General features: G+C 35.0%; 3 protein-coding genes across 3 annotated transcripts; 2 read left to right on the forward strand and 1 right to left on the reverse strand.

The window, feature by feature from the left end:
* Window positions 1-8,056: 8,056 nt before the first annotated feature.
* Window positions 8,057-8,634, reverse strand: Smp_029620 (putative homeobox protein SMOX-4; the record flags this gene model as incomplete). The annotated part of the gene is made up of 1 exon (XM_018799500.1): window positions 8,057-8,634. The coding sequence occupies one exon, from the start codon at window positions 8,632-8,634 to the stop codon at window positions 8,293-8,295; it is 342 nt and encodes a 113-aa protein (XP_018651282.1). The 3' UTR covers window positions 8,057-8,292.
* Window positions 8,635-14,942: 6,308 nt separating this feature from the next.
* Window positions 14,943-15,035, forward strand: Smp_197510 (hypothetical protein; the record flags this gene model as incomplete). Its single annotated transcript, XM_018799501.1, has 1 exon — window positions 14,943-15,035. One exon carries the CDS (start codon window positions 14,943-14,945, stop codon window positions 15,033-15,035), a length of 93 nt encoding a protein of 30 aa, XP_018651283.1.
* An 8,988-nt stretch (window positions 15,036-24,023) lies between these two features.
* On the forward strand, window positions 24,024-39,725 carry Smp_138220 (hypothetical protein; the record flags this gene model as incomplete). The annotated part of the gene is made up of 7 exons (XM_018799502.1): window positions 24,024-24,178; window positions 27,727-28,106; window positions 29,596-30,042; window positions 31,397-31,621; window positions 31,709-31,904; window positions 33,486-34,135; window positions 38,749-39,725. The coding sequence occupies 7 exons, from the start codon at window positions 24,024-24,026 to the stop codon at window positions 39,276-39,278; spliced, it is 2,583 nt and encodes an 860-aa protein (XP_018651284.1). The 3' UTR covers window positions 39,279-39,725.
* Between the last annotated feature and the right edge of the window lie 26,398 nt (window positions 39,726-66,123).

Below are 66,123 nucleotides of genomic sequence, written 5' to 3' on the forward strand. Positions count from 1 at the left end.
CCAGGATAAAATATCAATTAAGACAACATAGATACAGTTCAAGAAGAAACATAGAAACCCAGTGAAAGCAACAGAAAAGTTGAGAAAACTATTATGAAATGAAACATTACAATCTCAAATGACATCAAAAAGATTAACAATATGTACAAATAAAGAAACCATTAAGAAGAAGTTGCAAATGTATACATGGAGGGATTTTTACACACGAAACCTTCAAAATGGATCTTACACTCGTAGTTGTCCTACATATAGGGAAGATAATATATTGACACAACTTGAGCTAGGAAGACATTAAAAGCTTCGACGGAAGCAACGTCTAGAGGACCAAATAGTTTTACCAAAATTAACAAATATTAATTAATAAACACTTAAATCAACTAGATAATTATGAAGTTGGAGATTAGTCTAAGAAGATACATTAATAATGATAGTATAATTATAGACAGTAAACAATTAATTTTAATGTCAACAGAATAAGCTGTTAATTGTTTATGAAGACATTCAAATAGTTCACCTATTTTAACAACTTGTACTATGATCAATTTCGTTCCATCAAATTTGCCGTATGGTTTACGAATTCGTCTTTTGCACATAGCTGAAGTCATCGCAATCAAATCATCCAATTCATAGAGAAAACAATTTCATCTAGAAAAACACATAAAACTATTTGCGTTTATTATGTAATCAGAAAGTTTCAAACTTAGTCAAATAGAAAGTGTTTTTCAATGTATATTGAATTAAAATATATATCATCGAATACATATCAGCACATATTCAAACACATGCGCACGCACACACACACACATGAGTATTTTTATGCATAACTTATTATAAAACCATATTTCTTAAGGAATTAATTATTTCCAACAACAACAAGAAGAACAAAAAAAGAAAAAAAAGTAAACATGAATGAATGGGTTTTTAAGTGTCCATATTTGTTCAGAACTTTGATATGAGAAAAAAAGAAAAGAATCTTTTTTTTATAGTTGAAAGCGTGAGTCAATTGAAGCTAGACCACCATGGAAAGCCTGGAAGCACTGTACTGCCGTTTTCCATGGTGGTCTAGCTTTAATTGACTCACGCTTTCAACTATGAAAATACTAAATCTCCACAAAACCCCTTCTGATAATCTTTTTTTATTTGAAAATCATTAAACTAGAAAAATAACTTTGATAAATTGACTAATTATCTATGTAATAATTAAAACAAAAAGTATTTAGTTAACTGATTAACACCATTAAGGAGAAGAGGGGAAATTAACTGTGTTTCATCACCTTTGATTATTCAACTGATATGATAATAGCAGTAGTAGTAGTAGTAGTGGTAAAGAATGGAAATAAATGAGATAAGATTGTATAGAGAATTAGGGAAAGTGCTCAAATGGATATGTAACTTTAATATATCGTATATATATAACTTGATAATGAATTTGTCAAAAAAAGAGATTCTCTTACATATATACAAATATAAACCTCAATTGATATAAGTTTAAAGATATCCTCATAAAACAAAGCAGGATAAATTGTTTCAATCAATATGTTATATCTTAACGAAGAATAAATGATTGATAACTAGTAGGAATTGTTTATGAACTATTATTACATATACTTGTATTGGATAACTATTAAGTAACTAGATTATATATGTATTGTAAGGACGGCCCGTCGGTAGACTCTTGGAAGCCCTAAGAAGCCCAGGAAGAGCCGCAGACATTCCATCCAATCAGGGCTAGGGGAATGTTCTAGAAATGCCAACGTGGAGCTTCTCCATTGGATGGGTTAGTTTGGTACCTATGTGCTTATTGGTTGACCTAAATGATAATTTACTTTCAGCCAAAAACTATAAATACACGGGATTTCTGTGCTATATTTTGACACTGTTCGGGGCAATAAACTTCCTGCTTACCAGTCTTTGTCTTCTCTCTTTTGCGACGTTTGCGGGTTCTATCGTTCAAGTAGTCAAGTAGTTCGCGGCATATTAAGAATCAAGGCTCTAGATATAACAACTGGCGACGGGTTAATTTATCAAGATGTCTATTACCTTTGACCAATTTGAAGTTTTTCTAGAGCGCCATGAAAAACGGCTTGAACAATTCCAGATGCGCATACTCGAAAAACTAACCCAGCAGATGAACCTCAATAAGAATGGACTTACAGATGTTTCTGCCAAATCGCATGCTGATTGTATCATTGATTCCATTCACGAATTTCATTTTGATGGTGTTGCTGGTGTAACATTCGAATCTTGGTACAAGAAATATGAAGATGTATTTAATGTCGACCTAGAAACTTTTGATGATGCCGCCAAGGTCAGGGTGCTACTACGAAAGCTGGGTACCATTGAACATGAACGATATACTAATTACATTCTGCCCAAGAACCCAAGAGACATTTCATTCGAAGAAACAGTTAAAATTTTGTCGCAAATTTTCGGTGAACAGTCTTCCTTGTTCAATATTCGATATCAGTGCTTGAAAATAGTAAAAGCCGGCAATGATGACTGGGTGCAACATGCTAGCATAATAAATCGCGAATGTGAGCGCTTTAAACTATCAGCAATGACAGAAGACCAATTCAAATGTCTTGTTTTCGTATGCAGCTTACAATCTTCAGAAGACGCCGACATTAGAACCAGAATTCTAAGCAAAATTGAACAGTGCCCAAATATCACCCTTCAAGAGGTGACTACTGAATGTCAGCATCTGGTGAACTTGAAGCATGACACTTCAATGGTAGAAAATAATGGTCGACTACCTTATGTACAGGCAGTAAGTGGGAAGAAAGATTCCTATATGCAAAAGCAGAACACAACCATTAAGAAGCCTCCATCCGCATGTTGGTTTTGCGGAGAGCTGCATTACAAAAGGTTCTGCCCATACAAAAACTACCGGTGCACTAGATGTCAGCTCAAAGGACATAAAGAAACATGTTGTAAGAAGAAGATGCACCGTCGCTCATCGAGTGTTCATTACCGAAGACGTAAAAACTGTTCATCAACCAATAGAATAATGGTAGCACATACCAGCACAGAACATAATCGAAGAAAATATGTGACCTTAGAGATAAATGGGCGCCGTGCCCGTCTACAGCTTGACACTGCTTCAGATATTTCACTGATCAGCCGCAAAACATGGAGTCATATTGGCAAACCCTCGGTGCTCCCTACAACCCAGTTAGCACACAGTGCATCTGGAGGAAAGTTAAATATTGCTGGAGAGATATGCTGCCCAGTTAAAAAAGGGAATGTACAGAAGAATGTGAAAGTATATCTCACTGAAAGCCCAGGACTAGATTTGCTTGGTCTTGACCTAATAGAAATGTTGCAGTTGGCTAACCAGCCAATTAATCATATATGTAGTCCGGTGAGATCTGATGCACTCTCAAGGTTGATCGGTCCCCAGGCAAAACATGGAGAAGATGTACTCATTGCCGCAGGAGAAGGTGAATCAGAAGTTCAGGCAAAGAACCCATGGATATTTGAAAAAAAATCGCCACCCAAGAAAAGAAGAAAACCTGTACAAGAGTATCAGACGAACGACCGCGGCGAAAAGGTACTTGTAAAGTATCAAGACGGTCAGAAATGGGAACCAGGTGTCATAGTACGGCGTATCGGGGAAGTACTTTATTTAGTCCGTGGAAGGGACGGAAAATGTACCAGACATATGAATCAGATAAAAAGGGATCATAGGACAGCAGCAGTAGACACACAAGTACCGTTCCACATTCTGGTGGAGAAAGGCCCGAAAGAAGGCCGCAACCAACGACTAGAAAAACTTAAGAGTGAGAGCGCGCAGCCAATAAGGGTGATGAACAGAAAAACGAGAACAACAACAATGCTTCAAGAAAATCCAAAAAGAAATTCATACGTCACAGACTTCAAAGGGGGAGGTGTAAGGACGGCCCGTCGGTAGACTCTTGGAAGCCCTAAGAAGCCCAGGAAGAGCCGCAGACATTCCATCCAATCAGGGCTAGGGGAATGTTCTAGAAATGCCAACGTGGAGCTTCTCCATTGGATGGGTTAGTTTGGTACCTATGTGCTTATTGGTTGACCTAAATGATAATTTACTTTCAGCCAAAAACTATAAATACACGGGATTTCTGTGCTATATTTTGACACTGTTCGGGGCAATAAACTTCCTGCTTACCAGTCTTTGTCTTCTCTCTTTTGCGACGTTTGCGGGTTCTATCGTTCAAGTAGTCAAGTAGTTCGCGGCATATTAAGAATCAAGGCTCTAGATATAACATGTATATTCATATACCTTTTATTATAAGCCTCTATTTGACCTATTGACTATTTATTATACGATTTACTATCCTTAAGTTATTCCCTATCTATTACTTACAGTCTGTCACACTCATAGCAACTTTTGACTTGATCTTGTATAATAATTATTTTTTATTTTATGGTATGATGTGGTCTGGTTTGCTTGTATATAAAAAATATGTTTGTCTGAAATACATGATTCATACAGTGGAAGCTAAGATCCTGTTCTGAACTCAACGGGTAGGGCTAAGCAAGTAAAACCAATAAGGATTCATAGTTGTCTCTAAGTTCCTCGTGCTAGTTAAGGTGTCATTGGTTTGACACAGGGCCAAGTGCGTATGGGTCGGGGTACTAATTGGAGATATTGTCACATGATTATTAGCAGGACAAAAATCATAACACAATAGAATCCATATATTAAAGAGAAATAACCATGTGAATTTTACGATATGGAATAATTAATTACATAACAGATCATTTGGTGTAATGAATGAATTTGAAAGAATATATAGATAGAAGTAGGATCTAGTATCTATTTAAAGTTTGTATCCTTAGAAATAAGAGTGGTATTTTCAATAACCTTTAACATTTTATATCAGCCACATTATAACTTATATTGAATTTAGTTATACTCTTGTTAATGATAATAAAATCATTCTATTTTACAAGCAACTATCAACCACTTACATTTATTATAATTCATAAACTTGGTGAGCACTATAGAAAGGTAAATGCTCACTGAGTAATGACGAATATCATATGTCGTCACTCATCACCTTCAATCTCAATATGCTGTATGTGATCTCAAGTCAGTTAGTGGCCACATTGCAATTTGGTCGATAGGATGCGATTAGTACTAACAAGGTTTTGATATACATCACATTTATCACTACTCAGTGACTAGTCAATTGTAAATACATTTCATTCCTACAGAAAGTCAGTCACGATCCGAATGACTCAATGATACTGTCGCTGATTTTGAAGCTGGATGAAACAGGATTAAGTCGTCTGGGGTGCATCAGTTCCCTCAAGATTACAGATACACCTTACTGATGAGTACCAAATAGCACGAAACATAGGTTCAAGGTTTCTTGTCGACTACCTCCAATCAATACCTTACTTTAAGTGTGTTTTATATATTTGTGTGCTTTTTTACATCAATCTAAAAGATGTCGATCAGATCAAGAAAGTTTTAAATTCCTACTTACAAGTTTGTTAATTCCTCAAAATACTTCGAATATGACTTATTCCGATAAGATTTTGAAGACTTTTAATGTAATAAAATAGGAGATCATTATAATTTAATAAAAATAATTGTTTGTTTATAGTTCCTATATACATATGGAACGATATGAATTTTTCTGTTTCCTTTTACCCAACTAGCTAGCTATAAACTTATTTTATTCTTCAATCTTTACTGTAACCATATAAAAAATATGTTTAACAATAGAAAAATAAAAAGAGGAAAAATGTAATAAAAACAAAATTATTTGTTTACTGATTTCACCATTCATTGATTTAATGTTTATTATTTACTAGTGTCATTAGTATTTTGTTTTCTTTTTAAGCTTCATTCATTCATTTTATTTATTTCTATCATTATTTACAAAGACTTGGTTACTAAATATGAAGAAAAAAATATTCTCTCATCATATCTTTGGTTACAATAGGCAATCTATTGGTTTAATATATATATACAATTTAGTATTTATTTTATATTTTTCTTTTAGTGATTCATCTCAGTTGAAATATTTGTAAAGAAAAAAATAAATACTGACTTATTTACCCATTTTTTACACCTGATCCTGTATGAAATACCGAATTTACCTAAGTAGTTACTAACCAATCAGATGATGCTTATTTAGCTCTACGCATAGGCGAACATACACAGCACACCCCCGCCTGTATTAATCCACCTATGCATTTGTTTAGTTATCCAATTATGACATTTGCTCAATTCTTTATTTCAATGATTCTTTTCAGCTTTTTATTTATTAAAAAACAACAAATATTTTTTTAGTGAGTTCCCTTTGTACTTATTTTTTCAAGCGACTTATTTTTTCATTAAAGTAGTAGAGAGGGTGGTAAGAGCATTTTCTCGATTTCTTTTTAATTTTGATTAAAACTTTCGTCTATGTTAAATTTCTTTACTTTGATGATCACTAAAAAGTAAGAAAACTTAATCACAAAAGTTTAGTTTCATGATCTCGACGATGGTGGTGATAGTAGTGGTTCAGAGGGGGTAGGTGAAGACATAGAATGACCGGATTAGTTACAATGGAAAGTAGTGTGAAAACTCAATTGTCTTATTACCACTTTTATCTATGATCTGTTTACTTGTAGTAAAAATGGTCATTTACACACACACACATCACTTAATACAAATATATTCACATATGAATTAACCCATTGTATTACCATTTTAATTCTACAGTAAATTTAGTTACGTACGGAGAAATATGTTAGTGTTCCCTTTACTATTTACAAAGAATAAAAATGCCTACGGGGTGATTTTATTTTGGATATTAGATCCATGTAGTATATCATGTTTTTATTATTGACAATAACAAAATTGTACAGAAATTTTTGATTTTCAAAATGAATTCTCTTCACACATTGATATCCTTTGAAAAGATGTTGAAGATTAAGAAGCAATGAACAACCATTTCATTCAGTTCTATGACTCTTTGGTATTACTCACACTAGACAAGCCAATAACCCACATATTTTTATCATCGAGTACATTGAGTCGTAATCCTATCTCCAACATCATGAGATTCACTTGATAATACAGAGATCACACATTGGAAACATGGATAATTCTCTTATTTCCTACATCATAATAGGGTGTTGTGGAGATTGTAGTAATTTTAATAGTTGAATTCATGAGTCGATCTCAGCTAGACCGCCATGGAAAACCTAGGAGCACTGAATGGCTGTTTTATTCCAGTATGAGACTCATCAGCAATGCGCATCCACGACCCTGCATGAAGGACTCAAACCCAGGATGCTCGGTCTCGCGCGCGAACGCTTAACCTCTAGACCACCGAACCGGGATTCAAAGGTGTTAATGTCTAAATTCAATCGATCTATGATCTTACGCAACCATTCACCCTTTTTCTGGGATAGATATCTGTCTCTACCCGATACGGATTGGACTCCACCGGTCCTACATAGTTAAATTCTGTCAGTCATAGCTTTTCAATAAAATCTCGTAGCTACGAACTAATGATTGTCATGTCGACATAAATTTTGTGAACAATGTTTAATAGAATGATTTTTTTGTGAACTGACCTTAGATAACTGAAAAAGGAATGAACTGATATTAATGTAAATAACACAACAAGTAAACATTTTGTGTATCTATCAACTTTTCCTCAAAAATCCAAAGCATTTTAAGTAACTTATTAATGCATTTAATCAATATTATCAATCAAGAGATAATAGGCCAGATGATTCCAGATAGATCACCCACTATCTCAATGTCACATAAAACTATAAAATACAAGAATGGCCAAGTTGTTTTAGATTGACAAGTTATTCATCTACCTAAGGTTCTTGACCATATAAATATATATTTCCTAGATCACTCCAGTACAATATATATCCGAACAAACGATTCTTAATTATCTCAGTTTTACATAAATGCTTCGTTTAAATTTTTCAGAAGTGTCTAATATTGACTGAATCAAATATCATAACAAGTATATGAATACAACTTTGAAGTACGCTCCACTGAATTACTTCTCTACATTTTTGTTTCTAAAGAGAAAAAGGATCTGAATATTCAACTAATTTCTTCAAAATTTATTCTTAGAAAAAAGTAGCACATCAAATTTTATTACAAAAATAAACAATAATCAATAATTATTCTTTGATACATTCAATATTCTTAATTATTATTATTAACAATTTGAAAAATAGAAAATTATTTCTTTTTAAAAAAAAAGAGAGAAGAGAAAAACAAAAGGTTGTCGGTTTTTTTTCTTTTTTTATTTCTTCTTTTCTATTTCATTTTTTTTTAAAAAATTAAAATAAATTTCTTTTTCTCCAACGTACTCGACGATTTTGAAACCATATTTTAACTTGTTTTTCAGTTAAATTTAAATTTTGCGCTAAATGTATTCGATCAATACGTGATAAATATTGTATATGAGAAAATTCACGTTCTAAACAAATTAATTGATAATCTGTAAATGCTGTACGATTTCTAAATGAATTTTGATTTTGTTTATTTAATTTTATTTGATGATTATATTCAAGGGATTCATTTAAACAATTCTCTTTATCATCTGAATATTCAATATTATTATTAAGATGATGATTTTGACAATTATGATTATTTAATAATCTGTCAGTAGATGAATTCATAAGATTTGAGAGTTTAGAAGTTGATTGAAGTGCAGTTATATCTGTAAATTTAAAATGAAATCAATATATAAATTCTATTAAAAAATATGTTAAAACAAAAGAAATAAAAATCAAGTTTTTATAAGCAAAGATGGATAGTGGCTAGCAGTGGAATTCAGGACGCGCGTTTCATCCTATTTGGGACTCGTCAGCTGGATGTACCTGCATCTCAGAGTTGATGTTCACTCTGGGACTCGAACCCAGTATCGTTCGCTTCAAGCGCCATCATGTTATCCACTTAGCTAATGAGTCCTCATAGCCACTTGCTTGTGCACTGGGATGAAGTTTAAATTCACTTGATATTGTTTGTTTGAATCTCCTCAATTGATGTTTAGGACTACTATTGATCAGTCTCTTATTGGCATGAGATTCAGGTACATCCAGTTGATGAGTCCCAAATAGGACGAAACGCGCGTCAAACTGGATTCCACTGCTAGCCACTATCCATCTTTGCTTATCATGCTTGTGAATTAAGGCTATATTGAGGCAATACGCACAGTATGCATATGCCAAATAAGAGACTGATCATTTGCAGTCCTAAACATCAATGGGAAGATGCAAACAAACAACAATTTTGTGAATTTTATAGACAAAATCAAACGTTCAGGTTAATTATTTTGTCAACTGTATAAATATACTACAATAAACCTTTCCATGTTAGATTTCTTCAAATCGAATAATCATGAATTCTAATTATGGGAGATCATACGATATTACTAAATACTTACAAATTACTGAGATATAAAATACTGAAGCACTACATTTGTTGACATATTCTCCTCATCATCTACTGCTTCAGAAAAACCAAAGATAAATTTATTCGAATTTATGCGTTTGATCTAACCCAAATATATTGAGATATAGAATGTTGAAAAGTAAATTATCTCTGACTTTAAACCAAGTTTGAACTTGAATCTAAACAGGATTCCTTGAACTCATTGTTATTAAAAAGGTAATCACTGAACAAATTATTGACTTTTATGTAAGGTAGTAGTTGTTGACTATATCCAACCACCAACTTACATCTCGATATACTGCACGCGATGTCAAGTCACCTAAACTAGCAATCACATTGCAACTTGATCAATAGAATTCGATCTACACTAACGTAACACACATGACAATGGTCATTACTCAATGATCAATCAATTATAAACATTCACCCTTATATTCATTTTAAAATAATAATGATCGACAACATAATTCCCTAAAATATTAATATTGTTGGGCGATAGGTTTGTAGAGTGTAAAGGAGAAGGGTGTGAGAAAGTATTCACTGACGTGGGAGCCAGTGCAAATAATAATCTAAAAACCAGAGTTGTTTATATGCTACTTATGAAGACCTATTATTATTATTTTTTTAAATGACTGTAGATAGTGAATTGTTGAATATATCTGCCATAGAACTAGATAAAACCTAACAGTGATGTATATCAACAACGTTGACAGTTAGAACAAATACTACTTATTAACTTATTTAGATAAACAAAATATTTCACTAATCGAAATAAAATATGATCTGTATCCGAAACAAAATCGAGTTATTCGTGCGGACTGATTATTCTTACCACATAGAAATAGTTTACTGGTAATAAACAAAAAATATGTAACATTAGAAATGGTATAATACAGTATAATTTCGCTTGGCTAAGTGATTACATAGTTATTTTGCCGAAGACAGAATCCTATTTTAGGAAGGATCTTCAAACTATTCAACTGACTTCAGTACATGATAAAAACCTAAATTTTAAAATATAGTTTCGTTTCATAAAACAACAAATTAGACAGCATATGTAGTCCCACTCATTTCTACTTTTTTTATGTGATACATAGGTTTGTAGAAATTATAAAATAACCGCGTGGGTAGTTGCGGAATATTCTAAGTTGATTGGAAGTTAGAAAGATAAGTTACTAGATCCTAAGTCAGTAGTTTAAAAGCAAACCACCTGCTATGTGAATTACAGGTCTTATATTCGATCCCTGGGACGGTTCCTGAAGCATAATAATAGGGAGTTCCATTCTAGTGCAAATCATTGATAAAAGATAAGGAGATATCAATGAATCATTTAATTTATGATCATCTAGCAATTAGTTAAGTAAATATCATTTAAAAAATCTAACCTAATGTTTAAAGAAATGTTAGGAAATTCCGGTTTTTAGATCATTTCCGTCATTAGTTCTACATTAATTAAAGAAATATAGAAAACCACAAATCATCGTATGATATATGTTTTCATTTTGACTAGAAAATCTTCCCGACAAGAATTATCTATGCTATCATAAATGATGAAAATCATTAACATCATCTATCTCGGCGGATGCCATATCATTAATCAGTCAGTATTAAATGACCAGTTAATATGACCAAATGCCCTGGTACGGCCAAGAGTGGGGAGAGTCCGCCCTCCCTCTCGAAATGCTCTCACATGGCCACGTGTATGTAGCCTCTGTCAGGGAAGTCCTACTCACTGCCTTCTCACAGTGGCATTACTGTTGTTTACAAAATTGAGAGAACGAAAAGCGAATGTCCGGAGCTTTAAACGGATTGGTGGACACGGCGAGTTCACCTAGGGGAGTTGGAAAACCCTGATTCCAAACCAATGGTACACACGGGCTCAAATATCCTGAAGGAACAAATGGAGTATGAATCAATCGTTGGTCACCGGCTACCATGGAACTGCATCTCCTCACGATGCTCCACTGTCTTGTGGATCAGACCTTTACGTCAAATGCTTCGGGTGTGGCCACCTAAGAAAACCACCTGCTTCAGTTTTTGCACCTGGGCAGTATCATATCCCTCACACAAATCAAATGAGATTTGTGCGGCACATATACATCTGGTGCTCATTTGTACCAATATTTATGTGTTTAAATAAATAAATAAATAAAACTATTTGTAAAAAAATAAAATTAAAAAATAAAATAAAAATCATAAAATTTCAATCAATTTCATAGAGTTAATTATTCATTTCATTTACCTTTATTTAAATATTCATTATTGATATTCATTTTGTTATTATCCAATTCTTTTAATGAATTAATATTTTTATTACATAATAATTGATGATGATCATGATAATCATCAATTATTGATTTATTGATTAATGTATTATTTGAATGTAATTGATTTATAAATAAATTTAAATAATTTTGATAATTTATCATAAATTCATTATTATCATTTATTTGATTCAATAAATCAATATTTTGATCTAAATTTTTATTTGATAAATTTGTTAATATTGATTCATTATTATTAAAATGAATAAAATTTAATAATGTATTATCATTATCAAATTCTTGATCATTACTATTATTATTATTATCATTATTTAATACAGAATTCGATAAATTCAATATTGTATAATATTGATTATTATTGATATTTAAAGTTTCAATTGTATCAGAATATGATGATTTATTTAAATTCATAATTGATGATATCATAAATGAATTCATTATGTTTAATTGATTAATACGATACAAAAAAAAATCAATAAATCAATAAAGAATCAATAAAATGCAAATAAACAATTTAGATAATAATAATAAACTTTTTCTAATTTTAAATGTTTTTTTTAACTATAAATGATTGTTTATATTTAGAAGTAAATATAGGAATGAATCAATTAACCAATCATTTTTAAGCAGAAATAATGTTTCTTAAGAGCTCATTCTTTATGTGTGTGTGTGAGGGGGAGAAAAAAAGTATTTTAATCCGATTGGTTGTCGTTTATTTCATTGAACATTTATTCATAGTTATGACAATTTATTCCTTATTATAAGCAAAAATGGATAATGACTAGTAGTGGAATCTAGGGTGAGCTTTTCGTCCTATTTATGGATCGTCAGCTAGATGTACCTGTATTTCAGAGTTGATATTTACTCTAGGACTTGAACTCAGTATCGTTTTCTCCAAACACCATCACGTTATCCACTCAGCTACTGAGTTCTGATAGCTACTTGCTTGTGCTAGCGACTATTCATTCTTGCTTGTAATATTTATGAATTAAGGCTAATATCAAGACAATACGCACAGTATGCACATATGCCAATAAGAGATTGATCAAATTTGGTCCTAAACATCAATAGGAAGATTCAAATAAACAATACTAAGTGAATTTAAATTTATTCCTTAGTTTTTTTTCTTAACATATCAAACACTAATCTCATTGTCACAAATATAATAGGTTAGTGTGAACAACAAACAAACAAGTTTTCAGATGAGTTGTATCCTGATTCAAGAGAAATTTTTTGATCATTTCAGTGAGATTTTAAGGATGATATTGATAATAATTATGATTTTTTCTTTCTTAATGACTTCGTTCAACAAGGATTTTTCGATAGAAGTAAATGGTTATAGTAGAGTTAGCCTAGTCAAAAAAGATGTCTAATATTTAATATTGATGATAATCAATCAAGGTTTATTAAGGAACAAATTAAGTTGAATGCACATAGATTTGCAAATCTCTCCCCATCTTCGTTTTTCTCTCCCAGTCCATGCTGTCCCATGATATCTTCATATCCGTTGTTGTCCATTCCGACTTTGGCGTTTAGATCTTCCATCAGGATTGTCGGGTCCTTTCCTGGGCACCTCGTTATGATCGATTGCAACCGCGAGTAAAACTTATCTTTATCGTCGTTATTGCTATCATTGGTGGGTACACAATATTGGATGAAATTCATCGTAATTCCCTCCTTCTTTGCTTTGAAGGATGGTTTGATAATCCTGGATCCACGAGTTTACTATCCTATAAGGCCATTTCATGCTTGTTTGGTAGGCATTAGAGTCACTCCCTGAGTGTGAGTAGCATTTTTCTTATCGTGACCGGAATACAACAGCATCTCTCTTGTACCTAACTTTTGCTGTCCAACTTGGGTCCAACGGGTTTCTCTGATTCAAGAACCGTCAAGTTGTATTTCCTCATTTCCGTTGCTATTTGACTGGTCGTTGCAGTCTCCCACATCGTCCAGACATTCCATGTACCTATAGAAACTGTTGCTATGGTTGTTAGAAGCGTAATCGGCGTCGTGACTTCCTAAGAATCGAGGCTTTCATCATGATGAGTCTTAATTTTTTCTTCAATTGGGAGGGCAGAGTTTAAATGTTTTAAACTGTTCATTTTGGCTGGAGTTTTTTTAGGTTGTTTTCAACGGGATGGGGTTGCCGACCACACGCCCAACCTTCCTCCTTTACCAGAGATTGGGACAGGTAGTAGCCCTAGAAAAGCAATAGGTGGTATTATATATATATATATATATTCACTATTTAAAAGAGTACGCTGACTGATTTTTCGGTGTAAACATAATACAGAGATGAACCAATAAAATCCAAAAGCAAAACTTTCGAGTTTTTAAACAAAATCCAACATTGGACGACGTTTATCTCAAATCCTATGAAAAGCACAGAGTAAAAGACTGTGTGAAACACATCAACTGAGTACTTTTTCCTAATCAGATTTTGTACAACGTATAAATCAATAAGTTTTCGTTTCAATTTACTCTTCTCAAAGTAAACTCTCAACACCAATGACTATATTAGTGACTGGCTGAAAAAAAAAGAAAAAAATTGGTGAACTAGAAACGTCAAATCCATGACTTCCCTATATTAATGTTTAGCAACTCCATCTTCTTAACTCTTCAGTGAATACGTAAATATATCAATGAAGCTAACGTGTTGATACCACTGATCTGATTCAATCTGTATAGATTGTTAATATATAATTAATTTGTAAATAATTTTTTTGTTATTATTCATACTTTCCGTAGTTCCATTTAATTTGTACAATCATTGTCTATAAATTGTTGTTTAAACTAAACTTAAACTTCCGTGTACACATTTTGCATGTTATGTTGATCACCGTTCACTGAATACACACCGTCGTATATCATATCTCGTTTCATCTCTCAATTTACTGTTATATAACACATTTCATTAGTATACTTGCTATATATATTTATAGATTGTGACTCTCAGTATCATCCGATCAACCATACATCATTATTTCAGAGTATACCCATCAGTTGTTTATAATTATGAACTTATCTTTAAGCTCTATTGACCACCTAGCCATCAGTACTTTGCAAATAACCTACATATAGAGATATATTTTCCTTTTGTATATTAGTAACTCATTTTTATATGTTTACTTTTGGATAATATTATTATTATCAAAATATTTACACCTTGATCCAGTACAAATCTCATTGACTTCTTATCTGTTGGAGCAAATATCTCTATATTTGTTGTTCTGTTTGTAGTTAGTGTCATGCTTGATGATGATAAGATTTATGGTTGGAGCTCTGAGTCAACAAGAATAGCAGATAAAAGTATGAACGATATTTGTTCTTATTATTGTTAATTTAGACTATCGTAATCAAGCAATCTTTATTGCTTTCTATATCATTATTCGTTCATTTGTTCTGGTTCAGTAATCGATAATAATTAATTGAACCATATTTCGTTCTCAATTTGGACATGGATACTTATACCTTGAAAGGAGATTTTGTAGGCGATGTTGAATTTTTTGTGGAACTATTTATGACTGTCTAAAATATCTGGGTTATGTGGCTTAACCCTATATGAACTACTGTCGGATCTATAAATCAATAATGGATACCACCATTACATGTGATTCAAAAAGGGATAATGATGATTATGGTGGAACTTGAATTGGGTACTCCTCAACACAGCTAGATTCCTAGTGGAAGCTGATAAATCTAGATTGGGCAATTAATTAAGAATTTGTTATCCTGGCTTTCTATAATTTTAATCCAACAGAAAAACCAGGTAACCAATACAAATATCGATCTCATGACACGAATTCATGAGGCGTTTTATCCTGACTTTTAATATACACATACTGTTATATCCGAACCGCTAGCATCTGTTTATGAACTGTTATCATATATATTCTTATTATATAACTATTGGGTAACTATATTGTGTGTATATTCATATTCCCTTTATTATAAGCCTCTATTTGACCTACTGACTACTATTATACGATCTACTATACTTAAATTATGCCCAATCTATTACTTACTGTCTCTCACATTCACAGCCACTTTTGGCTTGACCTTGTATAATTGTTATTTTCTATTTTATAGTATGTTTTGATCTGATTTTGCTTGTATATACATCAAATATGTTTGAAATATGTGATTCGATATAACGGAGGCTGAGATTGGCGTTCTGGCCTTAACAGGCAGGGCTAGGTGGATAAAGGACCAATCGGTACTCTAGGCTGCTTGTACTGGTGTTTGGTCATATAAGTCAGAGCATCTAAAATGGCAATCGGATTTCGCGATAATCGTATAAGCTAAGGACATAACACATACATCGACTCAAAACCACGTATATGAAACGTTCTAATTTTATTTCATAGTATGCAGTGTGCTAATCTGTTTTTTGAAGTATATCGGGTATAAGCGACCATATCGTAAATCATATAACATCTTTACCCATTCTATTTGTTAACTTTAAGTCTTAATTTCACTTTCACTAGGAACTGACATATAGATATCCAAATAAAGGTAATATATCGTATCTTAAAAACACCTGATTGATGGCTAAGAAGACCTTAGGATATTTATCTTTTGTTATCTGATATCAGTTAATGAAGCTAATGTGTTGGAACTTTGGTGTTAGTCCATTCATACCAATATTGTTCGTCTATTCTGTCCAGTTGTTGACCTTATTTCTCAGTTCAATCTTATTATGGTTGACTTGGGACAAGAAAAATAATACTAGAAGTAGTAAAATCGTTTAGTAATGGCAATAGCTCATAGAAATTCTACAGTTTATTATTTGACAAACAGTTTTAACTTCTAACCGTCGTGTAATAATTGATTTCATAGTCTTATAAACTGGAGAACAAGTTTCAGAAGTGTTATGACTTGACCTAGGCTGTAGCCAATCGTTATGTCTTGATCAAGGCCGTAGCTAATTGTTAGGACTTATTCAAGGTCGTCGCTGATTTGTTATGACCTTACGAATTTAACAAGGACGTAATTCGCGTAAATTATCCACCAATAGAATACGCCTTCTACGACCTTCACACTGTGACAATGACGTTCGATTAGTATGAGTAATCTAGCGTCCTTATTGGTCCTTATCCGCCTAACCCGTCCACTTGAGTCCAAAACACCAATAGCAGCTGCTGTAATGCGAATCGTTTATTTCAAACATACTTTGTCTATATACCAAACAGGCAGACCACACCATAAAATAGAAAATAATATTTGTACAAAATCAAGCCAAACGTGGCTGGGAGCGTGGGAGACAGTACTCAATAAACCGAGTATAATTTAGGAACAATAAATCATATAATAATAATCAATAAGTCAAAATGAAGCTAGTAATAAGATGAATATAGACATAGATAATCCAGTTACTGAATAGTTATACAATAGGAATGTAAATAGAATAATAGTCTAATATAAGATCTCGTAAGTCATCCGTACTTACTTTTTCCCTAGTATCTAACAAGAAGCGTATTCTAGGGTTCAGTACTAATTATCCAGTTCTTCCGGTTCTTTTAGTTACAAGATAGCCTGGGCAACATTTTTCTAATTTCCTTGCTAACCGTTGATACTATGTGATTGAGTTTTATCCCTTTTAGTTCGCTAATCTTGCCATGTTTCAAAATCATGTTTGGTAACCACATATACGGAGTTATTGTACTTTAAATTTATTCCTATAATTATTAATTTTTCTTGCATTCCTGTTTTATTCAAGTGTTTCTTTGTGTTGTTATCGGAGTGTAGTGTGTTAGCTACTGTATTATCAAGTTCGCATTAAGTCACATTTTTATCAGAAGAATCTTGATGATGAGCAATTTTAAACAGTGACGAATAATAATAAAGAAGCTGCTCTGTTCACTTTAGTTAGCTACATACTCGGGCAATTCTCACAGTTACTGTACAACGAGCATGTTCAGTTGTAAAGCTTCAACTTGCTGTCTCGTTTGCTCCCATTAACCTGCAGGGTCATTGAAATGTCACTGAGTCCTAGCCAAATCATACGGCAGATGGGTCACTGAATGTCAAACAGTTAATCGATCTCCGTCAAGTCCAAGGACAACCAACGTGCATCAGTGAATCGTATACCATGAACTGGCCTATGAGGTGGTGACCTCACTATGTTCTCTGTACTCGTTTTTACTAATATATTTCCGTAATAACGTCCTTTGTGTTATATGGTCTTCAAAGCAGCTATAGTACCTCGATACGTCGAAGGAATAATTCATGTTAGGTGCTGACCGCAAGGTGTGACTTCGAAGTTAGCTTTTGGTCACACCATTTCTGTCTAACTCAAATAGGCCTCCAATATGTAGAAACGTAAAAAAATGTTTCACTCGTCAGAGTCTCGATAGAAAAATCTGTAACTTTCTGAGGATTAATCGATTTGGGCTTTCCTGACTTTTTCAAAATGTCATGTTAATTCCGTGTTCTCAAAAGCAAAAGGATTGATGACTTTTCAGCTACAAAAAGCTTGATTAATTTGATGATGCTTTAGAGAACAGGTGCAATACAGTTAGTCTTTCGTCGTACAAATGACAACGAAGTTGAAGTATTGAAACTGTTGACTTTGTTCGTTCATAATAAAATACAGTTTCGTGGTTCTTTATCATACCTTTGGTTTGAGTATTTCGCTATGCATGAAGATTTATCAGTACATTTTGTTATAACGTATGAGTTGTGTGCGCGTGCGTTCTTGCCCAGTTGATATCGATTGCCCAATGATACACAAAAGCGTTATGAGCAGTCTTGAATACTACTTGGTCCTGCTTTCTGCCTAGCCCAGCCAGTAACTCCAGAACACCAAATAACAGCCTCGGCAATATGAATCATTATTTACAAACATACTGGGTTTATATACAAACCAAACAGACCACATCGTACCAAAAAATAGAAAATAACATTTGCACAATAATCGGCCAAATGTGGCTGTTAATAGGGGGAAAGTAATCGATAGACTGATGATAACTCAAGAATCGTATAATAACAGGTCAAAGGTAAAAATAAAGCTAATGATACAACAATTATACAATAGGAAATGTACATATTACATTAGTCCGTAACTAGTCCTCAGAGTTACCATTCATAATTCACCAGGGGATATAACACATTTGTTTATCGTGGTTGAAGCTGAGAAGATATAGCGATACACCAATCAGAAGTAACAGTGTATTCTGCTCTTCCCACTAACCCATACTTTCTGTAACTTGTTTTCAGAAACGATTATTGTTCAGTACTTAGGGTTGTGACTCGTGGTCATTGATAATAAGATCGTGAAGTGGTTGGTCCTTTTGATATCACCAGTCGTCGAATAAAATTACTGTGGTGTTCAAATGAACCAATAATTCTTTTGTATTGACGACTGTTTGATTTTGAATTCCAAATACAATACATTTCTTCGTGTTCATCTAATACTCCTTGGTTAAATTGAGTTGTTTCTGAAATTCCTAGTTTATATTATAATTCAAATACTCTTAAATATCACGATAACAAACTAATGTTCCGTCTTTTTATCGTCCGCGACAGCACAAATCCTCGAAAACGACTTATTTGTTGCTCGTTCACCTTTTTCAATGACGAGCCGACTTTCTCCATCCGTGTACTAAATGCCTGCATATAAAACCTTGAGTTTCGGATGAACAAGCATTGCATTTTACGTCATGAATATCTTAGGATTTATGTGAGTAAATACCATACATTTTTACGAGAACATTTTAGCGTTTTTGGCAACTTCTCTTCGATAATGAGATGGATTACTGCGTTTTTAACAAAACGCGGTTTAAAACTGTCTAGAATGTACATGTTTATGACCTTAGTCGCCGGTATGAGCTATAATAAATTGTGGGTAATAATTATCTCTTGACGAATTTTGATAGTTTGAAGTACTTGAATTATAGTACAAACTAGGAATCCCAGAAATAACGCAAATTAACCCAGAAGAACTATATGGGCACGAATGGACGTATTGTATTTGGAATTTGAAATCAAGCAGTCATCAAGTACAAAAGGAGTCACTAGTTCATACAAACACCACACGATTCTGATAGTTTGTTCTTCTATACTCTTCGCTTCGTACAGCTTTGCACAAGAGTCGTGGACACATTACGGAGCAAAAGATAACAGAAGACTAAGAAGCTTGTTTACATGTAAAAGAAACAACTCTTGTCCTGTAGCTATAATTCGTAGTAATTCATCAAGTGATGTTCTCTGGTGAGCCAAGTTGGAGTACTTTGTATACAACCAGGGATTGGTTTACCTATAAAACGAAAACACTCCGAATAACAGTATAAGTCAACCTTTATAACAGTGTAGTGGCGTGCTTCGTCAACTGATCGCCTCGATAGCCGTTATTGTATCAATCTTAACGGTGTATAGAGTCAGAAAGCAAAGTGAAGCGGCAACTACATTTTTATTGACAAATAACGTAGGCCAGAAAGCTGTGAGCACATGAGCAAATGTTAGCGATCGAAAAATACATGACACATATTGGAGATGGCTGGTAAGCCAACTCGCTATAAGCAAGCATTAGTCAATATTTATCGTCAGACAAAAATGAATGACAGACATATTATGAATAAGATACGAAGTGTGCATGCATATACGCTCATATAAAAAATAGTCAAGGTTAATAAGCGAATAATCAACAAGATCAAAAAAATATGACTCATAATGTATAATTGAATTGGCTTGTCCAGAAACTAGAGTAAGCTATGTAAGTGTAACATAGTACACGACGTTACACTACTCCCCACAACAGTTTGATTGTACGACTTTATTAAAGTCTTTGTTGAGTTCATCTAAATCTCTATGCACAGGCACCTTATAATTTTTTAGTGAACACTCTTTTTCGCTCCACATATGGACTTATTAGGCACATTCTTTTTGTATATTGCTACAATCGTTGTTATGTTCCACTAAGAAGTTACGTTTACAATTTTTCTCGTTTTTGCTTTTTCATTATGTTTTATCCATCTACATTATACTTCCATATAAATGATTTATATAGCATTTAAACTCGTTCTTATTCATTCACACAGTAACGCGTTTTTCTCATATGTATCTATTGTTAGAACAATCATCTGAAGTGAATGTTAAGCATCCAGTATGGATCAAGACCAGCGAAATTAATACAGGTTTACGGTGTACACATTTTCGTCTGAAAACGTTGTCCTTATATAATTGCGTTATAATTCATGTAACGGAAAGAATAAGCTGAAAATCCCTCTACAACATTTTATTGAACAGTAATGACATTTATTTGTTTCTTCTCTCTGCCTTGCATTTTACCCTTTATCCAGGTCTCTTCTAATTGCACTTTGCGTCCTTCAGCTTTCCTCGTCTGGACTTTTATTGTTTGGCCTTGGTGTAAGACTTATCTTTTTGCCAATTAATTTTACTGTTGTGTTGTAGTACTATTGATAGCTAGGTCGTATTTGAATAAACTCAAGGTCACATCGTGGCTCAGCGTCTGACTGCCAACCTTTTACTGTCTGCTTGGAAAGGTTACTGGAATCCTTGCAGATGGATATGTACTCCCATCTTGTTAAGAATATTTTTATAGATTCTCGGGTATCCATTTAGTTGCTCAGCAGGTTAGTTAATGCAAAAAAGTCCTTGACAGTATAGCACAGGCTGTACCATCTGAGGTATTCTGTACGTTTGATATAGTGTGTTTTCTTTCCTAAAATGGAACCATTTAAACTGAGCACAGAGTTTGTGTTTTGATGTAATTTAATACGAGCTACTCAAAGACGCTTTGTACGTTATACAGAAGAACGTAGTCTGACATAATCGAATCAAATTTGGTTCATTGGTTCTGCATTTAAACCAAGTATTGGTATTTCGGTCGTAACAGTTCATATGATAAGCCACTTATCCCTCAGTTTCAATAATGAGACCCTGAAAATTTTGACTGAAACATTTACTTATAGCTTAAACTTGCTTTCATGTCATATAGAGCATAATTTGGTCTGTTGATCCTTAGTTGACTTCACTTTATATAGACCAAGAAAGATAAAATATAGATCAGCCATTAATTCTGCATTGGTCAACCTAAACGAAATTAGGAAAAGACTTTCGAAGTGAATAAGATACATTGCGGAAGTCATCAGACTGTATCATGAGGTAAGAGCTAACTTGGAATCCTGGAAGGAGGAGGTAAAGGGGAATACCAAGGAGCACAGTGTGTCGGGAATCAAAAGCGGATATCAAAAGAATGAACAACAACCGGAAAGGAATGCCAATGACAGAGTTGGTTTAAAAATCCTGGTGGGTGGTCTATGCTCCACCACGAGGGGTAACATGATTAAGTATCATTGCTTCCTAGACACTTACCACTTTTCATGGCAGCATTTTCGTTAACTGCAATATTACGACCTGAAATATCTATTGGTGACACTTTAAAAAGCCTATAGTCATCACGTAATGCCCAAAACAGAACATTCCTATTATGTTCGAAGGAGTAGTGATTATGATATCGCAACAGTATACGCAAGCATGTAACAAGCCCTAAGCCAGTTTTCCGAAGTTCCCTCTTCAATGACAGAAAATGTCGATCCTTTTTGGTGTCAGTCATTTTCTTGAGGTTTCATATTCTTATGTTTTCGCTCGTAAGAGGCACTTTGGTTAGATATGTGTTGTATAGCCAAATCTTTCACGATCGGCAATTTATCTTAGCACTCATTCTCTTTCGCGAGCCCTTATTGTTTCGTAACCCGGTTAAACATGTACAAATGATAGAAACTATAGCTTTTAAACTTTTCATATCGCTTTTAAATTATGGGTGATTTACTGCTAACGACACAACACGATTTTATCGGGCTACAAGCCAGCTCCGTACATGTCATGCAGCGCAGTCTTATACTTATAATGTCAAACACATGCACTCATAGTCATAAAAAGAAAGATCACTTAACGTTTTTCAGAAATGTGGCTAATTTCACTGGTAGGTTGTCAGAGCTACTACCCGAAACTTCTTTTACGGTGACTATGATGGAGACCAAAGTAAAACTCGAGAATGAGTGAGTGAAAAGACATGATGCTTGGATTCTTGAAGTATGGGCGATTTTAGCTGACTAGTCACCGTAAGCGATATGCAGCAAACGGGAGCCAAACTGGATTGATATGGGTGGTTTGCTGTAAGCCTTCATTTGGAAGTGTGTTCAGTAAAGCTAGTCGGGCCAGGCACAATTTATAAGACCTTAAAAACTATTCATTACGGGAATTTACAATACATGTGACATAATATTCAGCCTAATAACACGTTATAAATCAATGGCGATTCGTAAAAAGTATTGACGTTTAGCCCAAGTACTTCAATAATCTTTCGCAGGTAAGCTACTTTAAAATATCGGCAACCAATCTGGTCAGGCTAACAGGATGACAACTACCAGGACTATATTGAAAAACCTTTTCAAAACAAGACATGCTATAAACATCCTTCCAGTTACATTGTAACCTACCCTGGGTTACTGAAAAGTCGAAACGTACATTCAAAGGTTCTGTGGTAAAAGGTGTTAGCTTCCTCGGTAGCTTGAAACGTATTCCATTTTCTCCCGTCACTTTTTTCTAGCACCTTTATTTGTCATTCCAAGGATTCTAAGCTCTTGAATGGCCACTGCGTTCAGGTATTTGTTAATGTATCTCGATTACTTCAGTAAGAAATGTATTTCTACAGAATTTAGTCGTCAAAGCAGTCTGAGGAATGTAATAGTGGCTCAGTAGTCACATGCTTCTTGAGCCATTAACTTCCATTCAAAAGGTAAGATAAATCATGTAGGTGTGTAATAAGATAGAGGCTGAAGCACTATCATTGTCCTATCAATCTAACTAACACAAGCACATTATTTCGAGGAATATTTTAAGACGTTAGGAATGAGACTGCGTAATCCGCTTGAGGTTCAACCAGCCATGACGCCGGACCAGTTTAGTATCTCGTTGTTTCTTTAACACGTAACAGAACATACGTTTTGACTGTATTAAGTAGATTTTACTCGAATGAGTCATCCGGTACTTCTGCTATTATGTGTTTTAACTGCACGGATTGTGAATGAAACTCTCTTACAGCAAATAATTACCACTAGAGGACCTGGTACAACGTTTGCCTACCGATACGTCATCAACCGTAATGATTGAGTTCCAACCAGTTCTTTTTCATATGACTAAAGTAAATGAAAAAAAATTTTCATTGAATATGATAGTACGAAAAGTAAATACAACCAGCAGTTTAGGATCTAATAACTCCTTAAGTGTTATTGATGTTAATGTATCTTGTGTTTAAATAACTCTAGTCAAGGCGCGTGATCTTATGTTGATTTAAATGTGTCTCGATGACTAACCAGTATACCGGATTTAAGGTTGAGTTAACGTCATCTCAACTTGGGAAAATCGTTGGTATTGTCTCAAATGTTAGCGAAAATAAAATCAGTCTCATCAATGCAGTGATCAACAATTATCCTCCTACGATCCCTTCGTTTGCTGTCGAGTGAGTTCCATCATTGTTTCCTTTCAAACATTTCCATACACATGTTAGTTTTATTGTATTAAGCTTAGTTTCCGCACCGCCTGTGTTTAATGTACTGTCACGTGAATTTTTCACATCACCACTAAACCAGACTTGTCGCCTAAGACTTCAGGTGTAGTAGCCTTCCCGCGTATTGTTGTAACTCCGTTCACATACGATAGTCAACTAGTAGTTAGAATTCGTATCTACAGATAACAGTTTTGAAATTTAAGGTTATTACAAGCTGTTAATTCATTCGTCACTCTTACACTAATGTCTCTGTCATTCCATTAACTTTGCAAAGACCTGTGTCTCATTAATTTTCACTGGAACTTTCTTCAGTAGTCGACTTGATAACAGTGGCATGAGGGTGATTCTAATAGTCAGTCGTATGTAACTTATTAGGTTGATCTACCGTTTATCTTACGTAATAATGAAACACTGTATTTCCATTTCTTTCTACACTTTTTGGTCAAACGAACGATCTTTGAGCAACGCTATATCGACTTTCAAAACTTCCAACTACCCACTAGGGTTCAATCAGTGTTATAAGTTTGTTTGAGGAGTTAAAATTACTATTTGCAGTTGGACGTTGAGTTTCGGAATTACATTCACTGTTTTCGCCACAAACTGACTTCAGTTATAACGCCAAAATGCTATTTAGTCGGATTGGTGGATAAATTTTGCGCCAAGACCTGTTATCCTAGGTCTCATGCGTACGTCTATAAATTACGGTATCACCAAATAAACAACCTATCATGAAATAATTTTCAGATGTAGTTTGTTGAAAGCGCAGAAAATATCACCGTCAAGCTATCAACTTATACGTAGAATACTGTTCAGATAAACGATACTATCAAGTAATATAAACAGTTAATTAAAAAACAACAATTTAAGCAGTCAATCAGTTATAAGCAGCGTAGAATCCAACATATATGCATCAGTTCAAGTTCCGTACTACATTTATCTTGGAAGTCTGATCAGCCCTAATGGGTTGGTGTCTGACGAAATCTCAGCACGGATTCAAAAAGCTCGTTTGGCTTTTGCCAACTTACGTCACCTATGGCGAAGACGAGATATCCGTCTATCAATTAAGGGACGAGTATACTGCGCAGCAGTTCGTTCTGTTCTACTTTACGGCTGCGAAACATGGCCATTAAGAGTAGAAGATACTCGTAGGTTACTAGTATTTGACCACAGATGCCTTAGAAATATTGCTCGCATCTACTGGGATAACCGGGTAAGTAATAGTGAGGTTAGACACAGGGTATTAGGGAATTATGGTAAATCAGTTGATGAGGTCATGAATCTTCATCGACTGAGATGGTTGGGCCACTTGTTACGTATGCCTGAACATCGATTACCACGACGCGCAATGTTGACTAGTGTAGGGGATGGTTGGAAAAGAGTTAGGGGCGGCCAAACCAAAACATGGCATCAGTGCTTGAAGTCACTAACTTCTACCTGAGCCATGTTGGTAGATGCAGACTACTTGATTGGGGTTCGCGTGACTATCGTAACCAATGGTTGGAGACTGTGGGTGACATGGCTCAGAATCGATCACAATGGCGTAGGTGTATACACTCTTTATGTTTCCTTAAACTGTGAGATTAAAATTGCTTCATAACTGTCTTTCTTCCTGTACTATATCCTTATATACAACCTATATTTTATATACTATCACCATTAAATTAACTTTTTCTATGAATCCGGTGTTCATCTTGTTGTACTAACGAGATATGGCAACTTGGACCGATGTATATATGTGCCTGGTCCTACGTTGTCGCTGACTGACTGACCGATCGTACTACATTAACAGAGATAAAATTATTTCAAAACAAATCCCAGAGTAGTAGAAATAGTAATAGCAGTACCAACAGTGGTACAAAAGACTAAGTAAACGAAAAAAATGGTATAACGAGATCTGAAGGCTAAGGTTTTAGGATGAGACAAAGAGGGAACACAAAGGCATCATTGTGAACAATTCTGACCTATCCCACTAAAATTCTCTGACCACCGGTTACTATGATCATGCTGACACTAACCAGGTAGTTTACACCAGTTATTATGGTTCAGTTCAGTTGTTAATGACTTCATGGACTGATTCTGAGTATTGCTTTGAGTGTTCCTAGCTTTCTCCTAACCTATTCTCACACCAGGAGACATTGTCCATCGAGGTAGCCAGTGGTATAACATATTTTTGGTGGAGTTTTGTTCTCTGAGCTGAACGAAACTCCGAATTCATTCACTTGAGCTGCGAATATTATCCACCATCTCATGTATAACACACGTCCAAACTAACTTAGTTGATGAAAATTCATTGCCTCATCAATCGATTTGTTGTGTTTACCTAGTAGCGTATGCTTAACTTTGGCATCGCTGACTCTGTGGTCTTGAATTACACGGGTCATGCTCTGAAGGTACTTAAGATTTATTGGCGTACATTGTTTAAGTGTTATGATTAAACCTTAGAGCTCAAAGAGTTCAACTCGGACGAAATCTGTTGAATTCTGATGTGAGTTTGAAAAGTTTGTAGACTGTCACTGACCTCATGGATCGATACTACTTATGGCAGCGGTCATTATCAGCTCTCTTACAACCTACTGTTGTTCCAAACACCACTGCACACCATGATAGATGGTGGTTGGGCGCACTTAATAAACCTTAACTATCTTAGTTGACAGAGACAGCCTCAACTAACTTTCTTAGTAACTGATATCTACCCTTTCTATTTTCTTCTTTGTTCAACCACACCCGAGAAGTGCCTCCCAGTTATATATTCAAAAATGTGCCGCTTCTGCATGTCGTCCGCTCTGTCCTTATCATAACCATAAAGAAATACATTGCAAACTGCCACACAGTACACCTGCCTCTTGGTTGACTGATAGATACATCGCCTACACCACAAGTTACCAAAGCCAAACCAAATTTCTAAATCCATACCCTAGGCTAGTCCCAAAGCAAAATCTTTGTTCTGGATCACCATAGACTGCATTTTGTCAACATCTTCACCAAAGAGGGTTATGTCATCTGCGTGCTCCAGGTCAATTAGTGAGTTTCCAGGATGAAGTCCAATTCCCCAAAGGGTAGGCAAAGTATGTTATTTCTAAGAGGATATGATAAAACTCAAAATAAATATTGTGAACAGCCCTAACAAATGCCACTTGAAGTTACTACTTCAGATAACAGTTTACTGTAAGCTCTAACTCACTGGTGCTTACGTAAAGACAGAATCTCAGTACATGACCATAAAAAATATTGGTTGTTGGTTTGCGATGTCTACAAACTCGTACGTTTAAGTCATTCCCTAATTTTCTTTGATACATACATATATTTCATAATAAATTCATTTCTCTAGTCATGAAATTGATACTTATCATTTTATTATGATCATATACTTCATAGTCTACATGTTAATTTCTTAAATAGTATACAACTTTCAATGTCCTTTTCCATTATCAGTTTCATATTTTTAATACACGAATATACACATTACCTGATGTCAACAACTGTCTATTTCAATTTTACAGGAGTAGATTTATCCAAAATATTCGCATTCTTTCAACTGCAAGTGACGATGAATCCTCAGGCAGTGATACACCGGTTAAAGGCCCAAACAAGTCCTCTAATTCTTCACGTGAACAACGTCGAGAATGGTTAAGAAACATTCCTAACGCTTGCAGTGTTTATGTATGTCCTGACTCACCTCCTATCATTCATAGGACGCCTGGTGCTCCAGGATCTGGTAGTAACATTAATGATATTAGTAACGGTTTCGGACCGTCAAATGATTTGCAACTGTTAGATAATGCATTGGGGAAAGCTTCCATTCGCGAACCGAATGACTTAAGTCCAGCTCGTAAGTATGGCGTCAATAACCACCGTCATTCCAAACGCCGCAGTTATTCAAGTAAGTCTGGTTTTTAAGATTGGTTATTTTCCACTTTGTCACATCTGGTAGGGTTTTCCAAACATTTGATACCTTTCGGAGAATCCACCTCAATATCAAGTCCTGCGGTCACCTGGGTAGTGCAAAACTTAGTTTCCATAACGAAATAAGGTCAGTTAGAAAACCACTGATCTCTAGAGAGAACTAGTTAGCTCTTCTATCTGGAGACTCCTCAACAATGTTCCCCTTGCTACTGGATTGCCTTTAGGTTACTGAGTTGAAATCCAGCGACCCGCATTTCAGACACCAGTCAGTCGGGGATACAGAGCGGCCGTCATTTAACCTCACTCTATATGATTGAACTTCACTGGTTATGTGTTCAATCCCCTCCAGGCTGCTAATAGATGCTTCTAATAAACTACGAAATAAGACAAAAATGTGTTTAAGTAGTGTTTCTTGGTTTTCAGTGGTTTTCCAGATGACTCCAGTTCCTGTACTATATTGTTATATACAATCTTCCTTTTATATATTACCACCACTAAATTAACTACTTCTATGAATTTGGTGTCCATCTTGTGCTAATGAGGTATGGCGACTTGGACCGATGCATATATCTGCCTGGTCCTCCGTTGTAGCTGACTGACTGACCAGTTCGTGATAAAAACTTCATATGCTGTGTCAAGTAATAATGCTTACAATTTTCCAAGTCACTCCAATTATTGATACTAAATCTCTGACGATTTGTGCTCCTAGACCTTTAGCAACACATACCAGCTCCGCAACTGAGTAACAGTATCAGTCAGTCATATGCAACTTATAACCTGACCCTTGTACACATTGTTTCAAGTTGTCATACCTCATTAGTACGATATGAAATTGTTGAGGCGAATCCCAAGGTATTAGAAGTAATATCAGTATGAGAAAAGACTAAGCATCAAAGATACTATTCGAAAAGGAAAAATGTAAACCAGTAAAGTAGAAGATTCATGAGGTGATTTAGAAATTCAGGATCTAAAGGAATACATTGTGAATGCACTAGCGTCATCGTAAACTGTTCTGACCCGTTATCCAAAGTCGCTAACCTTTAGTTTCGATAATCACATTAACCTCAATCGGGTTGTCTTCATCTATTTATATGGATTAGTACGTTAGTAACGGTACCCATGTTAGTCTTCGGTTGTATTTGTATTGTGCATCATTCTTCACGTCAAAACACTGAGACCATTATTAACTTAATATCACTGTTCGTCTTTAATCGTAAAACTAAGATGAAACCCGGTCACAGTGATTTCGTCTGAGCTATTAGGATGAAGTCAGTGATTCTATCAAACGGTATGAAATAGCTATCAAAAAATAATGTACACTAAAAATAAACATTTTAGATTACACAATTATCAGATATTTAAAAGACTATTGTTATTATAATTCAAAATATTGCTCAGTACTTATGTAAAACACCATTATTTTATTATGATTAACTAATTTCCCACATTAAAAAATCAATATCTAGTGTCAGAAACAGCTGGTGCGACAAGTGATATATCTGGTGCTGAAAGTGATTCGTTCCATCGTTATACGAATTCAGGACCAAGAGGTCAGTTCAACTGTGGAGGCAGTGGCATTGCTAATCGACATGCTCAAAATCGCGGTCACCCACGTGATAATAATAATAATAGTCACAACCATCGGAGTGGAGGGAACACTGGACTAAATGGAGGTGGTAGTAGTGGTCAGAGAAACTTAGCAGATTGGGATCGAATCTGTGTTGAAGAATTCATTGATGAAGATTTTGATTTCGAAGGAAACTTAGCCTTATTTAATAAGAGTGCATTCTATGAAATGGTTGATTCGCGCGAAGGTCATTCAATAACAAATACTTCTGACGTGAATAATTCTTCCGTTTCTTCTCTACCACATTTCATTGAAGGTCCAGATGGTGTTGGAATTCCTCTATTCAGTAAGTGATTCGTGGGTTTTGTAGTTATCTTATAAACACAAACATTTAGTGTTAAATAAGTCAATGAAATATTTAAGATTCAGAAAATATGTATATCAAAATGGAGGTTTGTAGAAATCGTACTAATATAATAGTTGAATTCGTGAGTCGATTTAAGTTAAACCGCCATTGAAAACCTGAAAGCACTAGATGGCCGTTTCATCCTATTATGGGACTTCTCAGTAGTGCGTATCCACGATCCCGCACGCAGGACTCAAACCCAGGACCTTTGGTCTCACGCGCTAACTCTTAGCCTCTAGACAACTGATTTGGCATCCAAAGGCGCCGTGCGATGTTTTATGGTGTAGGAGTAGGTTGGAAGAATGCTAGGGGCGGCCAGACCGGAACGTGGCACAAATCCATGAAGTCACTGACAAGTGGGCTGAGCCATGTTGGTAGGTATAGACTGCCTGGCTGGGATCCGCGAGATGATAACAACCAATGGTTAGAGACCCTGAATGACATGACTCCAAATCGTTTGCAATGGTGAAGGTGCATTCACTCTTTGTGTTCTGCCAAATTATAATCTTCTGAATTCTTCATGTCCCTTTCTTTTTTCTCCTTCCAAATTTATTTCACTGGATTATACTCCTTGAATAACATCTTCAAACACTAATCTTTCGGATTACTGCTTATACTCTTACTACCTCTACCACTATGGGATTTGAATCAGCAACTGCATCTCTATGTTAATGTGGCATGACAACTCGAACTGATGTACTTATGTACGAAGTTCTACGTTTGACTGACTGGCATCCAATGGTGTTAATGTCCAACTTCAACCAATCCACGATATTGCGCAGCCGTCTACCATTGTCTTCAGTGGGTAAATGCCTCACAACAGACACGGTTGAACTCCACTGGTTGCGGCTTCTCACTAGAACACACGGGACAAAACGGCCATCCAGTGCTTTCAGGTTTTCCATAGTGGTCTAGCTTAAATCGACTCATGAATTCAGCTATTAAATATGTATGTGTTATTCTGCTAGTATTCATTGGCTACACTTCATATTTTGAATATTATAGACCGATGGAGTAATAGCTGATTAATCTTTAAAAAAATTTCAGCTACTAGGTCACAGATTCAAGCTCAGTTTCCCATTCCTCCCACCCTTTTAATTCTACTCAATTACCCAAGTACATAAATCTGCGACTTGTTAAATAAATCATGTTCATTTCTATACGTTGTAATTCAATCATTTTACTTATTTGACAGAAATTACTTACCTGACTTAATCAAAGATAAGAGTGTCACATTGCTTGTATTCATCATAATCTCTTCATTGTTTTTACTTCCTTTTTTGTCTGCCTTTAGCTACTCCAACTCAGTCATCTAATTTAGTAACAACTATGACAGCTTCAACTAGAACAACACTGACTATCACATCCTCTGGTAGTCATTATGAAGAAAAGCATAAAATAAACAATACACAAATAAATACTACTTCCAATAATAAATTTATTAATCATCATAATTCTACTAGTTCAGGAGTAGTTACATCGTCACCAGCAGCAGCTGTTACAGTTCATTCAAAAGAAAGTAATTTCAATGATAATATTAATAATAAACAATATTATATAAATTCTATAAAACAACGTAATAATCAGTACTGGTATACATGTACAGGACAACGTGTACCAATATTTCCATTAGAACAACGTCAACGTTTATTTAATTACCTAACTACAGGATTAAATTTAGATATTCAAATAAGTAATAAATTTCAAGGTATTACATGGGGTCGATTTATTGAATCTGCTACTCGTCCTCTAATCGATAATATTATGATACATTTACGTCAATTAAATAGAACACCTCAACGGTAAGAATTGTTCATTGTGTATTCTTTTTCTACTTTACATTCATTTCATTTCAAAGTACATCTGTTCAGTGAAATTTATGAATACTATCCAACTGGTTTGTTAGTGGGAAACGGTGTTCAAACCTGTCATATAATAGTTAAAAGTTAGATGTTTCAATCACAAAATCACTCACTTATATTCATTACTACATGTATGAATTTTTCTTACAGCATGCATGACAAATCAATCTTACATTTTACAAGTACAGTAAAATTTTAGATTATCACGAGAATTTTGATACAGATTAGATTCTGTCCAGTCAAGTAATTTTACCTTTAATTTTCAAGAACCAAGGTGTTATATCCAAACGAAAAATAAATGATTGATAGCTGCTAAGAATTGTTTACGAATTATTATTACAAATAATCTTATTGGATAATTATTAAGTAACTAAATTATGTGTATATTCGCATTCCTGTTATCATAAGCTTTCATATGACCTATTGACTACGATTATACGATTTACTACTCTTAATATATTCTCAATCTGTTAGTTACAGCTTCTCACACTCACGGCCACTTTTGGCTTGATCTTTTATAATTGTTATTTTCTATTTTACAGTGTGATATGGTATAATTTGCTTTTTATACAGTGGAGACTGAGACTGGGGTTACCTTTTGAACTCTACGGACAGTGCTAGGTGAGAAGAACCAATAAGGATCCATAGTTGTCTCTAGGTTGCTCGTGCTGTTTTGATGTGCCATTGTTTTAGCACAAGAACAAGACCATATAAATCGGTATTTGGATTGGCAATTTTGTTACAGGGCAAAATTCACAACACAAGGTAACTAATAGCAGTGTTAGTTGAAACTCGTCATGCAAAGCATTATGTAAGGTGTTTCAGTAAACATGAAACCTAACTCAAAATTGCACAAGGTTTATGTATCTATTTGGTATATGTTTTAAGAAAAATGCTCACTTATTCTATGTAGCTATTAAAAACTCACATCAAAATAGGAAAGTAAATAACTTCAATTGAGGCTTTCTTGTAAGAAAAAATAAAATAGACAATGAGTTCATATCCACGGTCTTAACTGGTTTAAGGATGCACTCTAGAACTGTGTACTATGAATTAATTTGTAGCAATAGCTCAGTATCTCTACAATTATAAACTTTGTTCACTTTCTCTTCAAAAGCACATACAATCAAATATTAGCTAGCTTTCTAACCCATCTATTTATAATAACCGCGTATCATAGAGAGGGATTGGTTGATTAGTCGACGATCTTGACGCGCTGCAAGCATACGTTAATCAAGTGTTAAAATCCAATGAGTAATGTACAGTTTCCTTCTGCTATTGATGTCAAAATGCTTTCTAATCCAATTAAAACTTAATATGATTGTCTTATTTCAGCATTAACTGAAAACGAATAAGTTGACTTTAGTCAATAATAAAATTCTTATCATCATCAGAATATCTTGTTAAGTCACTATCCAAAATTCATACTATTTAGTGGTATTGTAGAAAAGAATGTTTAATTTTTGTGAATGGGTTTTATAAGAAAAAAATTTTTTTGTTATTACTTCACCTTCTTCACAGAATTATTCATAGACCTCCGGCTCGTATTCTAATCGTATCAAATGGATCTAATCATTTAGGTGCAGTATTGTCGTTGAATGTAGCTCGATATTTATCTACACTTGGAGCTTGTGTTCTATTAGTCACTTCATCTATGCATTGTGCTAAGACTACTGCTAATAATAATAATTCAGTGGATAGCACTACTGTGGCTGCTTCCGAAGATGTTAGTGATGAATATCCTACTGATAATTCCATAATGTCTGCTATTTATCGCCAGGAATTACACCTACTTATGAATTTGGCACCAAAACCAAATCAATATGGACTAGATGATCTTGATGATGATGAAGATGATGAATTAGACCAATACAGTGATGATGGGAGGGAAATAAATAACGAAAATAATCATGATGATGAGTATAACAATGATAAGCAAATACCTGGACTCCATACAGTTAACAGTAATGATAATGGGAATCATACAAATGATGATAATAGTATCAGTATCGGTCCATCTTCTGCGAATGTTCGTGAACACAATGATGTTGACTTTGATAATATGAGTTGTCTCAATTATTCCGATATCAGTAGTATTGTTGATCATAGTTCAGTTGGACGTATATGGATGAGTCGTATGCCTGGATTGAAAATTATACGTCGACCAAGTTGTAAGTAGTATACTTGTACATATTTTTTCAATCTATTAACTATTTTCTAAGCTGTCATTGTTTGTTTGTTTTTAATTTAACTAAACACTGATCGTTGCAAACTCACTTATAATCACAGTAATGAAGACTAATAAATAGACTTATGAATAAACAACATCATTTCTCAGCTATATCTTTCTTTACAGCTAATTTTTCCTTGAATTCCTAATATTGAAGATAGTTAGTGGATTAGTTGAGTGTGTCAATCACTTCACTTATCCCGGAAGTTTCGTCAACCTCCATAGGTTGGTGTTTGACGAAATATCAGCAAGAATTTCGAAAAACTCGCTTGACTTTTCCTCTATGTGTGTTACTTTTGGCGTAAACGACTTATCCGCCTGCCAACTAAATGCTGTGTATACTACGCGGCAGCTCTTTACCGCCTGAATTAACGATAGGGAATAAAGTAGTTGAACACATCAACCGCTTCACCAATCTTGTGAGCCTCATCAGTCCTGATGAGCTGGTTTCAGCACATTTATAAAGCTCGGCTGGTCTTTGATAACTGGCATCCCTTGTGATATAAGCCAGATATCCGTCTACTCTGTCCTACTCTATTAGTGTCAAAATGACCGTTAAGAATAAAGGGTATTTTTGGGTTGCTGAGATTCATCTATAGGTATCTTCAAAGAATAGCCCGTGTAATTCGATTATTTAGAAGAAGCAAATGTTGTAGGAGATACTTTTTTTTTAAAAAAAGCATGTTTCTTTCTAACGTTAAACAGTTTGTTAATTCATTTGCAAACCCAATTAGTTGTTTGTATTTGACTTATCCGATTCTTCTAATCCATACTAATAAATAGAACTTTTAAATTTATAAATAGTTTTGAAGTTCTACTTAATTACCATAACCTACTCTTTTTCCTTGTTTTCTCTAAAATAATATATTAAATTCCATCTGTTTGTTAAGTTTCAAGTATAAAGAAAAAAATTGTTAGTTAACTGCTGATTAGTTGTATAAGCTGCTAATTAATGTCACAGATGCCTGTGTTCTTCATCATTGTTGTCACTCCATTTGTTATATTTATAAAGTACATGGGTTTTTTAGTTTGCTCTACAGGTAAGCAATGTCTAAGATTTACTTATTCAATTTTGCATGTTTCTAAACAATAGAACAGCTACCCAATATGTTCGTATTTCATAAACATTTCATTCCTAAAAGTTAACCATTATTGAATACTGCTAAAAGCAAATCTTAAGATAGAATAAAATCATTCATCTATTTGAACACATAAATATTGGTACAAATGGGCACCGAATACATATGCGCCGCACAAATCTCATTTGATTTGTGTGCGGGCTGTAATACTGCCCAGGTGCCCAAACTGAAACAGGTGGTTTTCTTAAGGAGCCACACCCGGAGCCTTTGACCTAAAGGTCTCACCCACAAGGCAGTGGAGCATCGTGAGGAGATGCAGTCCCATGGTAACAGGTGACCAACGATTGATTCATACTCCATTTGTTTCCTCAGGATCCTGGAGCTCATGTGCACCATTGATTTGGAATCAGGGTTTTCCAACTCCCCTAGGTGAACGCACCGTGTCCACCAACCCAGTTAAAGCGCCGGACATTCGCTTTTCGTCCTCTCAATTTCGTAAACAACACCCGTGGTACGAGAAGGCAGTGAGTAGGACTTCCCTGTCAGAGGCTATATATGCGTGGCCATATGAGAGCATTTCGAGAGGGAGAACAAACTCTCCCCACTCTTGGCCGTACCAGGGCATTTGGGGGCTAGAATAAAATTACAGTTGTATGTTCGTTGTATATTCTTCACATTCATTTCAGTGATAAATGGTAGTGGTTAATTAGTAAATAGTGCTAGTTTTGTGTCAGCTGTAAATTGATCTCAAATAATCACAATAATGTAACTCAGTTATCAAGTAAAGGTTTGTGTATTCAGTAGCCCAACCATTGATTACAAGCATTTCATGGACCTCAACTATGATGTCGACATATTTCAAAATGTCTCAGATCAACAATCAGTTAGTACCTTCATAAATTAATACCATATCTTAATCTTGCCGCTGTTAGTTTTTTCCCAACCTACTGTTATATCTGATGTCAAAGGGCGTAATAGGCGGTGGTTTTAATCATATATCTTAACTCATGTCCTAACCACCTCGGTCTATGGAAATTTTTCACCTCACCAATAAACTTTATGTATAAAGACTAACGGTCTTACAGTTAATATTTCCTGGCTAACAATAATGTCAAATGTGTACACCAATATTTTAGTGTTCCATATTGTCTTCCAAGATTTAGCGATGACAGCGGAAAAGGCTGCAAGAGAGGGAAACATGAGACAACTGTATGATACAACAAAGAAACTTGCTGGAAATTACCGTCAACCAGAAAGACCAGTGAAAAACAAGGAAGGCAAAGTAATCAACGATATTGAAGAACAACGAAACAGGTGGGTAGAACACTTCAAGGAACTCTTGAATCGACCAGCTCCACTGAACCCACCCAACATCGAAGCAGCACCCACAGACCTCCCAATCGATATTGGCCCACCAACAATTGAAGAGATCAGCATGGCCATTAGACAAATCAAGAGTGGCAAAGCAGCGGGACCAGACAACATCCCGGCAGAGGCACTGAAAGCAAATGTAACAGCAACTGCCAAGATACTCCACATCCTCTTCAGTAAGATTTGGGACGAAGAACATGTACCAACAGACTGGAAAGAAGGACTTCTCATCAAGATACCAAAGAAAGGCGATCTGAGCAAGTGCGACAACTACAGGGGCATCACTCTCCTCTCAATACCAGGAAAAGTCTTCAACAGAGTATTGTTAAACAGGATGAAGGATTCCGTGGACGCTCAACTTCGAGATCAACAAGCTGGATTTCGTAAGGATAGATCGTGCACAGATCAAATCGCAACTCTACGTATCATTGTGGAACAATCAATCGAATGGAATTCATCACTGTACATCAACTTCATCGACTACGAGAAGGCATTTGATAGCGTGGACAGGACGACACTATGGAAGCTTCTTCGACACTACGGCGTGCCTGAGAAGATAGTCAACATCATACGGAACTCCTATGATGGACTAAACTGCCAAATCGTCCACGGAGGACAACTCACCGACTCGTTCGAGGTAAAGACCGGTGTTAGGCAAGGTTGCCTACTCTCACCCTTTCTCTTTCTCCTGGTGATCGACTGGATTATGAAGACGTCAACATCTGGAGGAATGCACGGGATACAGTGGACAGGCAGGATGCAGCTTGACGATTTAGACTTCGCGGATGATCTGGCTCTTCTATCACAAACGCAACAACAAATGCAGGAGAAAACGACCAGTGTAGCAGCAGCCTCAGCAGCAGTAGGTCTCAATATAAACAAAGGGAAAAGCAAGACTCTCCGATGCAATACAATATGCACCAATTCAATTACACTTGACGGAGAAGCTTTGGAGGATGTGGAAATCTTTACATATCTGGGCAGCATCATTGATGAACACGGTGGATCAGATGCAGATGTGAGGGCGCGGATCGGCAAAGCAAGAGCAGCATACCTACAGCTGAAAAACATCTGGAGCTCAAAACAATTGTCAACCAACACCAAGGTTAGAATTTTCAATACAAATGTCAAGACAGTTCTTCTGTATGGGGCAGAGACGTGGAGAACTACGAAAGCCATTATCCAGAAGATACAAGTGTTTATTAACAGCTGTCTACGCAAGATACTTCGGATCCGATGGCCAGACACTATCAGCAACAAGTTACTATGGGAGACAACAAACCAGATTCCAGCGGAGGAAGAAATCAGGAAGAAGCGCTGGAAGTGGATTGGGCACACTTTGAGGAAATCACCCAATTGTGTCACAAGACAAGCCCTCACATGGAATCCTGAAGGTCGAAGGAGAAGAGGAAGACCAAAGAACACATTACGCCGAGAAATAGAGACAGACATGAGAAGAATGAACAAGAACTGGAAAGAACTAGAAAAGAAGGCCCAGGACAGAGTGGGTTGGAGAAAGCTGGTCGGCGGCCTATGCTCCATTGGGAGTAACAGGCGTAAGTAAGTAAGTAAGTAGTATTGTCTTCCAAGCTACCAATTTGCAACTATCACTTCATTCTTTCTCCCATTCAGTCTACCTACTTAATGCGATGCCCAAAGATGAGGCCTAACATTCAAGTCTTAATTGATTAAAGAATAGATGACCTATAAAATAGTTTCTTCCAATCGCCTATGACATGTTTATTTTGTGTGTTTATTCTGTATATAAGCATGTAACTGCATAGAAAACAATCTGGCTAGTTTTTAATTTTTAATCATTTAGAGGGCCTCACTCGATATATACGGTCTCATGAGTAGCCATCACTTGTTCACGCATCATATCATTGCATCCATCTATGCACTAGCATTCTATTCATCTATTTTAACAGTGTAAATTTCGTCTAAAGCAAAATCATCAGAAAACCTCCTCCATAACACAACTTAAACAGCAATTTAATGCATTTTATTTGGCTTTACATTAATCATATTGATTTTTATTATCTCGAGAGGTTAATTGGTCTTTTCTCTTTAGTATTTGTCCTCTTTCTTTTTTGATCTTATACAGCTGTTATCAAACTGCCAAGTAGCATGCGCATTGACCTAGCGATAATTGGTCATCCAGATGACAGTACTACTGTAAATAAAGATAACTCCTCATCGTCATCAAACACAAATCTATTGTTTAATTGGTTGCGCAATCACAACTCGATTGGTGGTATTATTCATTTGACACCTTCCCAGTCTATTGTTGATTCTAATATTCTGTTAAGAAATGCTCAACACTTTGTTTGGGTAATTGAATTAGGCTTACCAATACTGACACCACAATGTCATTCAACATCATCTTCAACAACAACGTCTACAGTGTCTATTCCTCTAACTGAAACCACGCTGAATAGTAGTAGTACACCAACTAACACGACCACTTCATCACCAACTCACCTTTTAATTGATGTTGGACTTGGTCGAAATATTGTCCGTAAATTAACTGGTGATTTAAATCTTCTACCACCATATGGTCTATTCGATCTGGGCTCTATGATTCCTTTACGATCAGAACAATCGAACTCAGTACAACAACAAATATCACGATAATTTCTTTGATTTAAACATTGTGTGCGCACAAACTGTCCACATTTTGTAATTAATTTTGATGAAAAAAAATCTAATTGACTTTTTACTCTGTTTCGATATTTTGTATATAACAGTTGCAATGGTTCTATCGTTTACTTAATCACATAGTCTTTTAATTTCTCCTCGTCTATAGTTATTCTGTTTTCTAATTTAAGATGTGTACACTGGGATAGCCTAGTGTTTTTTTTTCATTTCGTTTCAGTGTGCCTATCTGACTTCGTTGTCATGTTTTGTATTGTATTATTCTACAGTTTCCTTTTCTTTACAAATTGTTATCTCACTTAATAGTCTATGTGATTTGTTTTTTTCTTGTGTGGTAAGGCATAGATAGCATGACGTTATTCTGTGTAAATATAAAAATGATTGGTAATGTATTACCTGTCTTTCAGTAAAATTAGTAAAGACATGACTTGATTATTATCTGTTTCTATTACACTGTGTTAGTTGATAGCTTATTTATTTATTTGAACACATAAATATTGGTACTAGGGGGCATCAGATGTATATGCGCCACACAAAATGAGAATGGGAAGAGAAAAAGAAGGTAAGATGCATATAAAAAAAGAACAATAACAACCACAGATTAGTGTATGTTAGTGTGATAATAAGAATAGTAGTGCGGGAAATAGAAATGTACAACCAAAAGAACTCTTTCAGTTAAGGAAGTTACGGCCACTTTTTATGAAGAAAGTAAAAGAATGTTACAGCAGGATCGCCACTGGCTTCTATTCTGAGCCATATCTGATAACGTCTCTAGCCACTGTGTTGCACTATCCCTCGGACCTCAGACAGGGAGTCGTGAAGGACCAACAGAAGCCAGCCCTTTGCAGCTTTCATACCACAACACCATGTCATACACTGACCACCTCTTCGCTTTCTCCAACGAGTCGCAGCGTCGGCAAATAATGCACGACGAGAAATTCTCTAGGACGACTTTCGTAAAACATGTCCAAGCCACCAAAGTCGATGTTTCAAGATGGTGACACCAAATGGATTATCGTCTCTGTGCCCGAACACATGATGCTGAACTTCTGCATTATTAACGTGGTGTTGCCACTGTATGTCAGCAATCCTTCAGAGACAACGATGATCGGACACAGAGAGTCGTCTAACATCCTCAGCTCGGAGAGGCCAGGTTTCACAAGCATAGAGTGAAACTGCTCTCACCGACGCGTTGTAGATCCGACCCTTTACAGCCAGACTAACATCACGAAGGCGTCAAAGATGGTCCACATTGGCGTAAGTCGCTCTGGCTTTCACTATACGTAAACTGATCTCATCACTCACGGCACCACCAGCACTTATGCAGCTACCTAGATACATGAGTTTCTCGACTACATCAATCAGCTCACTACCCAGGGTGAGTACAGGATTAGAATCCTGCCAGTCTTGTAGAAGTACTTTGCACTTGGAGGGTGCAAAGCACAAACCGTACCTGCGGACACTGATTAAGTGCGGATTGCGTGGCTTGGGCATTGTCGCACAGTAAGACAATATCATCCGCATACTCGAGGTCGAGAAGTCGTTCTCCAGGCAACATATCCACACCGCCATTACTTACATCCATCAGAGCTGTTTCCAGGATGTCGTCGATGGCAAAGTTGAAGAGGAATGGTGAGATTGGGCAACCCTGCCTAACCCCACTGCTCGAATGGAACAAGGGAGAAAGGTGGTTGTATGCCCTCACTCTGCCTGAGGTGTTCGTATACAGGGCCTTTAAGATGTTAATGAACTTCTCAGGCACACCCTTCTTCAATAGACAATCCCAGAGAACAGTCCTGTTCAACGAATCAAAGGCAGTCCTGATATCAAGAAACACTACAATTGTTGATCTGTGATAAGTATGACGGTGTTCGAACATTTGGCAGAGGATGAAGATATGAACAATACATCATCGACCAAAACGAACCCTAGCCTGCTACTCACGAGTCAATCGGGTTCTGAACAACCTACTAAATATGACGGAAGCCAATAGTTTGGACGCAATCGGAAGTAGATTTATCCCCCGATATTTGTTGCAGAAACGATGTGAACCCTTTTTGAAGATAAGGACAATCATCGACTCATTCCATGATGTTGGAACACTAACTACCAAGCATTTGTAAACCATTCAGTCAGTTCCTTAGCCAGAAAGTCACCACCATCTTCAAAAAAGGCCGGAGGTAGGTCATATGGACCCTATGATTCATAGTGCTTCGAGAGTTGGAGTTCCTTCCGCCTCATTTGATGGATCATTTGTCACCGGCCATGGAGCACAGGACAGCCTGATTGATATTTCCGAGTCAGCAGACCAGTTGAGCTGCTCCTCAAAATACTCTACCCATCGTCTAAGACGTCGATGGATGTTAGTGATTGGCATCCCGTCATCCTCACAGATTTTTTACTCACAACAGACTTCTTGCTACCAGTGGCTTGAGATACAGAGAGAGAACGCCAGGTGGCACACCGGCGATGACTGTGCCGGAAGTTGGTGTTAGCCAGAAACAGGCTGTAGTCTGTGCATAGTTGCAGCAGACGGTCACCGTTATCTGTCTTGCGACCAACAAGTCCCCATCGACCACCTAAACTACTCTCTTGTGTTCCTAGGAGCCCGACTTGTGCATTCAAGTCTCCGGCTAGTCCTACAATATCTGTCGAACACACTTTCTGGAGAAGAACAGTTAATTGGTGATAGAATTCATCCGAGCTGCAATCTGTCGGAGCATAGGCTGAAATGACTAAAAGACATCGTTTCTCACGCCGATTTCTTCTCACTCTGATGGAACTTTCTAATCTGACAGCACATAACTGACTGTTATTGGGGATCCAATCGGTTAGTGCTGCCTCGGCTCTAGAGCTTAATGCGACAGCGAAACCAGACGAAGATGCCACAGGGTCCCCGGATAAACGTACGTAAAACAGGCCTTTTGAAGTGACAGATAGAGAACAAATGTGTAGTACATCACTAGAGTTTTGTATACCGGTCTCGGATAGACAACAGATGTCTATATTAAGACTTTCTAAAGGCATAGCCAGTCCTATCTGTTTTCCGATCTGCGTTAGTGTGTGAACGTTGAAGGAAGCCAGTTTGAATGGTGTACGTGGCTTCAGAATACGTATTCGGTGGAAGCATTCACTTTCGACCAGACAGTAACTGAAGATCGTTTAGATAGAACAGAGTTTCCACCATGGGCGAGCTGCTGCTTAAGTTGAAAAATGGGAGTACATGAAGCGGGAATAGACTAAGATAAGTGACGTAGTATTAAAAAAATAATACTAGTAATGATAATAAAAGTGAGTGTTATTAAATGGATGAGAAATGTCTGAGTTCTAATTCGAGCGAGCATAGTATTCCATGAAATAACTGTCATCTCATAAGATTTGTGTGAGTTCTGTGGTACTTCCCCGGGTGCCCAGACCCAAACATGTGGTTTCCTTAGGGGGCCACACCCCGAGCATTTGACCTAAAGGCCTGACCCACAAGGCAGTGGAGCATCGCGAGAAGATGCAGTCTCATGGTAGTCGGTGACCAATGATTGGTTCCTTCAGGATCCTGGGGTCTAAGTGCACCATTGGCTTGGAATCAGGGTTTTCCAACTCCCTTAGATGAACTTTCCGTGTCCACCAACCCGGTTAAAGCACCGGACGTCCTCTCAATTTCGTATACAACACCCCGCCACGAGAAGGCAGTGAGTAAGACTTTCATGGCAGAGGTTGTATATGCATGGAATTGTGAGAACACTTCAAGAGGGAGGGCGGCCCCTCCCCAGTCGATAGCTTAGTGATTCAACAATCATCTCCAACCTTCAATCATTCTGGTATGATTTACGATGTCAGCGACTACTCTAGCGACACTTTCTCTCTTAGCCCTGATTAATCTATACCATTGATCCTGTAGGAAAGATTTACTTGTTAAAAGCCTCAGAATATTCATTGACATTTCAGTCTATTTAATTATATGCCTATTACATTCAGCGATTACTGATAAAAGTTTCACTTGTGCCAAATAATAAATTCATGTTTGTAAACAGTGAGGAAATCACAACTGACTGACTCATCTGCAAACTACCTTAAATTATAATACGGTAATTTTGCATAAAAAATCATGGCATTACTCAATCCATCTATTCGGAAAACTTGACTATACTGGAGCAATCCATGTATATACCAAAAAAGGGTCAAAATCTGTCTGGACCCAGAAGTTCAGTAGACAACGTATGGAGCAAAAAGTGCTTGGTTCAAGCTTCAACGTAAACATTGACATCCATACCGATATATCCAGTTGACGAGTTCCACGTAGGACGAGGTGTGCATCCTAGATTCCGTTGGTAGTCACAGTCCATCCATTTCAGAGGACTAATGTTTCAGCTAAAATACCCTTCCCAATGGGGTTGATTTACTGTAAATTATTCAGTACGTTATCCGACTCATACATATGATATCGGCCACACTATCCGATCATTAAAAACGATGTTTAAACCTATTACCTAATGAGCAGAGATCAAATTTAGTAACCTTTGAGTACTCATTCTGACTAACTTACACTTATTTAATCGATAGCTTGAGAGAAAATGCACCAGCTGAGGTCCTGACTTATTCTTCTCAAGTCCCTTTATCGAATAATTAATTGACTCAACCACTAAAACATCTAGGTTAGCATGAGCTACTCTGAGAGCTTACGGCGTAGTTTCGGCTTTTAATTGGTCCACTGACATAGGTTCCTTCTACTCCCCCAGCATCAAATCCGTATAAAAGAATGCTACAAAGAAGCTTTTACTACTATACACCTATTTTAATCTTAAACACTCACTAGTTTATATAAATGAGTTATTTTTGTGGTCAACCGATCTGACTCCGATTTGAATGAACGTATGAATATGTTATGATCATAAATATTCCATTTAACTCCACATATTACACCTAGGCTAGCCACGTTATATGACAGTGGTAATAAGAAGCCAAATGTGGGTTAAGTTGGATGAATTTATTCCAGGCAGATATTAGAAGTAAGAAGCGGGAAAGCAAAGCGGAGAGGTGAAACAAGCCAATTCTATTTGATCAAGCGTGGCTCATTATTTTTAGCCAAGCAAAAATAAGCTCAAGGCGTGATGGATAGGGTAAGCTATGGGCACATGCTAATATAAAAACAGTCAAGGTTACAAGTAAATAACTGATAAGGTCAAAATGTGGCTCAAGAAGAATAAATCAGTCGGTTCGGGTTTGTCACAGCAATAGACATTACATTATCAGCCCTCAACACACCTCAAATAAATCATATTTTCTATACAATTATTCCATAAATTGCAGAGAAGCGAACAGACGGTAATTAATGAGACGCGTAAGAATAGTTACTAATTCCAATGGGAGCTTACAGTAAAGAGAATATCAACTCAGTAGTCCAGTTAATAATTATACTATGAGAATATAAACAACTCCATGAATTAGTCCCAAAAATTTTGATACTCGTCCGTTCATGAAACTTTTCAAACTAAAACGCTTATGTCTTGACTGTAAATTCTCATCAAGTACACTATGTCTGTTTGCGGAAACATTGTCATGATAAGTTACTATCAAACAATCACACCAACAAGGCTGAAAAAACGGAAAGAATGCAGGTTGGAAATACGGTCCGAGTAGGTGAGTGATCTGTTATATTAAACTTCTCAGATACTCAACAATGAGAAACTGACATGTCTTATTGATGATTTCTTTATGGAACACGCTGCTGGATCTTTGCAGGCAGTAGGACACTAGATGTCCATAGGTAATATTACTGATGGTTGAAGGATAGGAAATACTCGCAAATACGTGAATGGTATATACTAATTACCGTTATATATGTTTTTGCATAAGTATGTGGTATGTAGATAAAACTCAATAGTCGCGAGCTATAAAAAGCTTTTAAACTTTTGTGTTGGATCATTATTCTATCCATAGCACTGCTGATATTTTGTAGAAACATGTGTTCTGGGGATAAGAATTATCAATAAGAACGTATATATGAATTACATGTACACCACAGATATCCATATCTGAGAGAAATACAACTAATCGACGTTTAGAAAGCTCAGTTCTGTATCTCAGTACTCTTAATTATTTATTTGACCTAAGAAAACTGACTTGTTTGCAAATGAACCACATCCTAATTGTCACCCAAACTTGCGTTGAATAAACTATACTACTATAAAGTAGTATATCTACATTTACAAAATTCCTCGATTATCTCCTATACTCAAGAAAACGGTAAAAATTCATTGTATAATTTCTTGTCCATATTTTTCTCGTAATTATTTGCACTTTGAACAAAAACCTAAAAATTCTTGTATGGAATCCAGAGATTAAGGTAGTTGCATTTGTTCATATGTGTAAAAAGACTGGAAAATGAACTTCAATTGACTCATGATCTCAACTATTAAAATTATAAAAATTTTGTTTTTGCATAATTATGTCAGTATAAATCAAAATTCGCATAATTATTTTTGTGATCCAAGTCCATGTCGAATAATAAAGAAGTCTGATTCAGAGTTAGGGTCACAAACTTAACGAACCAATAAACAATCACACTAGCAGCCTCTTTGTGTACTTTACCGAAAGGATATAGAGAAGTAATTAGTAATGATCTGAAGGAAAATGGCGGAATGATCTTCTTAAAATATGAAAAAGGTTCCGGTGTTATTGTTTTGTATAAAAAAGGATATCTCTTGAAAGTGAGACAATTACCAAATGACAGCAAAGTGAGAGGAGATTAGTTAGCTTTTGAACCAGCTCCTGAAGCAGAAATAGAAGATGAATCAACCTGTGGTTATTTAAAACCACGAGGTTCTTATATACCGAAGTTGTGTGGTCTACCCAAAACTCCTAAAATTCTATGCCTCTACAACCAATCCTAGCCATAAATCATACACTGTATCATAAAGCTTGCTCGATGTCTTTCCCAATTGATTGGATCTATAAGAAAAGAAATATCTATATACAATCTGAAAGACAGTTTCAACTTTGAACTGAATCGATAGCATCAACTTAAGGGGAAAATATGCAGTTTGATTCGGTGTGGAGATCTTATTCACTTATATCTCACTAGAAAAAAATTGATATAATATGTGTAATTGTAACTTAATTTAAAGCATTTTCAATGAACAAGTGATACAATAAGCTGTCCATTAAGTTCTATAAAGGTTGATATTTTTCTGGTACAACTGGGAAACACCAAAGTAAAATTATAAATGTTGAAAAAATATCACATTACAGGAGGAATTATAGACCCTTTATCTGATTCTATTATAATGGAATCATGATGTTAACGAAATATGTATCTCGTTTAGCCTCATACCTATGCATCAATTTAATTCTCATTACCGAATAATCATATAAAACAAGTCGAATTCGCATATGATTGTTGGATAACTGTATTGCATACATCCGTTAATAAAGACAGATGATAAGAGGAATGAAGCTGACCAGAAAAGGTAGATGCGCCAAGTCAATTTGATAAAGTCTGACTTATTATTTATAGTTAGGTAGAAAACAAGCTAAAGATATGTAACGAAGTCAGTAAGCAATGAACACATCCACGTATATCTTTATATAGAAGCAAGCAAGATTATAAGTGAATAACAAGGTCATGTATATGTGCGGATTATGATATAAAAAGAATAGATTAATTGGTTTATCAAAAAGCTAGAATAATCCATAAAGGTATAAAATACTTACTAATTGCTATAAACCATTTCAAGTGTGTAATTGAATACAGTAATTACAAAAAGAGAAATTTCGTTGGTATTATGTTATCTGACTGAATTGAATCATTTAGTTGTGACTGACTGAGTTTGTTTGGTTGACATTTAAATTTGATCATTTGTTATAAGTTAGACGAAGACAACAAATGTAGCAGCCTCTGCATCAATAGGCCTCAACATACACAAAGAAAAAAGCAAGATTCTCAAATGCAACACGGAGAACACCAACCCAATCACATTTGATGGGGAAACTCTGGAAGAGGTGGAAACATTCACGTACCTCGGAAGCATCGTTGATAAACAAGGAGGATCGGATGCAGATGTAAAGGCGAGGATTGGCAAAGCAAGGGCAGCATTTCTACAATTGAAGAACATATCGAACTCAAAACAACTGTCAATTAACCTCAAAGTGAGAATCTTCAATACGAACGTCGAGACAGTCCTACAGTACGGAGCTGAAACGTGGAGAACTACTACATCCATCGTCAAGAGGGCACAAGTATTTATAAACAGCTGTTTACGCAAAATACTCAACATTCACTGGCCGGATACTTATCAGCAACAGCGTTTTATGGGAGAAGACAAACCAGCTTCCAGCTGAAGAGGAAATTAGGAAAAGACGTTGGAAGTGGATCGGACATACATTAAGGAAATCACCAATGTGCATTACAAGGCAATCCCTAACTTGGAATCCGGAAGGGAAGCGGAAAAGAGGAAGGCCAAAGAACACACTACGCCGGGAAATAGAAGCAGATATGAAAAGAATGAATAAAGAACTGCAAGGGATTGCCCTGGACAGAGTTGGATGGAGAATGCTGGTGAGCGGCTTATGCTCCTCCACTAGGGGTAACAGGCGTGAGTAAGTAAGTAAGTAATTTGTTATAAGTTAAAATGCTTTCATTGTTGAAATATTTATTTTATTTATCTTCCCCTATAATGCAGACTAATTATAACCCTAAACCTATGAATTACTTTATCAAGATGTAGGTTGGGTGTTAATTCTGTTTGAGTTTTATACTCTCATCTTCACCTTGTCTGATGTTTTGTGTATTGTATTATATTACTTACAGCATTTAGTAACTTGCATCATTGCCAATCATCTTCGAGCTTATAACTTAGAACATCTCTTTCATCATTTGTGATGTCACATGAGTCTATGACATTTATTCCATTTATTATTTTAATTTTATCCCATTGAAATTTTTTAGCAGTTTATCTTTATTCGATGTTTGTTTATCCCCAACAGTTTTTTATATCTTACTTAGTTCATATTTCGATTTGTTAGGTTCCTTTGTTGTTACTTTGTTTATTGAAACACTTCCTCGTCGATCATACATTTGTCCATGTAAAAGTCTATAACACTGTATGAATTGTAGGTTGTAAAGTGCATTACTTATATTGTCCTTAATAATTGAGCCATTTCATCTACCGATCCTTTGCTGTAATCTCATATTTTCTGCGTGACTCAATTGGTTGGTCTGAATCTCAGAGTTAATTCAACATCTGTTCCATTTCAACTTATTAATTCATCTATGAATATCAAGTTCTAACAATTTCTTCTCATGGCTATATTCAAGAGTTCAACATTTTCCCAATCATAACTTACAACCAAAATTGACAATATGAATTCAGTGAAATTGTAATAATTCAATTTTTCTGATAATAATGTCTAGGAGAACAATAGACATTTCATCAATAAACCACCCGTGTTTAGAGTAGAATTCCTCAGTTTTCCACCATAAATTAATTATTCAATATAATCATTATCTTAAAAATAACAGATGGGAAAACTGCTGAGGAGTCCCACACTAGGACGAAACAGACGTCCAGTGCTTCAAGAATTTCACTGGTAGTCTGGCTTAGATCGACTTATCAATTCAACGGTTACAATACTAAAATCTTCACAAACCCCCATTATGAAAATCGAAAATTATTCAAAATACAATGATGAAAAGTATAATAAAATTCATTAAATTTCTAGAAATAATAAAATTTTGTTACATTTATAAACAGTATGAAAAATCAATTTATTTATGTATATATATTCATTATGAACAATAATTCAGAAAATTGTATCCTTAACGTTCTACCATTATTGATTTATTCTGTCTCGATGATCTTCTAACCAATTAGCTTATATTTCCCAATATAGATGTAGTGAACGAAGACCAATCTATGGTTTATAAGCAAAGATGGATAGTGGCTAACAGTGGAATTCAGGACGCGCGTTTCGTCCTATTATGGGACTCCTCAGTAGTGCGCATCCACGATCCCGCCTCGCGAGATTAGAACCAACGATCTATTATTGGTTAGGCGAAGAATGCTTTCTTTTTCTTTTTTGTTATCTTCCATTTGCAAAAACTTAATGTGATAATGAGTTTGAATCTTCAAAATGTAAATAACGTTGAATTGATGAAGAAAATTTACAACTTAAATGGATGCTTTTTATTGGTAATGAAACTTTCATAATTAAACTGTTAATTTCAAAGTATAAAGAAATCTATCAACGCAAATAGAATTTCTTTAAAAATAATCAAAAATTGTCTAGAACACTTCCAATTTAATATTAGTATCCTACTAATTATGTGTAAGCATTATAATCTCTTAGATTTCGATACTAACAATTGAATACTGATTAGTATCTTTTGATAATATCTACATCCTCAGCAGATTCCCTTGATATTGTTATATTAAGCCATAAGTATTTAAGTAGAGATGGATAGCGGCTAGCATTGGAGTCCAATACAAACGTTTTGTTTTATTTGCGACTCGTCATTTAGAGATAATTGAGTTTCAGTGTTGATTTTCACTCGCAGAGTCAAACGCTTAATGCGTTATACATTAGGCTAATGAGTTTTGATAACCGAAATAGCTAAAGGTACCCGATTCGATTCTTAAGATCAATATCAACACGAATACATAAGTAAATCCATGTGACAAATCTCAGATAGAACGAGAGGCGCATCTCGTTTTCCCCTATTACCCAAAGTCCGAATATACCGAAAAAAAAACACTTGCAACTAAAGACAGTACATATATCCCAATGAAGACTGATAATTTGCAATCCTTGATATCAACAAAGAGGAAAATCAAACCTTTACCATTATTTTATTTATTATTTTATTATTTTATTATTTTAAATATATTGTCCTATGATACATTTACATAGATATCACATGGTTCTTACTGAACTATCTCGAGAATACAAGATTTTTCCAAGTTTATAAATAAAACGAAAATTTACTTCACTTATCAGTTGAATTCAAATCAGCTTGACATTAATTTTCAATCATAGAATTTCGATATTATACTTGTTTACTATTCGAAACGTGTTAAGGTTTCTGAAATCCAGCTAAAGAAATCAAATATCACATCTATTCAATGTTCAATCTGGTAGCGTAAACATCAACTGATTCCATTACAACTGACCAATATTATCAATAATAATAACCATTAACGTTTATTATAAAATGCTCTCCATTTATGAATTCACTTGGTATTGTTTGTTTCAATCTTCCCATTGATGCTTAAGACTGCAACTGGTCAGTCTCTAATTGACATATGTGCATACTGTGCGTATTGCCTTAATTCACAAGCATTATAAGCAAAGATGGATAACGCGATGGCATTTGAAGGTACTAGGTTCGAGTCCCAGAGTGAACATCAACTCTGAGATTCAAGTACATCCAGCTGACGAGTCCCAAATAGGACGAAAAGCGCGTCCTGGATTCCACTACTAGCCATTATCCATCTTTGCTTATAATGCTCTCTATTTATGTTCAATGGAAAAACACGGACAGACCAATTAACAAACAAACATAATAATAATAATAATAATAATAATAATAATGATAATAATAATGGGAATAGATGATGATAACTAGGGTGACAATAAACAAATGAATAAAATGTAGCTACGGTTGACTGAAATCCACTAATTCTATGCTTCTTTTATTTTCTTCTCTCCCTTTTATTAAACTATTATAAAGATGAATTTATTCCTTCTTCTTTATACATTGAATTCAGTCAGTATTTATTTGGCCATAATACACGTGTATGCTATTTATCTGTATAGAAATGAAGAAAAGAAAAGAATGGAGAAGAATGTACTAACAATCTTGACTATTCATGTTCTGTTTCTTTTTTTTGTGGAAAAGAAAAGGCAATTCTCTTAGTATTTCAGTTCACCATCATGACTACAATAAATAGATAGACAGACATGTATGTATCCACACCCACACATACACACATTTTAGTAGATAGTTAAACATTCTCATATAAACACTGATACATAATGTTGTGTTGTTATGCTGATATATTTTGTTTTATTGAGTATATAAACTAATCCACCAATCAACCATCAATAGATTGTCTACTGAAGTTAACTCTTTTTGAAAAAGTATCAAAATTTATTATGTCTGTGGATATATAGAAATTCCTTCAAGATAATAAGGTGAATATTGCGCGTTCCACAATGATAATTCTCATTGAAAAGTGGTTTGATATAAATAGATATACATACACATCTATATACAAACATACAAATAAAAAAGCACTTGATATATATTTTAAGAGAACTCAAATGTCATGAAATTCAGAGAGCTACTGTACACGTTACGCATGATAGACGATTACCAAAAGTCAAAATAGTCATCACTACTACTTAATACAATGACAACTAGTAATAGTAATATTTATTATTATTATTATTAACAAATATGCATCATTGGTAAGGTATATTTTTATCACCATTGAAGCCTTCCAATTCAATGTGTTCTGCATCGAGAAGTTTTCTAAAAAGGGAGAGATATTAATCAAAAGTATAAAAAAAATAACATAACCAAAGTTGTCCATGAAGAAAAGGTATGGTTATTGTTCATTCGATGTCACCATTTTCCCGCTAACAGACAATAAAGAAAGAAAGATAATTGATTGTAGATAGAGCTTTCTATGAGAAAAATGAAAAAATATTGGTAATCATCAACTTTTCATGTGATATATAAAGAGAGGGTTCAAAACGAAATACCAACAAAATTTGTAAAAAGAATTAATGCAGAGAAAAGTAGTTTTAATTTTATTAATGCATAAACTTATTTACTTACTTACACCCTTTATCCCTTATAGAAGAGCATAGGCATTCCACCAGCATTCTCCAGACAACTCTCTTCTCAACAATCCTTTACACTTCTCTCCAGTTCACATTCATTCTTTGCATATCTCCTTCCAATTACCAGTATAGTGTCTCATTTCGTCTTCCGCATTTCCATTTCCATTCAGCATTACAAGTTAGTGTTTGACTCGTCATGAAGTCTGATGATTTCCCTAATGTATTTCTTATCCATCTCCAATGTCTTTTCTTGATTTCCTCTTCAATTCGAATCTGGTTTGTTCTTTCCCATAGTAGGCTCTTACTGATGGTATTCGGTCAACAGACGTTGAGTGATTTGCGTAGACGATTGTTAATAAACACTTGAACTCTTTTGATGATGGTTGTAGTAGATCTGGAAGTTTCAATTCCATCCGGTAAAACTGTTTTGACGTTCGTATTGAAGATTGGGACTTTGATATTAGTCGACAAATATTTTTAGTTCCATTTATTCTTTAATCGTAGGAATTGAGGATACTAATACTCAACGAGTAGCCTGTCTACTTTATTGAAGTGATTGGTACTTCTTGTGAAATCCGAAAACATAACACTCAGTTTCACAGCCAGATTTATTGCCGATCAGTTACTCAAAAGTATCGATTTTCCCAAAATTACAAACACATTCTGTTCTAAACTACCATATAAGTCAAGAACTAGTTGGACTAGAGATTTCTCCTATCGATTATCTCTCTTTAAAATACTAGGCAAAGTCATCTAGCTACATTCCAGCATGAATGTTAGAAACCAATAAACACATTGAAAGATGGAGCACGATTTGAATTGTTACCAAACCCTTTGCATGTCGAACACTAAAACGTAAAATAACGATTGTACAACCAAGATTCAAGGTTCATGGATCAACATTTGAACCTACTTTATTCAACGTACTTACAAGTAGTATACTTTATTCGATGTCAATTTCGGATGAATTCAATCAATTCAACAATATCAGTATTAGCTTAAATAGCACATTAGAAATTGTCTGTGTGTCTGTCATTCAAATGTTTCATACACAATAATAATAAGTGAATGTTTTCGTTCCTTAGAAGTTAAAATTAGTCAATACAGAGTGAGAATATGGTGATAAACTTCTAACTCCACCTCCCTTTGACACTGAATGTAAGCAACATACTACTACTGCTGTAATGAACAAGAAGACGAGTGGGGACAATCGGATGTAGTTAAACACAAAATTATAGAATATCTCACTAACATCTGACAACCATACAGTAAACAGTTAATTTGAAAACTATCAATCAATTGTCTCAATTTTGACTGTTCCTTATGCAAATATCAGTCCACCGTCTCTGATTACATTGTTCATGCATTTTCATACCAATTGCGTCCCGTTCCCGTTCTTTCCTTACCGATCTTTTACTGAAATACATTCAATGCCTGACCATCACCATATACTACTTATGTGGATATAAGTAACCCACACCACACTACTACTATAATGAACAAAGACTTGATGAGGAGAACCAATGCATTGTTTTCTGCAAAATTACTCAGTGACTTTGTAAAATACAAAAATCATACATTGAATACATCATCTGCACATCTTCCTTCGGTTGTCCTTTACATAATCCATCATTCGTCTAGTCCTGTTTTATTTCGATTGCTCTCTATTTCCTTCTTCTACTCCTTATTCCGATCTTCTATTGGTTAGCATTCCATTCCTAATTCCTGCTTTAGTACCGCCTAATGAGAACAGTCTTGCGAACGCCTTTACGGGGCAGGGAGAGGAGCGTTAGTCGAGGTGGTCTAGTACATAAAGCAGATATCTTGTGAACTGGTCTGGGTCTATCAGGCTCTGTCAACAGGGAGAAGACGTGAGATATTCAAGATGTTGGCCGGGCAGGCCTATATAGCTAAAGAGATCAGCGCGCCAGCGAACTCGACATTTACAGAGGAAGCGATGCATAGACTATGACAAAGGGGAAAGTCTCATAGCGAGCAGAAAAACTGAAAGAGCGATCTTTTAATGGGGGGAAGAATGTAGTGTGTGTTACCTATGCGAACAGACATAAGTAGTATTTAGCAGGAATTAAAAGCGGAATGCTTACCAATAGAAGATTGAAATGAGGAGTAGAAGAAGGAAATAGAGAGCAATCGAAATAAAAACAGGATTAAATAAATGATGGATTATGTAAAAGACAACTGAAGGAAAAGGTGCATATGATGTATTTAATGTAGGATTTTTGTATTTTACAAACTCACTGAGTAATTCTGGAGAAAACAGTAAGTTATTTTACCGTACTTGAGTTTTCGTTTACTACATCACTACTACTATTACTGCTACTACTATTCACACTATTATTACTGTTAGTACCACTATCACCACTAATGACATTAATTGTAACTGTCTTACATAATACTGTGAACTTTACTTCATGAACCAATAATAGTAGTAATAAACTTCATCATGAGACAAGCCCTAACTTGGAATCCTGAAGCTAAAAAGAAAAGAGGAAAACTCAAGAACACATTGGGCCTAGAGGCAGACATCAAAAGAATGAATAGAATTCGGGAAAAACTCAAGAGTTCACAATATAGTAGATTAGAGATTCTATGTTTTCGGTCTATGCTCGATGAAGGGCAATAGGCGTTAATTACTAAGTAACTAATAATTCTCAGCACTAATTGTGTAATATTGTTACCGATTTTCATTTATCCTAACGACTCAATTATACTTTAACAACTATTTTTCAATGGTAAATGTCTCTTATTCATCTTCGGTAATGACCAAAGTTTCCCACCTGTTGAGCTTCTACAATCACATTCATTTTAAATAAGATGCAGAAATTTCCAATGTGTTAACTTTTCTTTTTTATATAGAATAAAAAAGTAGGGGAATATACTGATAACTATAATGTTTTCATTTGATTTTTATAGATTAAATCAATAAATAATCCTAGTTAAATAACCAATGAAGATCACGGAGCACTGACCATCTGTTTCGTCTTATTGCAGAACTCTTCAAAAGTGCTCACTCGCAACGCTGCCACTCGGGGTCGAACCTAGGACATTGAATGTTGCTTGTAAACCCTTAACATTGAGCTCTTCAGTATTTAATATCATAATAAATTGTACTCCTTTCATGATAACGTATAAGTACATACAGCAGTTGACATCCATAACAATTCAGGTTAAAATAAATGGGAAACCAGAAGTTTCATAGTAATATTTAAATTGTTTTAAAAAATAGGTTACTCGGAACTTTCCAGAAGGCCGTCGTACTGGAGATAATTTCAAGATTAAATCGTCAATTAAGTATAAATTTGAGAAATATAAAACATTAATTAACAATCATTTCATGTAAATACATTTACAATGTTTAAACACTACTTACTTAATTGAGTCTGTTACTACTCGTGGAGAAGCATAGGCCGCCTTCCAAAATCCTCCAAATCTGTCCTTTTCTCTCACTTACAGTTTTTCTCAGGTACTATTCACGCCTTTGACATCTGTCTCCGATTCCCTATACAATGTGTTCCTTGGCATTCCCCTTTCCCATTTCCCTGCAGGATTTCAAATTAGTGTTTGTCTCGTGATGCATGCAGTTTGATGACTTCCGAAATGTATGTCCTATCCACCTACAATGTCTTTTCTTAATTTCCTCTTCAGATGGAAACTGGTTTATCTTCTACCACAGTAACTTTTCGCCCATGATTTCAGGTCGATGGATCTGGATTATCTGGAGTAGACAGTTGTTTATTAATACCCATACATTTTCAATGACGGTTGTTAGAAAAACATTAACCAAAAAAGTCATTAAATGTTTAGACATTAGGACTATTACCAGGAAATTACTAGGAAAGAATGTCATTAACAACGGTAAAAATAAACAACCCCTAGAAGAAAAAACGGTCGATTAAAATTCACCATAAATATATATTAAAATAACTATTTAGACTGAAGCATACCCAACCTAGTAATCGATCTCCATTGGAATTTATCTAAAACTCTCCCCATATTCAAATTCATTTTGTATTATTTCTTTGGATCTTCCCATTGATGTTTAGGACTGTAACTGATCAGTCTCTTATTGGTATATGTGCATCTTGTTCGGATTGCCTCGATACTGCCTTAAATCACAATCAAAACTCAGTAACTAAGTGGATAACGTGATGGCGTTTGAAGCAGAAGGTACTGAGTTCTAGTCCCAGAGTGAACATCATATCTGAGATGCAGGTACATCCAGCTGACGAGTCCCAAATAGGACGAAACACACGATCTGGATTCCACTGCTAGCCACCATCCATCTCTCCATGTTCACTGTCAACACCCAACAAGCTATCATTCTTCTCGCATATGATCAAGTTCATAATCTATAGAGGAGACAATTGTTCGCATTCTCTATTGTCTTGCAGGCTAAATGTGTTTTTTCAAGAAAGAATTCAATTCCATAAGTTTGGTGTATTGACACACTTCCCAAGGGTCGTTTCTTGGGGTTTATCGAATCTTCTTGTTCTTTTTTACTAACATCTTCTACACTACTTTACTTTATCTCTTTATCACATTACCTTTAGACCATTTTACTTAAATTAATTTCTCAAAACTCGAGTAAACACTGGGAAACTAAATATAAATGCAATATGAAATGATCATTTCTCATTATCTTAGAGTCTACAATGCCCTCTATCGATGACAAGTAATTCAGTTCAACGTCATTAGTTGTAATTGTTGTCTTATATTCTCTAACCTGGTTAATTTAGGAGAGATTAACTGAGTAGATCACGGAAACTTCCAGTTTATTCGTTGAATTGTAGGTGATGCGGTAGTAAACTGTTGTGTCTTGAGACTAATTCAGTCAGGAATATGGTAATTTCTAGTTATGAACTATCTGGATTATCCTAATACGAATGAAAACTAATGTGAATTCGATAATATGATAAGTGACACACACACGCACAGTCCCCTAACATTATTCTTCAAAACGTATCGTACAACTCTGAATAATCTCAACAATACATGACCTTGAGGTACACGAAAATCGGAAAACTGAAAGTGATTATAACCAATTGGAGAACAGCAAGCCATGCAAACATGTGAATAAGGAATAATGCTACTGAAGAAGAGAAACTAACATTTCTTAACAAAAGCTACATAACTTGTGATCTTCCTAAAATAAACCGATTACCTTAGTGAATGACATTGGTGAACTCCTTGAAATGTTATTGGTATAGATTTGAATTGTTGCTTGATACCGTGATACCTCAGGGATACTTTATACTTTTTCAGTCCTTATCAGGTGTATAACATTCGGAGAAGATATTGACAGACACTGTCATCTACTGACCTATCTTGAGTTAATAACCAAGAAATTCATTTTGTAGATCTTAGAGCTTCTGACAATCATGTACAATGTACAAATATTCCCACTAACCTAAGAAATATTTAGTGGTTTATAGTAATTTATCAGTTACATTCTGAATCGTTAGCTTTCTGAATAATGTTAGATTGACATTCTCAAGATTCACTTGTAGATAGCGAATGGAACTCACTAAACGAAGCATTGTATAGTCGTCAGTGAAGAATCTAGAAACAATGATTTCTTCTTTTAAAGTAGTGTGTTGATGGTGTGTATTCCACTAACTCAAAATTTTCACTGAGATGATAATAATATATTACAAATTTAACACTAAAATCTACTGAATTGTTTTAAACATAAATTCGTTAGTTGTATGATCTTGCATAAGATGTGATCAAAGGTAAAATTAAAGCGATATTTTTCCCATTAAATATATCTTTTTAGAACCCAAACTTCTTTAAATGTTTGGAGAGTGGGTTGAAAAACCTGCTGGGTAATAGAGTACATGTGCTCATTAAATAAGTTAAGTCTCCACTAGGAAAAGTCAGGTCATAGCAATTGTGACAGACAAATCTACACAATTCACTTATGTGATATCTAGTTCAATTTATTACAAATCTCCTACTGATTAAATTATGATATACTTAATTATATAGAAACCATCAGCTTATTGCATGGTAGAATCTCTTCTCTCTCCTCTTACGCCTGTTACTCCCAATGGAACATAGGCCACCGACCAGCATTCTCCAACCCACTCTGTCATGGGCCTTCCTCTCTAGTTCTATCCAGTTTTTGTTCGTTCTTCTCATATCTGTCTCCACTTTTCGGCGTAATGCGTTCTTTGGTCTTCCTTTTCTCCTTTGGCCTTCAGGATTTCATGTGAGGGCTTGTCCTGTGACGCAATTGGGTGATTTCCTCAATGTGTGTCCTATCCACTTCTAGCGCCTCTTTCTGATTTCTTCTTCCGCTGGAATCTAGTGTGTTGTTTCCCAGAATAACTTGTTGCTGATAGTGTCTGGCCAACGGATCCGAAGTATCTTGCGTAGACAACTGGTTATAAACACTTGTATCTTCTGGATGATGGCTTTCGTAGTTCTCCACGTCTCCGCCCCGTACAGTAGAACTGTCTTGACATTTGTATTGAAAATTCTGATCTTCGTGTTGGTTGACAATTGTTTTAAGTTCCAGATGTTCTTCAATTGTAAATATGCTGCTTCGATTGGTGCATGTTGTGTTGTATCGGAGAGTCTTGCTTTTCCCTTTGTGTATGTTAAGACCTACTGCTACTGAGGCTGCTGCCACACTGGTCGTTTTCTCCTGTATTTGTTGTTGCATTTGTGATAGAAGAGCCAGATCATCTGCGAAGTCTAAATCGTCCAGCTGTATCCTAATTGTCCATTTTATCCTGAGTCCCCCCCTTCGGATGTTGACGTCTTCATGATCCAGTTATTCACCAGGAGAAAGGGAAAGGGTGAGAGTAAACAACCTTGCCTGACAACGGTCTTTACCTCGAATGAGTCGGTGAGTTGTCCTCCATGGACGGCATGGTGAGATATTTCATTCTAATTCTTAAATTCTCAGTATTACATTTATCAGCCTCCTATTTGATACTAAACATTTCTCTCTATAACTAGTATACACTAATTTCCATAGATCAGATGCATTATTCTCATTTTATAAAGGACGAAGTTCATTTACAAGAGTACATTTGTCACTGGACAATAAAAAAAGAATATACACACACTCACAAATAGTTTTCTCAATCTTAATAAATTATTGAATTCTGTGAATGAAAATTGGGTTAAGTCGATGAGTAACTAGCTTTTAACTAAAGTCACTCAGAATGGTTCATTTTTCTTACGTTAGTTTACATCAGTTTAAGATTGCATTTACAATTTACTCCTTTGCGCTTACAAATACACACACACATTCTTTATTCTGTATTTTTTTCAAATAATAATAACAATTATATGAATAAGAAGAAAATGCTTATAGTTTGATGAATGCATTTTTAAAAACATCCATTCATTTCAGTAAGTTTGAAATCCAATGGTAGGCGTTCATTTTTGTACAGCCCTGACATTAAAGAAGTTACTAGTTTGTAATAATCACAATTTGAGTTCAGTTGGAATATTTCCAAAAGCTAAGTATTACTGGACAGTTCTTTTGTCACAGCATGAAACTACTCAAGCAATATCGACAATGACGAAAACTGTGAGTCTTCAGGTCTCATCATGAATCTTGAATCATTAGAATTTCAGAGTCTAAATCCAATGGTTCAATTCCAAGTTCAATCAATTTGTGAGATAGTGTGGCAATCAATCAATGCAGTCGATGACAACTATTTCAATTCCAACCAATTTGAACTCCACTAATCGCAACTTCTCACTTCAATTTCAGGAACAACTAAAAGTAATTTTACTGGTGAGCGGACTAATATAATTTAGTTAAAATAGTTTCATGGAGATTTGTATTATTTGTAGATTGTACTCGTCACAAGTTCACCTTAGTTAGGGTAAAATTGAAAGCTATAGATCGCTGGACAGCTATTTGAAAAACGATTTGATACTCTCTAACTTTCAATAATTCACGAATAGACGCCAGTCCTCAATTCTCTTTAAAACAATCTAACTTCAAAACAAAGCAATTACATCAAACCCTCTTCTCCATCAGTAATGACTTACCTTGCGGTCCGTTATTGAAATTCTAACAACAGCAAAAAATGCCTGTATAATCGATAGAGAGTTAAATTATCCCAAGAGTGAGACAGTCATCAATGATCATAACCTATGAATGATATAGATGAAGAGTAAAAACTTATAATAAATTATTGAACTATTCAGCATTGAGTAGACTATAGACATGACTAATTAACAGGACAGACATACAAATCCATTCAAATTTTTGGTAAACATTTAAAAAGTTTTTCAATAAGATAAGCTGAATTGAAAAGAGGTCATGCAGCAAAAAACAAACGGGGTTCAAACAAGGTTGTAAAATATACACTGGAAAATGTACAACATTTTATGTATGTTCAGTTTTATTTTATCAAGAATAAAAGGTTGGAAGATATATCTTAGTTGAGTTAGAGATTTTCTGTGTGGATTTTATGAGCAATTTAGATCGCAAGCTGATATCAATCAGATAACCATTGAATTAAAAAGACATTTCAAACTTAACACAGAATATGAGTCGAACAGTAATTTTCCCGGTTTTGAGTCATTTTCACAGTGTGTGGGTGTAGTGTGACTAATTTGTATAATTTCTTATTCACTTAATATACATCAGTTTAAAAACTGCTGGGGACTAATGAGAGCTGATCAAGTAATTAACTTATTATGTGCCCCCAAATGCCCTGGTACGGCCGAGAGTGAGGAGAGTCCGCTCTCCCTCTCGAAATGCTCTCACATGGCCACGCGTATATAGCCTCTGACAGGGAAGTCCTACTCACTGCCTTATCGTACCACGGGTGTTGGTCACGAAAGTGAGACGACGAAAAGCGAATGTCCGGCGCTTTAACCGGGTTGGTGGACACGGAATGTTCACCTAGGGGAGTTGGAAAACCCTGATTCCAAACCAATGGTGCACTTACGTTCTAGGACCCTGAGGGAACAAAATGGCGTATGAATCGATCGTTGGTCACCGGCTACCATGGGACTGCATCTCCTCACGATGCTCCACTGCCTTGTGGATCAGACCTTTAGGTCAAAGACTTCGGGTGTGACCACTTAAGAGAACCACCTGCTTCAGTTTGAGCACCCGGGCAGTATCACAACCCTCACACAAATCAAATGAGATTTGTGCGGCGCATATGTATCTGGTGCTTCCTTGTAACAGTATTTATGTGTTTAAATAAATAAATAATTCACTTTTAACTTTGGAACTTAACAGGTGTATTCAGTCTCTGATTACATAAATGATTGAAATTTATATCATTCACATCTCTGGACAAACATTTTGCTGACCAGCTACTTCGTTAGTATGTTCACATCACTGGTTATCGCTACAATGGATAATAAAATGTATATGTCGCCAATATCAACTTAATTTACCAGAAGCATTTTGAGTTCAGCAGAATAAAAATAATAGTTTATTAGCTAGTAAACTTCTATAAAAGTCAACTGTCAAGTATTAGAGTATTTCACTTCACTTTGGTAACACAGTAATAAATAATAACTTGAAGTTAGACATTAACACAGTTGGATGCCGGCTCAGTGGTCTAGAGGTTAAGCGATCGTGCGCGAGACTGACAGGTCCTGGGTTCTAATCTCGCGAGGCGGGATCGTGGATGCGCACTGCTGAGGAGTCCCACAACAGGAAGAAACGGCCGACAATGCTTCCAGGTTTTTCATGATGGTCTAGCTTCAATTGATTCATGATCTCAACTATTAAAATAGTCATTTCTTGATAAGGTGATCAGAATTATACAGTAAGAAAACTTTACTAATTCTCCTGTTTACTTTTGTCATCAATTTTTTAAAAAAAAAGCCAATAGATTGAAATTGCATGAAACAAACCCGATAGGTTGTTTAATAAATAAATAGTTAAACTAAATTACATTCATCCTCTAATTGGTTAAAATAAACTAATCATTTATTGGTTCATAAATGTATCAGTTTTCAATTATGAAAAAGTGGGGGAGTAATAAAGAACCGACTACACTGACAAATATATCCACCCCCATCAACTCACAGAAAGTATCAGAATATTAGAGAGGTTTTGTAAAGAAGAGAAAAAACCTGCAAATGCCATGGTATGTGTATGTATGTCTTGTGACCATGAACAGGGTCACATACTTCATTTATTGAGAAAATATCATAAGGGTCCTTGTTTATCAATGAATTTACTGCATTTCTGTCTGTATGCAGAATGTGTATATGTTAGCATAGAATTCATGCAAATTCGCAATTCGATACATTCCTTGTCAATGAATGGTCAGTTATGATGTTCATGCTTTTATTCTGTTTGCTTGTATTTTTATAACACAATTTTTTCTAGCTTAGAAGGCAGTCAGTCAAATAAACGGAATTTTATTTTATTCTGTGTGTCCAATCTCTATTATTTTTATAATAATAGTAAGAAGAAGAAATAACACTCGTCTGCCTCCAAAATATACTGTTTATCACGTGCTTTTGACTATGCTCAGTAAGTCACCCCTATCTCTATAGCAAAGTATTGAGGAGAATGAGACTTGATATCTCTCTTTACAATACATATAAATATAGATGAGAATATATGTGCATAGATATGTGCTTATGTTTATAGTTTAAACTTAAAATGCTAAATTTCAACACACCCACATTTATTACGCACACTATATCTAGTTGAAAGCATAGGGGTGTTGGGTGAGTTTAATGTGTATGTATGTGAGAATGAACCAGTAGTTCATAAACATAAATGGAACAATACTAATTATAACAATGAGAATTTTTAAAAAAAATATCTAGAATAGAGTAGAGTAGGGAGAACAAAACAAGAAACATTGATCCATTATTATTATACACAAGAGGAGGAAAATTGTTAACATACACAAAATTACAACAATTATTCTTCTTTTTTTTCCTATTATAGAATAAAGAGTATGTATTAACTTCACCAGAAAACATTGAATTGGTGAAATAAATGAAATCAAATAAATAACTTAGTATTTTCCATGGAAATTTCTCAATAGTTTGATGTGTGATGACGATAACATAAACAATGAAAATTGGATCATTATTCAGTTTTTTTATTCGTTTTAATGTCAAATCGATGCAACAGCACCAACAATAACAAACAAAGCACAAATTTGATAAAATCCATATTCGATTTTTAATTGGAAAGAGAAAAATCATATTGATTTGATTTCATCAACTTACATTCAGTTATCAATAGTTGTTTTTTCTTCTAATATCGTTTCTCATCTAATGATTGCCTACTACCATTTACTAATAGTATTACATTTAAAGTAAATCTAAGTAACAACATGTGTATGTGTTTTCATTCGATGATGCACAACATTGAATAAATTCCTGTAAAGAAATTAATCACTGGTGAGTTACGCATGAATTATGTTTTTTGTATCAATATTTAATATTTACCTCATAAAAAAGTTCCATATTAAGATTGGTTTATTGTATAGACTAATATCCATTGTCCCGCACACAGGACTGGGATCCCGGACCTTCGGTTCAGCGTGTGAACGCTTAACTCCTAGGCCACTGGACCGGCATCAAACGGTGATAATATCTAACTTTAACCAGTCCACTAAATTGCGAGACCATCTGAAGAGTCTCATACTAGGACGGATGGCCATCCAGAGCTTCCAGGTTTTCAATGGCGGTCTAACATCGATCGATTCACGATCTTCATCAAAAACTTAACAATCTCCACAACCCCATACTGATAATATTTATTATACTGATTCATTTCAATTGCAGTCCTATAGAAAGCACATCAAGAGTGAGATAGTCATTAATAATGACAAGTGGATAATTGTTGAGCTTAAATGTAAATTAATTAGATTTGAAATATGTATTGTTGAATATTGAATTAGTAAATATAATAGTTAAACATTTATCTCCAGATCTTAGGACTATAAGTTGAATCCAAGGTGAAGCAGTGAAAGTAGATAACTAAATAATCCCATACTAGTATACTACATCGATGCAATGTGGTTTGATTTAGAGTCCTACTAGAACTGAGATAAATTTGTCATGAATGTAACTGATATTTCCCTGCCATTTCATTTATGAATAAGTATATCTTTTGGAAAAAAAGAAACAGAAGAAAGACAATTTTTTGTCATAACTCTTACTTGTTTTTCTATTAATATCATTATTATTTAGAATGTTCGAGAAATAACATAAATTACAAATCGTTAATTATGTTAACTTAGATCATTATTGTTTCATTTTAATATTAACATTTTATTTTAAGACAACTGAACATAGAGACAATCTCCTGAAGGAATTATACCAAAATAACTTTTTCGTACTTAAGTTAGGTTAGAGTTCGATAAAAGATTATGATGTTCATTATCGAGTTACTGTTTATATCTCACTTAAACATGATTGAATCTACATTAGTCGATTACATTTTCGTAGAAGAAGAAACAACTTCTGAGCAATTCACTACAAACCACAATCGTAATAATAACTATTAGGCAACTTGATAGAATTATTATTATTACTATTATTTAAGTGAATTATTTTCAACAGATATTGTTTATTTTAATAGTTGAAATCATGAGTCAATTGAAACTAGACCACCATGGAAAACCTGGAAGCACTGGACGGTCGTTTCGTCCTAGCTTCAATAGACTCACGATCTCAACTATTAAAATTAATATAATATCAACAAAAAACCCCTTCAGATATTGTTTAATCTAAAATGAATGAAGTGTGTGTGTGTGAGTGAGTGAGAAAGAGACAAGTAATTGTCATCAAAAACTGATATGAATTTATAAAATATTTTTTAGACTTGAAAAGTTAATTCTAGCTCCCAAGATTTGTTTTATTCTAATTGAGAATTTGAATAATTGAACATTTAATCGATAAAATTGATGACTTTATATTTTAATAGAACATTACTTATATTCTACTTATAGTCATTAACATGATCACATTGTAGACGATCATTTGAAATTAAACTTCTATGTAATTTGAATATGATACATGTTATGGAGAGGTTTTTTTAATGATGAATAGGGCTCAAACCATAAGAGGATCTTGGATATATATCCATTGCTAAAATATATATATATATATATATATATATATCAGAACGTCACCATTGTTTAATAGTTCCTCATAGTTTTCGATTGAGAATAAATCCACAACAAAATTCAATCTTGACTAACTTCAATTCGTCATAATTGTCTACAACATTAAGTAATGAACTGAATTTCAATTGGACACTGTTTCTTTTTCTATCGACTATTATTTTTAATTCTATTTTTAAAACATCAGCTACTCTTTATACGAACAACTGAAAATTGACTATCATTTAATTGAAGTGATTTTGTAGGGATTACTCGAATGTAGAGATAATAATCGTGTTACACATTGATCTCTTAGTTTGGGTATTATTCAAAGAAACAAAATGCTATTTGCTGAAGATGTTCAATTCTTTCTGGTTTTCAATGATGCCTTAACTAAGATTACTCGGCGACAAACACCTTTTACAAATTGTAAAAATGCAATTAGTTGAATCTACAACGTATTAATGAGAAACTAATTTCATTGTAATAAAATGAATATGAATAATTATTTTCATTCTACTTTGAAATAAACACTCAGTTTTACAGACTCGTTTCACTTACATTAAGTTATGTAGAATCTATACAAATATTAAAAAATGAATTTGCAAAATATAGAATTATCATATTTTAAATGAATAATGTTGAGATTTATTGCTTCATATAAAAACTTGATTTCTATCGTGATATTATATCATGATTACTAACTTAATCCCGTTACCCCGTCGTGTAGGAGCATAGGCCTTCCACCAGCATTCTCCAGACAACTCTCTTCTCAACAATCCTTTACACTTCTCTCCAGTTCACATTCATTCTTTTCATATTTCCTCCCAATTACAAGTATAGTGTCTCATTTCGTCTTCCGCATTTCCATTTCCATTCAGCATTACAAG

The sequence above is a fragment of the Schistosoma mansoni genome, chromosome 3 (assembly GCF_000237925.1).
Source record: "Schistosoma mansoni strain Puerto Rico chromosome 3, complete genome".
Classification (NCBI taxonomy): Eukaryota; Metazoa; Platyhelminthes; class Trematoda; order Strigeidida; family Schistosomatidae; genus Schistosoma; species Schistosoma mansoni.